At 40.9% G+C, this 53,858-nt stretch overlaps 3 protein-coding genes across 5 annotated transcripts; all 3 read left to right on the plus strand.

The window, feature by feature from the left end:
- The first annotated feature begins 2,022 nt into the window (after positions 1 to 2,022).
- On the plus strand, positions 2,023 to 24,478 carry cds2 (CDP-diacylglycerol synthase (phosphatidate cytidylyltransferase) 2). The gene is made up of 13 exons (XM_061766623.1): positions 2,023 to 2,445; positions 7,908 to 8,050; positions 8,464 to 8,560; positions 11,452 to 11,549; positions 15,042 to 15,181; positions 15,838 to 15,896; positions 18,978 to 19,060; positions 19,265 to 19,352; positions 19,467 to 19,535; positions 20,480 to 20,632; positions 21,726 to 21,845; positions 21,991 to 22,094; positions 22,433 to 24,478. Exons 1-13 carry the CDS (start codon positions 2,374 to 2,376, stop codon positions 22,566 to 22,568), a joined length of 1,362 nt encoding a protein of 453 aa, XP_061622607.1. The 5' UTR covers positions 2,023 to 2,373; the 3' UTR covers positions 22,569 to 24,478.
- Positions 24,479 to 24,764: 286 nt separating this feature from the next.
- arhgap25 (Rho GTPase activating protein 25) lies at positions 24,765 to 38,868 on the plus strand. Of its 3 annotated transcripts, XM_061766625.1 has the most exons (12): positions 24,807 to 24,948; positions 26,873 to 26,986; positions 27,451 to 27,650; positions 28,189 to 28,276; positions 28,495 to 28,605; positions 28,943 to 29,147; positions 32,847 to 32,979; positions 33,096 to 33,169; positions 33,307 to 33,428; positions 34,068 to 34,222; positions 35,857 to 36,374; positions 37,361 to 38,868. In XM_061766625.1, the coding sequence occupies exons 3-12, from the start codon at positions 27,516 to 27,518 to the stop codon at positions 37,560 to 37,562; spliced, it is 1,743 nt and encodes a 580-aa protein (XP_061622609.1). In that variant the 5' UTR covers positions 24,807 to 24,948; positions 26,873 to 26,986; positions 27,451 to 27,515; the 3' UTR covers positions 37,563 to 38,868. The 3 variants fall into 3 exon arrangements, with proteins under 3 accessions (XP_061622608.1, XP_061622609.1, XP_061622610.1); XM_061766624.1 differs by lacking the exon at positions 26,873 to 26,986 and having other exon boundaries at positions 24,765 to 24,948; XM_061766626.1 differs by lacking the exons at positions 24,807 to 24,948; positions 26,873 to 26,986 and having other exon boundaries at positions 27,513 to 27,650; positions 28,999 to 29,147.
- A 5,149-nt stretch (positions 38,869 to 44,017) lies between these two features.
- bmp10 (bone morphogenetic protein 10) lies at positions 44,018 to 48,037 on the plus strand. The gene is made up of 2 exons (XM_061769286.1): positions 44,018 to 44,643; positions 45,982 to 48,037. The coding sequence occupies exons 1-2, from the start codon at positions 44,247 to 44,249 to the stop codon at positions 47,019 to 47,021; spliced, it is 1,437 nt and encodes a 478-aa protein (XP_061625270.1). The 5' UTR covers positions 44,018 to 44,246; the 3' UTR covers positions 47,022 to 48,037.
- Positions 48,038 to 53,858: the final 5,821 nt, after the last annotated feature.

Genomic DNA, 53,858 nt, shown 5'->3' on the forward strand with positions numbered 1-53,858 from the left:
TAAATGGAAAACAACAACAACAAAACAGGACTTCTGCATGAACAGGGAGCATGTGGCCCAAGTTAGCACTGGCAGACATTTTTGGCATAACTATACATCTTTTTGTTTTAATTATTATTATTTCATGATAATAATTCACACATTAAAGTAAACATGTCATTTGTTAATTTTAGAATAGGTTAGGAACATAGACCATGAGCGTTTGATCTGTTTCGAGAGAGTATTTAGGTCTTCCTATGTCAGTATGATGAATGCTCCATCTTTCTTGCGTGATACATGAAGAGTAATGACTCAGTAAGGGCCCCGTGAAACGAGGAGACTGACACGGACAGTGCCAGAGAGCAGATTTATTGCAAATTCAGGAGTCCGATCAATGCCGTGGCGTGGGCACATCGTGCGTTGCTTGCTGAAGCAGCGCCCTTGATCTGGCGGTGCCGTTTGTGTGCTGCAGTCAGCAGATTTGTTGCTGTGGGGATGCATATGTAATCGACTCACTCTCCTCCTCCACTGCTCTCTTGAGACTCTTTGGGATACCAATACTATACATGCCAGACAGGACCATTTAATAATAAGCCACCCTTAACATTGATTACATGCTATTGTTTTAGGTGACTTCTTATTGACCAGTGTCACAAGTGACCTTGTGGTGTATACAAAGTGGACGTTTGGGGCGCCTGTTCGTGGAACATTCTTCAATCAAATTTCACAGCATTCCAAATGTACTTAAAAAATGCAAATTGTTAATTTTTAAATGCAGGGCTAATTATTCTATTTAGGTGTCATCTCTCATATCTCCCCCAACATCCCTCCATCCTTCTGTCTGTCTGTCTCCCTAGCTCTCGCCCTCTACCTCCATTGCTATATATAGACTTCTGCATTGCAGATGTCCCACAGCCCTGCAGAACTGGAGGAGCGACTAAAGAGCCCATGCCAAAAATGTACTGTTTTTTTTGTGTAATCCTTTGTCCGAAGTAAGATATTACTAGTGTGGGACGCACAGACGACTGCAGTATGTGTATGCAGGCTGTACACTGCACAATGTCCGACGCGTCACACTGCAGTGAGGATGAGGTGCCACAGTTATAGCCACTGCAGTCGTAATCATTGAGTACTGTAGATATTGAAAAGATTGACTGGATGGGGGGAAAAGTTATAATAAAACTTTCAAAACATTTGTACATTTGTATTACATGTTAAATTAAACAGGTGATAGTTTGGGGCAATATTGTGTACAATTTAGTAAATAACTCACTCAAAAATGCTTTTCTTTAGAAAGACAATTTACAAGTTCACTGCGCAATCTATTCAAGTTATGAATTTTTGCAATAACAACGAATCGATGTCACCCACCCCCATGGGAAGTGCTCAACAAGCAATGCTGTGGGATGTCAGATAATATCGAACCGTTCGAATGTGCAGCTTCGAACCCGCTCCCGCTCATTTCGGTTTGAACGAGCAATTAAGTATTTATAACTATACTCAATGCTGACGCACGAATGAGAACGCGCCAACACAAAAGCTCAAGTTTACAGCACTCAGTGAACTCTTGCTGCCACTTGGTGGTAAAAATTAAAATGACAGTGGACCCCATTTATAATAATAATAATAATAATAATAATAATAATAATAATAATAATAATAATAATAATAATAATAATAATAATAATGAAAAGGGCGGCACGGGGGCCGACTGGTTAGAGCGTCAGCCTCACAGTTCTGAGGACCCGGGTTCAATCCCCGGTCCCGCCTGTGAGGAGTTTGTATGTTCTCCCCGTGCCTGCGTGGGTTTTCTCCGGGCACTCCGGTTTCCTCCCACATCCTAAAAACATGCATTAATTGGAGACTCTAAATTGCCCGCAGGTGTGAATGTGAGTGCGAATGGTTGTTTGTTTGTATGTGCCCTGCGATTGGCTGGCAACCAGTTCAGGGTGTACGCCCCCTCCGGCCCGATGACAGCTGCGATAGGCTCCAGCACGCCCTCGACCCTAGTGAGGAGAAGCGGCTCAGAAAATGGATGGATGGATAATGAAAAGCTTCACACAAGAAGGCCGAGCCGAGATTCAAACTCTCAACTTTAGAACTATGAGGAAGACGTGATAAACACTCAAATACTGTGTTGCCTAGCATACATTATTATTTCATTTTTGCCGAAAAAATTTTGGGCCACTTTTTGCTGCACACATAGGGGGGCACTTAGGGAAAAAGTGGGGAGATTTATTTTGAAAAGCGGAAGTTATGTTCCAATTGCACTTCCTCTTAACTCGGCGGGGTTTGAATGTAAACTAAAACCGTGTAGAATTGCAGGCAGAGGCTATCGTAGTGTCACGGAACCGCAGGACCTTCGCTGTTGTCTTTCGGCCGTGGCTAGCGAAGATGACAGAGCTAAGGCACCGTGGAGCTGCGGACACCGAGGCGACGTTACAACATCAGCCGTCCGAAGACAAGGTAACGTTAGCTTGGACCCGCTCTGCCGTTTCAGCAATGTGATGCTAACACTAGTTAGCCACCTAGCTTTCCGATAGTCCTAATTCATTTAGCACTGGGCTCGCGTTAGTACAGAAAGTCATGCGAAAATTGGAGCGCACGGTGAAACTATGCACGGTCTATTCTACATGTGTCACTCACTGTTCGCCAGTTAAGCACATGCCTATTTGTAAAGGTAGAAATGATCATTTCTTGAGTGCGTTTTGAATTTTACGTCCACGGTGCGCCGCTTGAGAAGGGGGCCGATAGGATTTGCCTGGCAACCGTAGTTTGGCTGCTGCGGACGCGCAGCGTCGTAATGCAACTATTGTTCATGTACACAGGAAGGAAATATGTTTTGTTGTTGTCAAATTGGGGTTAGGTGCTGGAGGGGGCGTGGTGCAGTGATGGATGTGGGCACCGTGATTCAGTTAAAAGCCTTTGCAAAAGTGTCAAATGCATCAGGAACTCACGGTGAGTTACAAAACTATCCCAAAAAACAAATTACCATTTGTTCACACGTTTACTTTCGCTGGAATGTCAAATATTTGTTTTGCAGTTTTTTTTCTTCTTCCCATGGGCCAAACGCTTGCCAGTTCTGAAATATTGGTCCTTCTTAAAAAAAAAAAATCAAAATTATGAAAATACATTTGAACTTACGACGTCAAACATGGTAAATTCTGGAGAGCTGCATGACATTTTTCACATCGGAAATAATGGAAGTAGAAATAATTTGTTTCAGAGACAGACTGTCGCCATCATAAAACCTAATTTTACAAGCAATGTTTTAAGCAACATTTTAACATTCTTGGGGACATATTATGGTAAATTGAGTTTTTAATGTCTTGTCTACAAATAGTTAGGTCCCCTCCACCCATCTAGCCAGCCATCTTTTCTATACCGCTGAGGCCGTCACGCAGTGTGTGTGGTGTTTGGGAAATTTGCATCATTTAAGGAGCAAAAGTGGAAAAAAAGAAATGCAAAAATGGCATGCTAGAGAAGACATTTTGCTGCAACTCCATCCGCCATTACAAGGTTGATGCAATAAATACTTTATAATGACAAATAGCGAGGCCTTTATTAATGATTACAGTTATAGAGTAATGCTTATGTTGTGCAATTAGACAGTATACAGAATTATTGTTATCCTATTACATGATATACTGCAATGACTGTCCCCGTGGTAACGACATCATTTTAAAATATGGATATTTAGATAATCTTTCTGGAAGTGAATTTATATAGGTTAGCACCTGCAGTCATAGCAATAGGCCTGTCATGATAGCAAATTTTTAGGACAATACATTTTCCCAGAAACTATTACGAGAAACGATAGTATCATTGTTTTTTCGTCCCACTGATATAATGATATTAGAGCATAATAATTCAATTACATCCTTTTTAAGAGCAATTAACTTTTAACTCTAGAGACTATTGTATAGGCTTTACAAGATCAGGAGTTTTGGGGCCGATCACCTATCAGCGAGTTTAAAAAAATTATAAACGCTCACCAATCCGATCACAAGATGTAGCAATTTGTCTATTTAAATGACTTGTTCATTTACTGTATACACTTGTATACTTAGTATCTTCAAAAATATTCTCATGTCAGGTCATGTATTCTAATCAGTCAGGTCAAATCAACATTACAACATGACAGAGATAATGGGTGCAGTGTAGTGTACTCATGTGTATTTGATGAAAAAACACAAAATAACAATTGCGGCTAAGCTGCAGTATTATAAAGTTTTTCACAGAGTAGAAATAGTATATGCATGTGAGTATTGATCTTGACGTTGTTGTGCCATTTGTGTTTGAATATTCAATCTTTCAAAGTTTATACCGCAACATCTTTGCAAATTTCTAATTCCCGTATATGGTGTTTCACATTACGTATTAGCTTTAGGCCAGCAGACATTTGTAAGACAAAGCTAGGTGTTTTGTTAAATATTCAATGTGTGAGTCTCTATTTTTTTGTTAGTTTTACAGTACACTTCAACTGGGAGTGTCAATATGGAGGTTGAAGCGAGCACACGTGGGCCCTTTTTGAAAAACTGTTTGCTCTCTGCCAAACTGTACACGGCACGCTCAGGGAGGGCAGAGTAGTATAAGTCAGCTGCTAAAGTGGTATTGGCGTTGTAGTATACGAACATTTTTACGAGTTTGAGTAGAGATGTACAGTATTGGCGCTGGTATCTGTAGATTTTTGTGCAAATAAATTTTTCCCTGGTATTTTGATGAAATTCTGATATATATGACTTTTGGACATTCAACTCTGAGGCTTCCAGTCCAATCAGATTGCTCTGATGTCATTAGTGATGCTACTCACATCCCATAGGGGGGCATACAGTATTTACATGATATTTTCAGATTGATAAATGCTGTGATGCCACTCATTCCTTTCTTTGACACCTCACCTTTGTGACATCTTGTTGAGGAGACAATTTCTAGTCTTTGCATATTTCAAATATGTGAGCTGATGATATTTCAATAAACACTAGTGTGACATTGATCCACCTTGCTCATATTTAGTGCGGCGTAAGTCAAAACAAATGCCATTACTGATGTTGAAACCATGCTGCTACATTTTTAAGGGAATTTAGAGATAATGAATATATGAGTACTATGACAGTGTCGTGTTAAGTATTATATGTATCTTATTCTCATCGGAATCGTTGTTCACAGTTTCCTGGGAATTAGTTTGAATTTCAATAAAATATCTAACTGACGTAAGCTAATCTTTGTATTTTATGGATTGTCTTATTTTATTATTATGTGTCGTATTTTCATTTCAGAACAGTTGACATATTTTTGTCTTATGAACTCTCATTTGAAAACTAAATCACAAGCCTCATTTCCTATTTGTTTTATTTGTGAAGGGCCTACAGTATATTGATATATCATCTTATCATCTTATCATATCATATGGCATCAGTCAAAAGAAAGTGCTCTTTTTTTAATCTTGGGGAATACATTTGACATCCTAAAAACAGAGGAGTGCCAAGTTCACTGCTAACAGGAATAAGTACTTGGGAGGATGGAGGTGTGTTTATGTGAGACAGTGGGCTATTTTTAACTCAAGCATTCTGAAACACGGATATTGTATCCATGGGAACCACCAGCTGTAGAATGGTTACATGCATGTCTTTCTCCATATTAAGAGGATGTATTATAATGGTGTAAAGGAAATTCTATGAATTTTCAAACTGAGAATTTATTATTCTAGCAGGATTTCTTGTAAAACAATATTTTAAATGGGTGTTCTTTGCATCGTGACATTAGCTAGCTGAGTCCTGCCTTTTTTGTTGCCAGTTGCACAGCATACTTTCAGTGGACCATCTGCTCTGTTGTGATGACGCAACTCCTAATTTGGTCACCGGCAGTAGCGGGGTCAGTCACAGTGTGAACAGTTACTTTTTTCTGTTACTGTGTTTCTCACATGATTGTTCAACTGAAGCACAATTATCAGTGAGTTTAGAAGGCATTCCTCTAGTGAGCTGCTTGCTATATAGGTCATTGATGCAGTTCCAAGAAATACTAGTTCCATTTTCTTTTCCAAAGGCAAAAGAAAATATATGCAGTACTCTAATGGCACAGACAACATTAATCCTTAGTGATTCACAAGCTACCTAGACCTACAGACGCTTGAGCATAGGGGTGCAAACTACGGCCCTCGGGCCACATCCGCCCCATTTTTCCATTTCAATCCGCCCCACCAAAGTTTGGTGTAGAATCAAATCATATCAAAATCATGAGTACATTCATTTGACCTTGTCCTTGCACAGTGATTCCAACAGGTGGCGCAGTAGGGACAGTGATACATTGACTTGACTTTGACTGTTCTGTTTTTACTCTGCTACTGCTCTGAACCCATCTTCAACCATGAGTGCGTCAAAGAAAAGAAAAGTCGACAGTGAGTGCTGAGTGTTTAATAGAAAATGGACTTCTAAATACGTTTTCCATTGAAGTCCGGTCAAAGGCTTTGTCTTATTTGCCAAGAAACCATTGCGGTTTTAAAGGAATACAACATCCGCCGTCACTTTTCTACCAAGCATGCTAATTATGCTAACAACCAACCAACGCAGGAACCGATGGCTACGGCTCAGCGGTTAAAATCCAGCTTGCAGTCTCAGCAAAACACCTTTATCTGACAAACTGCCATCCAAGATTCAGTCACAAAGGTTATTTTTTGCTGGCATTCAAACTAACGAAGCCTCTATCCCAAGCGGAGTTTCTGAAATGATGCATGACAGAGACAGCAAGTCCTGAGAGCAAGAACAAATCTGAAAACATTATCTTATCACGAAGGACAGTGACTCGCCGTGTTGAGCTAATTGATGAAGACTTAGCTAACACGCTAAACAAAAAAAACAGAGTCATTTACATTGTATTCCTTGGCACGGGACGAAAGTAATAACATAAAGGAGGATACCGCTCAGCTTTTAATTTTTATCAGAGGGATTAATGACAATTTTGAGATGACCATGGAATGCATGAAGGGGAAAACGCAGAATCCCTGACGGGAAAAACGCATGGAGAGGGTTTGTATGACAGTGTGTCGTAGGTCATCAAGAGGCACCAGCTACCTTGGAGTACGCTCGCCAACATTACCACAGATGGATCGCCAAATCTGACTGGAAAAAACATCGGGGTACTACAAAATATCCAAGAAAGGGTGAAAGAGGACAATTCTGAGCAGGAGGTAATTTTTCTACCCTGCATAATCCACCAGGAAGCACTGTAGTGTAGTAAAGCCAGTTGTAAAGCTTTATTCGTGTGAGGGGACTTAGGCATTGTCAGTTCATTACGTTTCCTGAAGAAACTGATGCTGATCACCAGGACTTGCTTTACCGCTTAAATGTCACTGGTAAAGTTTGGGGAAAGTGTGCCATCGAGTGTGGGAGCTCAAACAGGAGATTATCTCATTTTTGGCACTACTTGAGAAAGCTGACGATTTTCCTGAGGTGAGTGACACAGATTGGCTTTGTGATTTAGCTTTTGCTGTGGACATAGACACACATGAATGAACTGAACATGAAGCTACAAGGGAAAGATCAGTTTGTGCATCAAATGTATACAAACATCAGTGCCTTCAAAACCAAGATAGCCTTTTCTCAAAGCAATGTCATTTGTTCATTTTCCCACACTGGCTACGCTGAAAGAGGCACCTTGACGTGAAAAAATACAGGAAATAACTTGGACGACCAGCATGGAGAATTCTGCTGTCAGTTCTCTGAGCTGAAGTTGGAACTGATTGATACTGTCTGAAAATAGAAGTTCAACTCTCTTAAACTGGATGAGTTTTATGCTTCATTATTGTGGCAATTCAGCTACCTTGCATTTGCCATTCAACTCACAACTTAGTAAAACAATAATATGAATTTTGAGGTAGATCAGGCATGTATGTCACAATTTAATTGCTTCTGTGTGTGTTTTCATTTTAGGGTTCAGACAGTGAGCTGAGGTCGGAAAAAGATGGCGGGTCAGACAGCACCCCCAAAATGGACTCAGGGATCCCCGAGGTGCCAGTGCCACCTGATGACACACCAGAGGTTTTAAATAAAGCCCTGTCCGGACTCTCCTCAAGGTGCATTTAATTTTTTTTTCAAAACTGGGCATGAAAACATATAAATATGTGCCTGTTGCTGCAGCAGTACCCTTCTTTCCGCTGATGTAGCTCTAATCCAGTAACCTAGGTGGTAAATTATAAATTATGTATTTAAAGTCTGTTTTATTCTGAGATGGAATCCTTCAAAAAAAAAAAAAAAAAAAACCTGAAATTAAGAAATGTGTTTTCTGTACTCTTTGATGTATTTGGATAACTGACTAGTCATTGCAATAAAAAGATTTGTGGCTGTCCTGGACATTCGTTGAGAAAAACACAACCCTGCACTTTTGTTGACTGAAACTATGCTGCAAGCCTGATCTACGTTGGGAAGATTTTCGTCTTATCTGTTCTTATTTCAAGAAGCAAAATGTTAATGTTTTCATCTCCTTCAGATGGAAGAACTGGTGGGTTCGAGGGATCCTTACACTTGCTATGATTTCCTTCTTCTTCCTCATCATCTACCTTGGCCCCATGGTGCTTATGATGATTGTAAGTACGGCCGGCAGCAAGTGGCATGGTAACATCATCATGAAAGCTATATAGTGTTGTGCAAAAGTCTTTGGCCACCATTGTCTTTGTTGTTTTAATAAACTTTTCTGCATCACATAAGGAAACGGTATACAGATGCAGATAACGGTATAGCACAAAAACAAATGAGAGATTTTTAGAATTTAGAATTTTGGTTAGGAATCCCAGCCCCGCCTGAATGGGTTTTTGTCTGGGTACTCCGGTTTCGTCCCACATCCCAAAAACATACATGGTAGGTTAATTCTTCTTCTTTTCCTTTTGGCTTGTCCCTTTAGGGGTTGCCACAGCGCGTCATCCTTTTCCATGTAAGCCTATCTCCTGCATCCTCCTCTCCAACACCAACTTCCCTCATGTCTTCCCTCACGACATCCATCAACCTTCTCTTTGGTCTTCCTCTAGCTCTCTCATCTGGCAGCTCCATCCTCATCGTCCTTCCACCAATATACTTACTATTTCTCCTCTGGAGGTGTCCAAACCATCGAAGTCTGCTCTCTCTAACTTTGTCTCCAAAACGTCGAACCTTGGCTGTCCCTCTGAAGAGCTAATTTTTAATTTTATCCAATCTGGTCACTCCAAGAGCGAACCTCAACATCTTCATTTCCGCCACCTCCAGCTCTGCTTCCTGTTGTCTCTTCAGTGCCACTGTCTCTAATCCGTACATCATGGCTGGACTCACCACTGTTTTATAAACTTTGCCCTTCATCCTAGCAGAGACTCTTCTGTCACATAACACACCTGACACCTTCCTCCACCCGTTCCAACCTGCTTGGACCCGTTTCTTCACTTCCTGACCACACTCACCATTGCTCTGGACGGTTGACCCCAAGTATTTAAAGTCCTCCACCCTTGCTAGCTCTTCTCCCTGTAGCCTCACTCTTCCCCCACCACCCCTCTCATCCATGCACATATATTCTGTCTTACTTTGGCTAATCTTCATTGCTCTGCTTTCCAGTGCATGCCTCCATCTTTCTAACTGTTCCTCCACCTGCTCCCTGCTTTCACTGCAGATAACAATGTCATCTGCAAACATCATGGTCCACGGGGATTCCAGTCTAACCTCATCTGTCAGCCTGTATCCATCACCACTGCAAACAGGAAGGGGCTCAGGGCTGATCCCTGATGCAGTCCCGCCTCCACCTTAAATTCCTCTGTCACACCTACAGCACACCTCACCACTGTTCTGCTGCCCTCGTACATGTCCTGTATTATTCTAACATACTCCACTCCAGACTTCCGCATGCAGTACCACAGTTCCTCTGGGTACTCTGTCATAGGCTTTCTCTAGATCTACAAAGACACAATGTAGCGCCTTCTGACCTTCTCTGTACTTTTCCATCAACATCCTCAACGCAAATAATGCATCTGTGGTACTGTTTCTCGGCATGAAACCGTACTGCATGGTAGGTTAATTGAAGACTCTAAATTGCCCGTAGGTGTGAATGTGAGTGTGAATGGTTGTTTGTTTATATGTGCTCTGTGATTGGCTGGCAACCAGTTCAGGGTGTACCCACCTCCTGCCCGAAGATAGCTGGGATAGGTTCTGTCACTCCCGCCACCCTTGTGAGGATAATGGATGGATTGTTAGGATCTGGATAAAGGTGTGGCTACAGATATTCATCTGGCACTGCCTATTCTGGTAGTTAGCAGATTACTCTATAGTGTCTATAAAGTAACCTGCTAACAAATGGACTGATTTAAAATAATCATGCGCTCTGTGATTATTATTACTAGCAGAGCCATCCAAACTAGAACTAGCAGACATTCCAACAGCTTCTTCCCTCTTGCCATCAACTTCTTAAACACCTAACCTACAATTCCATTACAACATGTTGGCAATTTTTTGCCTTGAGTTTGTTGTCACATTTCTGTCGGGCCAATTATACATTACTCGTGCATTCAATGTAGTAGTCTCGCCACGCTGCACTATTTGCATATCTGTTGTTGACCAATACTGGCCACTCATGCCAGAGGAGCATCTGCTCCATTTGCACACTGATTGAGGAGTATCTGCAACATTTGTGCAATCAACAATGTCCCAGATTATCGCACTACTCGCTTGAAGTCTCGGCGCCCTTTGCACAATGGTCATTGCACCGGACTATTGCAATATTAGTCTTTCAAACCGCTCTAAGTGCTAAAGGGCATCTTTTTGCACAATTGTCCCAACAACAAAAAATGTACCGGCATTACCAGATAACTAGCAACCCTTTACTGCTCAGTGACTGTTTTTTGTCAATGTCTTTATGTCTCAAAAGTGTTCTCAATCAATTGACTGTCTGTTGTCGTACTAGAGCGGCTCCAACTACCGGAAACAAATTCCTTGTGTGTTTTTTGGACATACTTGGCAAATGATGATTCTGATTCTGATTATTTTTACACCACTGCAAACAGTTCAGCCTTGGCGGAGGTCTGCACTCTTTATCATGCAAACCCCAAATTCAGTGGACATTGTGTAAAATGTCAATAAAAACTGAATAAATGATTTGCTATTCCTTTTCAACTAATATGAATTCAAAATGAGAGAATATTTTCACAAAAGCTTAAGTTCATCACTCTGAACATTTTAATATCTTGTCGTTGTAGTGTATTCAATTGAATGTAAAGGTTGAAAAGGATTCACAAAAATCACTGTAGTCTGTTTTTATTTAGGATTTACACAATTTCCCATATTCATTTGAATCGGAGTTTGTATTTACAGATGACTATGGCTGGATTTTTTTACACTGTAGGTTCAGTGCCCAATTCCGATTTAATGCTTATGTGATTTTCTACTTCGAATCAAATAATTTCTAATGCTTCATTAATATATGTCACCATGTGCCTCCCTTGTAATTGGCTGTTTCCTTGTATAGGTCCTGTGTGTTCAGATAAAATGCTTCCAAGAAATCATCACCATTGGTTACAGCGTTTACCACTCGTATCATCTGCCATGGTTCAGGACACTGAGTTGGTGAGATCTTACACATACAGAACAAAATCACATGTTTTGCATCATGTACAACCCCAATTCCAAAGAAGTTGGGACATTGTGTTAAACATAAATAAAAACAGAATACAATGATTTGCAAATCATGTTCAACCTATATTTAATTGGATATACGACAAAGACAAGATATTTAATGTTCAAACTGATAAATTCGATTATTTCTAGCAAATAATCATTAACTTAGAATTTTATGGCTGCAACATGTTCCAAACAAGCTGGGACAGGTGGCAAAAAAGAGGAATGCTCATCAAACACCTGTTTGGAACATCCCACAGGTGAACAGGCTAATTGGGAACAGGTGGGTGCCATGATTGGGTATAAAAGGAGCTTCCCTGAATTGCTCAGTCATTCACAAGCAAAGATGGGGCGAGGTTCACCTCTTTGTGAACAAGTGCGTGAGAAAATAGTCGAACAGTTTAAGGACAATGTTTCTCAACGTACAATTGCAAGGAATTTAGGGATTTCATCATCTACGGTCCATAATATCATCAAAAGGTTCAGAGAATCTGGAGAAATCACTGCATGTAAGCGGTAAGGCCGAAAGCCAACATTGAATGCGCGTGACCTTCGATCCCTCAGGCGGCACTGCATCAAAAACAGACATCTATGTGTAAAGGACATCACCACATGGGCTCAGGAACACTTCAGAAAACCAATGTCAGTAAATACAGTTCGGCGCTACATCCGTAAGTGCAACTTGAAACTCTACTATGCAAAGCAAAAGCCATTTATCAACAACACCCAGAAACGCCGCCAGCTTCTCTGGGCCCGAGCTCATCTAAGATGTACTGATACAAAGTGGAAATGTGTTCTGTGGTCCGATGAGTCCACATTTCAAATTGTTTTTGGAAATTGTGGACGTCGTGTCCTCCGGGCCAAAAAGGAAAAGAACCATCCAGACTGTTATGGACGCAAAGTTCAAAAGCCGGCATCTGTGATGGTATGGGGCTGTGTTAGTGCCAATGGCATGGGTAACTTAACATCTGTGAAGGCACCATTAATGCTGAAAGGTACATACAGGTTTTGGAGAAACATGCTGCCATCCAAGCAACGTCTTTTTCATGGACACCCCTGCTTATTTCAGCAAGACAATGGCAAACCACATTCTGCACTTGTTACAACAGTGTGGCTTCGTAGTAAGAGAGTGTGGGTACTAGACTAGCCTGCCTGCAGTCCAGACCTGTCTCCCATTGAAAATGTGTAGCTCATTATGAAGCGTAAAATACGACAATGGCGACCCTGGACTGTTGAACAGCTGAAGCTGTACATCAAGCAAGTCCTCTGTTCCCAAACGTTTATTGAATGTTGTTAAAAGAAAAGGTGATGTAACATGTAAACATGACCCTGTCCCAGCATTTTTGGAACGTGTTGCAGCCATAAAATTCTAAGTTAATGATTATTTGCTAAAAACAATAAAGTTGATCAGTTTGATCATTAAATATCTTGTCTTTGTAGTGTATTCAATTAAATGCAGGTTGAACATGATTTGCAAATCATTGTATTCTGTTTTTATTTGTGTTTAACACAACGTCCCAACTTAATTGGAATTAGAGTTGTATATGAAACCTTTTTTTCTTATCATATTGTTTCATATTTTTTCTATTTTGTTGCAGATTTGCTGAGGTTTGTTATCTGAACTGTTTTAAATATTGAGAGTAGTTGTAGATTTTAAGTGAATCAACAAGTAAAGGACAGATGCAGTGCAGTGTTACCCACAGGACCGGAATCTATTTGTGATGGTGGGTATCGGGCGGATGGTGTTGTTGAACTTAAACGAACACTTACCAATGATCTTATAATAAATTTACATATTTAAATAAAAATACAAACGCCTAAATAAATAAATACATAATTGCAAAGAAATTAATAATATAAAATCAAGCACATACAGGGCTCTACACAAACGTTTCCATTGGTAGCACTGGACCATGCATGATGTGTAATCTTCCGTAATTGGCATACCGTAGCTTTGTATATAATAATGATTGACAGTGACTCGAGTCATATCTGCAAAATATTTTAGTGTGAATATGAAGCTTGTCTGCACCAAGCAGTGGCTGACTTAACAGGTCCTTTCTTTTATCCATCCATCCATTTTCAACACCACTTATCCTGGTTAGGGTTGCACGGTGCTGGAGCCTATCCCAGCTGACTTCGGGCGAAAGGCGCACTACACCCTGAACTGGTCTCCAGTCAGTCGCAGGGCACATATAGACACGGAGAACCCTTCACACTCACATTCACACCGTCACTGAGTGGGAACTGAACCCACGCTGCCTGCAGGCGAGTGGACCACTACACCATCAGTGACTCCATTTCTTTTATATAATTTCAAAAGACATAATGGATACATGTTCGGATGAAAGCAAAGCATACAAAAGGCATGCATGGGTTTGTATGTATTCATGTATTGTTTTTTTAAAATGTATTAATGTATTTATTTTTTTTTACTTTTCAAAAATGCTGTACTTAAATTAAGCAAATACTTATTTTGGAACTTTTTCAAATTAACTTGTGGGTTTACAGTATGAGTCCCGTGGCAGTATGAAGTGGGACGCGGGGCTGACGCTGTCTTATATTTAGTGGACATGAGACCTCACAGTTGCATATATACCCTTATTTGTTTCACAAAGATCATTTATATAACTTTTAAACTGTACAATTGTGGACAAAGGAGTCAACGAAGTTGGGTTATATATGGGGGGGGGGGGAGACTCGGCGTGCTCTGCGCTGCAGCTTTGGTTCGCTATCCGTTATAATCTTCGCTGTGTCACCCAAACTCAAAAGGTTCTGAAGACCGTATGTAGGCTTTGCACAACATGGTGGCGTTTCCAAGCAAAAATACACACAAATGCAAACAAAAACATCACCGAGTATGCTGTGACGAGACACCTTTACGCCGGCTGGAGCAGCGTCACTGCCGTGGTGAAGGCTCGATACTGTCTCCAATGTCAATTGCTCTGATACCAGAATATCGATTCCCAAAATTAAATATTGATCCTTTTGATACTTCAGTCATTTGAGGGACTGTATTTTCAAGTATCATATGCGAAGGACACACAAAAGGAGCACATCGCGCCACAATTTCCGCGCAGCAAAAGCCAAAATCTACGCCCCTCCACAAATAAAGGTATATGTGGGAAACCTGGCAATGACATACTGTACTTTAGGAGTTCAGATCTGTATTCCTTGTTAGTTCTTAGTCTGCTAGTAGATATCATAACCATCCCCTGTCGTGCCATGAAAAATGGAAACTCCTTACTTGCAGATTAGTTAGTCTGCAGCTAACTGGTGAAGGATTTCTAATGACTAAAACTTTCCTTCCTGAATCTCTGCTCAGAATTCAGTGTCTTCCCATTGGGCATGATGCTTTGCAGTTTCTTTCTGTCGGGATACTGAAAGCATGCTGCTGTCATAAAGCTTGTGCGATTAGTGTATCACTGCTCTTTCCGACAGGTACTTCCTGCTCTGCGTCAATTACTTCTTCTACGGTGAGACCGTCACAGATTACTTCTTCACACTGGTGCAAAGGGAAGAACCTCTTCGCATCCTCAGCAAATACCATCGCTTTATCTCCTTTGCCCTCTACCTCACAGGTACAACACTTGACACACATCTTCATTTCCAATACTTATTGGCGATCCGTCTAATCCATTTCAATGTCGCGTTAGTGGAGTGCAACCACCAAGATTTCTCAAGCGTACCGACCTGATACTATAGTATTGTGGGGCTGCCCAGTTTCGAATGGGTTAGCAGACATGTGTATAGTTTTCTTACTGTAATTTACCATGCTATAATTTATTCTCATAAAATACTGTACTGTTATCAGAAAGTGGCTTTGAGTTGTCAAGGGTGTACTCTGAGGGTGCCACGCATGGATTCCCATTTGAAAGAATGTCCAAAATAGACCCTTGTATTAGATCAACTGGAAAGTCTTTTCTCTTCATCCATGGAGGATTTCAGGCTCAGGGGAAAAAAAGAACCATAGAAGCTGGCAAATTTTTAATAAGAGCTGATAAGAGACAAGTGATTTGTATTTCCAATATAATGCTGCTGTACAAGGACACCTTCTCTTCAGTCCTTAAACTATTAATAGAATGGAGCAACCTTGGGACACTCTGCTGCATATCACCATTGGATTTTAGCTAAGGTCAAACTCAAATTAGTCAGTTTGTCTAAAGATGACCTGTATTCTGACTTAATTAATCTGCCTCTAATGGGCATTGCATTGATGACCATGTTCACACTTTAGGTTTCTGCATGTTTGTGCTGAGTTTGGTGAAGAAGCACTACCGCCTTCAATTCTACATGGTAAGTAGCATCCGGCTTCTTCTTAGCCCTTCACCCTTAGGGATGCTGGGTTATTAATGAGGGCTGCAAGAGGGAATCGGTTTCTGGAGGCGTGGGGAAGTGGTTGTCCCAGAAATCATGGACAGCCTGTCATCTCAATTGAAAACAAACCAGACACCATGCATGTACTCAACAGCCATTCAGTCATTTCCAGCATTTCTTTAGGTTGTTGATGTGGAGCTTCTAGCTCCTCCTCTCTGGCAATTTATTTTAAGTGTTGTCCTCGTGCGTGTTTTTTAATATATTATTTTTATTTATTTATTAGTGTTTTTAATTTGCTTCGGGATCAGAATGATCATTTCTTGCTCTTGTCTGTCCTTGGTTTGTTTAGACAGAATTAGACATTCTTAGTCAAGATGTTGAGAAACTGGTCTACTGTAAATTTATGGTTGACTGAAGGTTTTTAGGAAAAACAAACAAACCCCAAATCAAGCAACATAATTTCCTACTTTTAGTTCATATCAGGCGGCACGGTGGATGACTGGTTAGAGCGTCAGCCTCACAGTTCTGAGGACCCGGGTTCAATCCCCGGTCCCGCCTGTGTGGAGTTTGCATGTTCTCCCCGTGCCTGCGTGGGTTTTCTCCGGGCACTCCGGTTTCCTCCCACATCCCAAAAACATGCATTAATTGGAGACTCTAAATTGCCCGTAGGTGTGACTGTGAGTACGAATGGTTGTTTGTTTGTATGTGCCCTGCGATTGGCTGGCAACCTGTTCAGGGTGTACCCCGCCTCCTGCCTGATGTTAGCTGGGGTAGGCTCCAGCACGCCCGCGACCCTAGTGAGGAGAAGCGGCTCAGAAAATGGATGGATGGATGGATAGTTCATATCAGTTTTGAATTAACAGCGTGTTTCATGTCTTGCATACATGCAAAGCAGTCGCCTTTCGGCGAAATTCGCCATTTTGAACTCAGAACAGACCATTTACGTGAATCGTATAGATCTGATGAGTTTTTCATGGGGGTGTTGCCGTCGCTGAATTCATAGGCTGTTTTGTACTCCTTGAATGCTGGCAGCTAGATCCATTCCACACATCCACCATCCACACACACATGTAATTTCTGAATATTACTCCGCGGCGGAGTCATATGCGAGTGCATTGGTCTGAGGTTCCGCCTGTGTGCTCGGGACCTGCTTTGGATACGTCACATGAGTTGACGAGACCAGAAAAAACACTTCCGCTGCTAAGAAGTAACGGTACGTGTACTCCGGTACAATGATCTAAATGTCGCTCGCTAATTTTATTTATCAATTACTGCTTATTCATCAACTATTTCGTGCGTGAGACTACGACTTCAACTTCCACATCGTCGTCGTTACCATGAAGGCAACGGCGCGCGCCTCGTTTTTACATTGATCCATTCATCCATCCATTTTCTGAGCCGCTTCTCCTCACTAGGGCCGTGGGCGTGCTGGAGCCAGGAGGTGGGGTACACCCTGAACTGGTTGCCATCCAATCGCAGGGCACATACAAACAAACAACCATTCGCACTCACATTCACACCTGCGGGCAATTTAGAGTCTTCAATTAACCGACCATGCATGTTTTTGGGATATGGGAGGAAAACGGAGTACCCAGAGAAAACCCACGCAGGCAAGGGGAGAACATGCAAACTCCACACAGGCGGGACGGGGGATTGAACCCCGGTCCTCAGAACTGTGAGGCTGACGCTCTAACCAGTCATCTACCATTCCACCTGTGTTCATTGAGACGAACAAAAACAACAGCGTTCATTTATTGTAGTCTGGCAATGTCTGCCCAAACGTGGATATTTCAGCTCACTTATAACTTGAGAAAACACTGTGCAGTAAATTGCAAATGTTTTTGTTATTTTTTATTGTTTGTGTTATTAACTCAGTATTTGAGTAATAATTATTTCACTGTGCAGTTTTTACTCTTAAGTAATTTTTTGGAGGACTCCATTTTACTTTTACTTGAGTCACATTATTGTCGAGTAACAGTACTTACTTGAGTACAATATTTGGGTACTCTACCCACCTCTGGAGCGGACACCCTCCATTGCTTCTCTTACGTTCAAGCAACATTTTTGTTCATCAGATCAGCCAGTGTCGTATTTGTTGCACTGGTCTTTTGTATTTTCGCGTTGAGGTGCTGCGGGTCGTGGCCCTAGTTGCGGAACCGCGAAGCACACGTAACATCGGCGACAAGAGTTGATCCGCTAGTACATCTTGTATTAATTAGGAAACGCGCCTACAATTATCCAATTAGTTTACGGATGTTAATGTTAAATGTATTAATTGATGGAGCGATGTTAGGGATTATGTCACAACACAGAATGAACTAACTTCAGAAATGGGCAATAAAAACTGAAAAATAATGTACTTAATGTTTTCCTGGAGGATGCATTTGGGATTAGCCTTTGAAGTTGGTAATAGTGAATAATGAAGTGAAACAGACAACGATTTTAGTCAATTCTCTTCCAGAATGAGAGTGCTTAAAGAGGAAGATGCTTTTCATGTGGCACAGCTTGAAGCAGGCATCGGGTGCAGGTGGGGATGGGCCTGGCTCTAGTTGGAGGCCAAAACAAAAAAAGCAAAGAAATGAGGCAAATTTAATTTAAATCATAAATTTGTACATCAACAAATGTAAATGTTTTTCTGCGTGAAGAAAATGTGTTTATTTTGCCTTATTGTACTCTTCAGAGTCTTCCAGATTGCTTAATTTATGTTAAAATCAAAAAAATTCTCTGCGGGGGCTCGAGAGATCCCCCCCCCAGACCCTCCCTACAATGATTTTTTTTTTTTTTTTGGTCACCTTTTTCATACCTTTGGTGTTTGCATGTCTGGTGTTGCTCAAATCATCGTGTATGTACAACATTTTGACGAGCATTACAGTTGGATGCAAAAATAACTACAGTGGAACCTCAATAGAACGGACTAATAGGGGCAGCGGGTTGTCTGATATAGGCGATTGTCCGTTACATTGAAGCACTTTTTTTAGGCCATTTGCACCCATATCACTGTACTGTTCATGCAAAGTAATGAGTATGTCGCAAACCTCTTCATTTGTCTTTTTCCATCAGTTTGGGTGGACTCATGTGACTTTGCTGATTGTGGTGACTCAGTCTCACCTCATCATTCACAACCTGTTTGAAGGAATGATTTGGTATGTATACAGTCCTCCTCCACTGCACTGTACAAGTTGAGTTGTACTAGCAGAAAATGTAACGCCTTGAAGATGTTTTGAATTGTAGCTTTAGAATCAGTCTGACACGCTCGCTTTGTCCTTTTGACTTTGTTCCAAGTCAAAAGGTTGACTTGGAACAAATTTGAAACATAAGTTTTATTCTCGTCATTCCTTTGTCGATAGGTTTATCGTGCCGATTTCCTGTGTGATCTGTAATGATATTATGGCCTACATGTTTGGTTTCTTCTTCGGCCGCACCCCCCTCATTAAGGTTGGTCGACTGAGCGCACTTTGCAAATCTCTTCTTTCGTGTTTTATGCGAAACAAGCAATGTTACATATGTATTCATAAGCTATTCTACACACATTTACTGTATCCTCTACAGCTGTCGCCAAAGAAGACATGGGAGGGATTCATCGGTGGATTCTTCGCTACCATTTTGTTTGGCATCATGGTGATTTTATATTTTTGTATTTTTTTTAGCCTTTGTAGACAACTGGAAATAATTGTCTAACTCTGTGTCTCTGTTTGAAACCTGACACGTAGCATCCATTATTATCAGTAATTCCTATTGAGAAAGCACAGTTTTTTCCCAGAAAGCTTTGGTTCAGGTTACCAAAATATCTGATCCATATCATACATTTTTGGGCACTTTTGATTTGGGATACCAGCAGGAGTGGTATGGTACCTTAGGTGGAGTTTAGGGACACTGCAACCTGTTTATTGGTTGAGAGACAATTGTCGTAATACAACAACAGAAAAGGAGTTGGAATAGCACGCAGTGTGCATTTTTCATAAAGCTTGTCTTCGTGTTATTGAATACAAAATTATAATTGTAAACCGCTAGAAGATGAAAGAGCACCAAATGCTGGATGTCCTCCATTATTTTCCTTTTCTTTGTTAAATTCATTCGTGGGTGACACTGTGTGCATTGTTGTGATGTCACGGTGTTTTCGTAATAGCTGCCATCATCCTCACTCGCCTTGGCCCATTTGCACTGGCAATCTAAGCTGTCATTTTCACGACTTGCTGCCCTGTGTGTAAGTTACCGATGTGGGACATTTAGTTTAAAGTCAACCCGGGAATTTGCAGGCTTCTGTCGTAATGTCAGAGGTGCAACATGGCCAGAATTTGAAGTTTGACACTCTCGGCTCACTGTCAATGATCCTTTTTGTTGAAAGCTATCGTCGCTGAGGATGCCACAAAAGAAATTGTGTGAGAGTGGCTGCTGTTAAAAAAAACTATTTTATAGCATGGCGGGAACCTGGCTTCACTATTTATAGCTTTTTGTTATTATGATAAGTCCAGCCACCTCATTGTCAAAAGTCAGGACATTTGTCTGTCATCAGATCAGTTGATTGATTGGGAAGTAATTTGAAGCCTTGATTTTCCTCACAGCTCTCCTACGTGATGGCAGGCTACCGCTACTTTGTATGTCCGGTAGAGTTCAACAACGATTCCAACAGTTTCCAGGTGGACTGCGAGCCGCCTGAACTTTTCCAGCTTCAGGACTACACCCTTCCCAGCATCCTGGAGTCTATCACTGGATGGGTAAGTCCACAACATTTGAAATACCAAAATAAAGATGGTTGTGTTGGAGAGAGTCTCAAACACCAAACCCTCAGACTTTGAGGAGCAAGTTTTGCCACAAACATAATCATCTTTGTGTTCTGTACAAATTAAGTGGTACCTTTTTATTTATTAGTGTCCTGACTTAGAGTTTTTCGAGTTACAAGTCTTCAATTTTTTTATTGCTTTGTGTTGCAAGCCAAAATTTGACTTCTGAGCTATCTTCAGATACGCTGCTGCCCAAGTGGAGTTCTTAAAAAAAAAAAAAAAAAAAAAAAGGCAGAATTAAAAGGTGCTGCAATGCCGTCAGGCAAGGAGAGCCCCAGTCGCCGATGCTCTTTCAGCTGTTAAGGGAACAGGGCAAACACCGAAACACCCAAATAGAAAATGAGAACCTTTAAACTTTAAAGGCACACATCGAACACACCAACATTTAACACTACAAAGCGTACAGTAATGAAACTTGATAAAACAAGTTTTTTACAGTGTCTTATGTTTTATTAGCGCTACGAACAACTGAGTGGTGATTCGGATTCACTTGCCAGTCCACTCAAAAAAACAAATCCTGAATCATAATTTTGACTTTTGAATCAAAGAATAACACCGTCCATATTTTATTCTGATAAGAGCTGCAATGCGGCAAAGCTGCATTACTTTCTTTGTTTACGTCCACCACCATTTGGACTTACTGCGTATGCACATATGCACATCGAGTTCATTACTGTAGCCGATCCCATGGATCACGGAGCCGTACTCTCCCCGGAGACGACAATTTCTGCGGAACGAGGCGTCTGTCAGCTGTGACCGAGGAGCTCCGCAGATGTTTGTGGCAGACTGTGACCATGGCGGATAAATTGGATAAAGTTATGCATCATTCTTTCAACACATCGTGGCAGATGATCGACAAGAGTGGATTTTTAGGGGCTTGAGCGGATTTTCCAGCGGATGTCATTATTATAAATTCTAATGAGAGAAATAGATTTGATGTTGGAGCTTCTTTCACGAAACTAATTGTCTCTGAAGTTGTAGCATCGCTGACTGTTTCCATCTAATCATGTACCACTTGTGTCTGCAGACCACAGTTCGTCTCTACCCATTCCAGATCCACAGCATCGCTCTGTCCACATTTGCCTCCATCGTCGGACCCTTTGGTGGTTTCTTTGCCAGCGGCTTTAAGAGGGCCTTTAAGATAAAGGTACTCTACTAAGTTAGCACGGCCTGGCCTTGGGCTTGGATCGCAATACGTTCATGTATTCTGCTGACATTTACAGTAAATTGAACATGCGAATTCTGTACACTTGCTTGCCAAGGAAAAGCACAATAAATGTCTTATTTTCCAGGATTTTGCCAACACTATTCCAGGGCACGGTGGCATAATGGACCGATTCGACTGCCAGTACCTCATGGCCACATTTGTAAATGTCTACATTGCTAGTTTCATCAGGTAAACACTATAAAATATTTGTTTCAAACTATGGTCATGACAAGCCTTGACAAAGTCTTAGCTGCAGGGGATCGGGACTGAGCACTGCCGCAAACAGTGAAATCTGTGATCATTGATTCGTCCCCTCACAAAAAAGGTTTCTATTTGCCTTATCCATACCACAAGATGGCGCCAAAGTACTACCTTTGTCTAAACAGAGCTCCTCAACACACGTCAATATAGTTCCTTGGCACCAAGATGTGTAGTAAGAAGTAATACTTGTATTGCTTTGGCCTGAGTTTGGCACGTCCTTTCACATAGGGCTCGTGCATGATTGGCATGATTTCTGTTCCCCTCAGGGGCCCCAACCCCAGCAAGGTTATCCAACAGCTCCTGGCCCTTCGCGCAGACCAGCAGCTCTACATCTTCAATTCTCTAAAGGCTCACCTAACGGAGAAGGGCTTGCTCCCCGCGCTGGAGGAAGCGGCTGCCTAGAGCTGTCCACAGCCAGTATCGGCTTGTGGTGGAGGGAGGCACATGGAGGCTCTGTGGGAGACTCAAAATGCTTTTCAGTGAGCAAAAAAAGGAAAAAAATAGGCACACTTGTTTCATTCTTTTTTTGAATGTGGCTATGAGTTGTGTGCATCCATACTATATGTGAATCACGTTACACAAGCGTTTCTTCTAGGTTCAAGTACTGTACATCTTTCCATCCAAACCTTTCAATCTATTCCCACTGTTTTTTTTAACAGTATTTGTCTGTTATACATTTCCGCCTATTCACAATATTATCTGTATACCTTAATTGTGTGTTGACATTTTATTGTGCATCTTTTCTTTTTATGCACTGCTCTCAATCGTGTCACTTACTGTATTTTTACCTCCTCTTTTGAGGTTTTTGGTTGTGATTCTTATTTATACAGTTTTTTTTTTATATATATATGAGCTACGTTCAGCTATATCTGGGAGTTTCTTTTATTTAAACAATAGTTGATCATAACTGTTACATCTACTGTAAGTATATTTAACGGTCTTTTCAATGCCATTTATCATTTCACGACCTTAACCACATCATGCGTTATGTTCTGTCACGTAAAAAAAAAAAAAGTCTGAATGAATTGGCAGGACCAGGTGCTGTTATGTGATTTCCATCTTTAGTTTGAGGAGGACCTCTAAAAGTCAATGCAGCACCACGCGTGGCGTCACTGACACTTTCTATAATAACCGCATGAACACGAACAGCTTGTTTTTGTTGGACATTTAGCTTTTGTTGTGCTGACATTTTGATCAGGACGTGTCAATGTTTTTTACATTGTTATATTGGCTGTCAGTGGTAATTGTGATGCTCCTTACAATGCTCAAAGGGAACATTTGGATCCTTTCATCACTGCCATCGTCTGCTTGAACTCGTGCTGAGATCAGAATTCCAGAGCAGATACTGACTGTTTTTTTTAAACAACCAGTGGCTGAAAGGAAGGTTTATTAACAGTTCAGTAAATGCTGCCGGCACAAGTGTTATGTTGATTGGTTAAATTGAGTCTTATTTTGCATTTTTAAGTATTTTCCCACAGTTTTAGATGTGCCACTACTGCCACTCCAAATATATTTGTAGTTTGTAATTGGAGAAAATGCAACAGAAATGTAATTTGTTATAACGTAAGGTTACATTCACTTCCATTTAAAGTAAAATTATTTTTATATCTGCTTTCTTTCTGAGACTTGACCAGTAATAAAGCGTTCTGGCAAATAACTCAAAAATAAGATTGGTGTTATTCGACACTCATTTAAAATAACCTTTCAGTGCTGCAAAGCTAGTATGGTATTCATGCCTTTTCAATTAACCCAGCCAAAAATAGAATAGAAGCTACACAGAATGCTGTTGTGTCCTTTCATCAGGATTATTTTGTTGTTGTTACAGCGTTTGTGTTCGTGTGGTTTTTCTCAAGCCGTCTTTGTTCGAGGCGGCCACTAGAGGGAGGCAGAGTACCCGTCGTCTGCTGATGTTAGAAGAAACATTTGACCAGTGACAATTTATATATATATATATATATATATTATAGTTCTTCCTCATAGCACATAGAGGCAGACTAAAGACATAAATGCTAGTTTAACTAGATTCAATAGGAAGATCGGATTTGTGTGCCACCCAGGAAGCCATTTTGGACCATAATGACAATTCTGCCAAGCAGGACCTTTTATTAGAATGTATTACAGTGGCGCAACATATTGTTCGCTCGCCTTCAAGGACATTTCATTGTGTGGCTCTTCTATAAATTTATATATGTTCTATTATTCTTAGGCAGTGGAGTGCTTTGTGTTGTATATTTGTCAATAGAAAGAAACGTACTCTTGATGCTAAAATGTACTTTGCCTTGTCTGAAAATAAAAAGATAAAAGCTATTGCACACGTGGTTTCTTCTCGTGTATTTAAAAAAAACAATATCCATAGCACAATGCAGCATATTTGCTGATCTATGACATTCCGTTGCATTTATTTTGTGCAAAGGAATCCACTTGACATCATCAGCATCACTGAAGGAGTCAAACCAAAACATGACTTCATTGTACAGCATTAATGGAATTGAATCATCTCGAAAGATATACAAAACAAGTCTGAACATGGCAGCATAGGACTATGATGAAACATGCGTTTGAAATGTTGAGAGGGGAAAAAAAAAAGGCAAAGATGAACACAGGAAGCAGGAAGCGTGGTTTGCGATATCTGCCTTGTATGTGTGTGAGCGCGTGCGTGTGTGTGTGTGTGTGTGTAAAATTAAACAGTGACCTGCGCTGTACATTGACGACTACAGTATGTCTTTGAAACTACCTCGCAACTGGGATTTCAGCACTTTCAAACTTGAGACGGCTCGCATTGGTAAGCCGTGCTGCCTTCGCTGACAGCAGGACAGACAAGACTTCATTAGCATTGGAAAATTTGCCCATACTAAAACTCTTATCTACTAGCCAACGTGATGTGTAAAAAGTGTACTATAGCCGATGTGGATGTTGCTCAAATGCAATATAATTGTAGTCATAGCTCTAAATGTCGGTAATGACCTTTGCTGTATGAATATTTATTTTTCACACGTTGAAGTACGATGTTGTGTATTCGTATGATAATGCTCAATTGCCTGAGTTCGAACGCCTCGTCCCCCCTCAGGCATGTTCGCAACATTGTGATGAAGGAGGTTCGCACGCGTGCTGTGACATTTGAGTGCTGACTCGGACTGAAGGGGAATTTCAATTCAGCGCAATCACAGCAAGCTGTGATTCTGTCCAACTATTTGTCGGGCCTCGTGGGAGATGCGAGGGTCTTGCTTCTTTGAGAAGTCAATACGGGAATCTTTAAGATTCGGATGCTTTTTTAAATTTTTATTTTTTTAAATATATATAGGCGAGGGCTGCAAGATATTTTGTTTTTGGGGCATCGTTAACGCGATGTACGCGTGCGTAATAATGCTGATGTACTGTAATATATCGTGTAATATTAAAAGTGACCAACAGAGAGACGTATTCGGACATGCTAATAAAATTAGCATGTCCGAATAACGCTTCAAACAACACAAGGAACGCTGCATTTTCGATTTCACTTCTGCGGGCAGCGTGAGTGCGCGAGGTGCGTTCAGGGACACCGCGTAAATAAAACGGAATATGTTCTTTTGTAATACAGTACATAAGTGCAAAAATGCATTACTGGGAAAATTATTATTTGAATGCTTTAGGTAAAACTGTGCTATCCCACTGTGATAATGTGGAATGTGTTTTGTTTTGTAATGTAACAATAAATCAATTATTTTGTTAATATAGTCAGCCAGAGCTGCGAGGAATGCAAAGTTATCAATGTCCTTTCATCATCGTTCCTGCCATACTGTTTTGCGTATTTTTCTTTGCACATTGAGGCCAAAAGTCCTGTTTCCGTTTGAATTACCCATTTTGAAAAACATGTTTTTCAAACATGTTTTTGACATTGGAGGGTGAAAGCTGCAGCTGGCTACCAGTGTGAACTGAAAGGGTGGCAACAATGGGGAAATGAAATGGCAGTATTTTGAGGGTAATAGCCAATATTGGAAAAAAATAAAAATAAATATTCGTTCAAAATGTTCAATTATGAACTATGAACTGAACGAGTTCATTTTTGGAATGATAAATTGAACTTTCAGCTAGTTCACGTAGAAAATGAACGTTCCCAACACTGATGCTGTATTATTTCACATTGCAATATATATCGCAGGTTTAAAAAAATATTCGCAACGTCATTTTTTTCCAATATCGTGCAGCCCTAATATACAGTAGGCCTATGTTGCAGATCGTGTTTCATTTGCTATAACTGTACCTCGTATGTGTGGAAAATGCATTTTGCTGCATTAAGGATGTTGCCTACCTACCTGAGCATTGTCCCACGTTAAACCATACAGTATTTTACATTACGCTCCGGTGCCTTAATGTGAGCATCTGCATAAGAACATACCATTAAAGTGGCAAGTATTTAATATTATTATTTTAACGAGCTCTTTGGATGAACGCTCATATTTGTTTGGCAAAGTTTTAAGCCCGATGCCCTTCCTGACGCAACCCTCTGCATTTATCAGGGCTCGGGACCGGCCAACAGTTTGCACTGGCTTGTGCCCCCCATGGGCTGCATTGTAATAAAAAAAAGTAAATACAAATTAAAAAATGCATATTTGAAGGGCTGTGGCAGTTGACTTAAGTACGAATGTCAGTTTTTGGTGTGACTGTGTGTGTGTTGTCTCTAATCAAAGGAGGGTGATGCTTTTGAAAAACGAGACAATGTATTGAAGCTTGCAGGTGGAGGCCTCAGGCAATGATGCGGCAACTTCCTGTTTACACCGGCGAGGTGCTACTTCTTCTCTTCCTCTCTATCTTTGCGTCACAAGACACGGTGAATTGAAGAAGTGAGTAGCTGGGCCTGGATATGGTCCCACCATCTCTGCTGTCCTGCTGTGTCTACATCACGACACGTACACCTCGAACCTCATTTCTTTCATCACACCAAGAACGCTTGAAACTGTGACACAACGGGTGTCATATAGTTTAGATTTTTGCTACGACATAACACTTAATCGCAGACCCGTCTTGTGTATTGTCCGACTGCAATAATATTGCTGCAAAACAATAACAGCCCTGTGCAGGCGGGCACAATAGGAACTTGGCTGGCAAAAAGAAACAGTTTCTATCCACTCTAAAAGTATAAACATAGAGCAGAAATAAGCCTCTTCACTCTTAACGGTTGGTGAATATTCATAGCAAAAAGAGGAAGAGCCCTGCAGCAGTCAAGCAGTGCAGATGTTACATGTTCTGTTACTTTTCTGTCTTGCGGGAATTGTTCCATTTGACAATCTGTTTTCCCGTGTTTTAGCGCGCGCTAAGAGCATACTATCTGGTGAGGGAAGCCCAGGTTCGACTGCGGGCTCACGACGCTCCATGGAGAGGCCTTTGAAGACCGGCTGGCTCAAGAAACAACAAAGGTCTTTAGTGAAGAACTGGCACCAGCGCTACTTTGTGCTGAGGGGAAGCACTCTGACCTACCACAAAGATGACCGTGAAACGGCCATCCTGGTAAGAAATTATGCTTTATTTTGACTCTAACCCTAACCCCCCCCACAAAAAAAAAAAAAATGGCTGTAGATTATGAGAATAAAACATTTGTTTTTAAAAGAATCTCCATCAATTTGAATAAATTAGAATATCACGGAAAACTTCATTTCAGTTGTTCAATTTGGAAAGTGAAACTCATACAGCATATCACATTAAAGCACTTCGCACAGTTAAATATTTCATCACTTTTTTTGGGGTCATTTGGATGATTATAGCTGAGAAGGAAGCAAAAACCTAAAATTCCCCATCTTCAGATATTTTAATACTCATATGAAACAATCAAAGTGAGCTTATAATGCAGAAATTATGTAGGAATTTCTTTCTGAATGTGCTTAATGAATTTGTGTGAGATATGAATTTCATTTTTTGGAGTAGAACTACTGCAATACATTGAGCATCTCTAAAATATTCATCACTGTTTCAGTGCATTCAATGTGCGCTTGTCCATGCTCCTGTTTTCACAGCATTTCTTTTATGTATTTATTATTATTATTTTTAGGGCTTTATCCAGCTTCAGTTCAGTAAGGTCAATGAACTCCCCTTAAACTCAGATGAGCCTGGGAAGTACATCTTTGAAATCATATCAGGTAAGAAGATTGACGAAATACTAGTTAATTATAAATACCTTCACCTATATACACACACATTTCCATTAGGTGACCTTTAATTTCCTTCTAAATATGATATAATACACACTATGCAGTATAAAAGGGTTGCGTAACTAACTCCAGCCAGAGTGATGGACAGCTATATCTATTATTTTCCCTTTCTCTCGTTCTTAACATTCAGCTTTGATTTCCAACAGGTACCAGTGGGGACAAGGAGCGATGCCCTCATCTGTTCATGGCCAACTCCCAAACTGATATGGATGAGTGGGTCCGCACTCTGCGCAGAGTCATCGGTGTTCCGAGTGGAGGTTCGGTAACATGCAATTCACCGAAACAGTCCTGTAAATAAAAATGGAAATGGAAATCCACTAATTCCAATTGGTACTAAAGATAACACTTTGCTTCAGCAATAAATTAAGCAAGTGACAGTTATTTCACGTCATTATTCTTGTAGTTCATAGTTCCTTTTCCTTGACCTCACAAAGTAAAGCTGTAAACAATATTTTTTGTTGTTGTCCAGAATGATGTTATTATATATATTTATTTTAGTTTCAAAAGGGCAATGATGAAATATGTCAAAATATCTTCTTCAGAGAGAGAAAGATTATTGGTCCAAGATGTTAAATGTCTTCTGTGTCCCTGTAGTGTTTGGAAAAAGTCTCAGGGACACAGTGATATATGAGCAACGTTTTGGGCCCCAGATGGTGCCCATCCTGGTCCAAACGTGTGTGGAATATATCAGGGAACACGGTCTAAATGAGGAGGGCATCTTCCGTCTCCCTGGTCAGGACAACACTGTCAAACAATTCAGAGATGCCTTCGACGCAGGAGAGAGGCCGTCCTTCCCCAGGTCATATGCACACTTCTTCTGTTTTACTACAATATCTCCAAACATCCATGGGGTTTCAATACCAGTTGTTCTCATTCGGGTCATGGGTGCGCTGGAGCCTATCCTAGCTGACTTTGTGCAAGAAGTAGGCTACATCCTGGACTGCACTGTAAAATGTTACCAGGCTTTCACAATATTTGATGACACTGTATTGAGATTTGGTTTGTGAAATCACTGTTTTAGCGTATTATCTCACAGTAAAGTACAACCCCAATTCCAATGAAGTTGGGACGTTGTGCTAAACATAAATAAAAACAGAATACAGTGATTTGCAAATCATGATCAACCCTAAAAAAGCTGGGACAGGTGGCAAAAAATAAATAAATTATATATATATATACATATATACATACCTATACACAGACACACGTATGTGAATACAAAAAGAATAATTAGCAAATCATTTTAAACCTAGATTCACAATTGATTAGACTACAAAGATGTTAAAATTGATAAGCCATAATGTTTTTTTTTTTTGCAAATATTCACTCATTTTGAGTTTGATGCCCGCAACATGTTCCAAAAAAGGTGAGACAGGGACACATTTACCACTGTGTTGTAAAACCCCAATTCCAATGAAGTTGGACGTTCGTTGTGTTAAGCATAAATAAAAACAGAATACAATGTTTTGCAAACCATGTTCAACCTATATTTAATTTAATACACTACAAAGACAAGATATTTAATGTTTAAACGGATAAACTTGATTGTTTTCAGCAAATAATCATTAACTTAGAATTTTATGGCTGCAACACATTCCAAAAAAGCTGGGACAAGTGGCAAAAAAGACTGAGAAAGTTGTGGAATGCTCATCCAACAGCTGTTTGGAACATCCCACAGGTGAACAGGCTAATTGGGAACAGGTCTGTGCCATGATTGGGTATAAAAGGAGCTTCCCTGAATTGCTCAATCATTCACTAGCAAAGATGAGGCGAGTGCGTGAGAAAATAGTCGAACAGTTGAAGGACAATGTTCCTCAACGTACAATTGCAAATAATTTAGGGATTTCATCATCTACGGTCCATAATATCATCAAAAGGTTCAGAGAATCTGGAGAAATCACTGCATGTAAGTGGCAAGGCCGAAAACCAACATTGAATGCCCGTGACCTTTGATCCCTCAGGCGGCACTGCATTAAAAACAGACATCAATGTGTAAAGGATATCACCACATGGGCTCAGGAACACTTCAGTAAACCAATGTCAGTAAATACAGTTCGGCGCTACATCTGTAAGTGCAACTTGAAACACTACTCTGCAAAGCAAAAGCCATTTATCAACAACACCCAGAAACGCCGCCGGCTTCTCTGGGCCCGAGCTCCTCTAAGATGGACTGATGCGAAGTGGAAAAGTGTTCTGTGGTCCGACGAGTCCACATTTCAAATTGTTTTTGGAAATTGTGGACGTCGTGTCCTCTGGGCCAAAGAGGAAAATAACCATCCGGACTGTTATGGACGCAAAGTTCAAAGCCAGCATCTGTGATGGTATGGGGCTGTGTTAGTGCCAATGGCATGGGTAACTTAACATCTGTGAAGGCACCATTAATGCTGAAAGGTACATACAGGTTTTGGAGAAACATATGCTGCCATCCAAGCAACATCTTTTTCATGGATGCCCCAGCTTATTTCAGCAAGACAATGGCAAACCACATTCTGCAGGTGTTACAACAGTGTGGCTACGTAGTAAGAGAGTGTGGGTACTAGACTGGCCTGTATGCAGTCCAGACCTGTCTCCCATTGAAAATGTGTGGCGCATTATGAAGCGTAAAATATGACAACGGAGACCCCGGACTGTTGAACAGCTGAAGCTGTACATCAAGTAACAATGGGAAAGAATTCCACCTACAAAGCTTCAACAATTAGTGTGCTCAGTTCCCGAACGTTTATTGAATGTTGTTAAAAGAAAAGGTGATGTAACACAGTGGTAAACGTGACCCTGTCCCAGCTTTTTTGGAACGTGTTGCAGCCATAAAATTTATGATTATTTGCTAAAAACAATAAAGTTTGCCAGTTTGAACATTAAATATCTTGTCTATGTAGTTAAATATAGGTTGAACATTGTTTGCAAATCATTGTATTCTGTTCTTATTTATGTTTAACACAACGTCCCAACTTCATTGGAATTGGGGTTGTACTATATCAATAATATTATTGTGAAATCACCATTTTACTGTGTTATTTCACAATAAAATATTGTAATTGACCGTTTTCTGTGATAAAACAAATTAGCGGAGGCACCAAATGCTAAGTTTGAAAGCAGTCAACTGACACAACACTTGGCATGGCACGTGTGTGGTACTATGACAGAAAGTGACGTAACTATATGCTAATGATCAACACAGTCATTCAAATTTTTTATTTTGTATTGATTCTCTCTTTATCTCACTGTTAGTGGCTGAAATAAATCAATTTACACTTTGATTAAATGACGCTGGAGCGATGGTGAATTGTGAAGCTGCGTGGATTGTGCCATGTAATGTTGCTGTAGTAAGGACTAATGTTGCATTTTTATCATGAAACCCTGACTGTGGGTTGTGTGCGACAGTGACATCCTGGTCAGTTCTGGTGTATGCTAATCTGGTAATTTATCAGATGTGTAAGATGCTAGCATGTACTTCCTAGTGACTGCTTAATTTGGCCTACTTCTTCTGCAAGCCAAAATAGCCCCTGTTCTCCTTGTGTGTCATCAGCTCCAAAATGATTCAAGTTTGGCATAACAAGGTTACACTGCTGGGGACGGTGGCAGGAATGGTGCAGTTACTCATTGGATTTACTCACAGAATTAATGATTTCCCCAACTTTTTTTGAGTTGTGTACAGCATCTGTGTTATTTTTACTTGTTGAGCTTTGAGAATAAACGATTCACAGCCATTTTCTTAATCACACAAAGGAATCCTTAGACACATTTTAAAGAGAGCTCATTTCCTCTTTACGCATATATATCTTGCCAAACTTTTTGCAAAGAAGGCGGTGAAAGACTGACAATTCTTGTTTAAGAGACATGGGAGACCTGTAGAGAAACTTGAAGGGGCAGCTGATACCACATCCTGTTCTGGCTGGGTACGCAAGAGGATGCGAGCGTGTGTTACACAATTTGAACTGCTTCGTTTTTCCGTACAGCTTACATCAGTGAAACATTGAGTCTGTCTATGTGGTTAAAAGTACAGTCATTGACCACCACATTTTTGAACCATCACATGAGATTTGCAGCTAAAAGTAAAAGGAGACGATGCATTCCCCCTCCCTCCCCATTTTAAAGCAGTCCCAGGTGTTTTATTCACACCAGGAAAAGCCCTTTGGTCCGCTTGTCTGGTCTGGACCAAAAGCTTACTTGAATGACAATGTTTGACACATGCTTTCATCAAAATACCCCATGGATCAATAGTTAACACATTTTAATGGTCAGCTGGAAAAAGTACATTTTCCGTAATATGTCCCCTTTGAAGAAGCGTAACCAAAATATTAGATCATGCTCAGTATGATGTGCCCTGCAGTTGTACAGTAATAAACTTTGCTGAATTCATACTTATTTGACAGTATAAATCAAGCCAAGCATTATTATTTTGGTTCATACAGCGCTTCAGCCATTAGATTAAATTCGATTGGGCAAGGGTACATATTGTCGTTGATGTGAAGTTGTTTTGTGTGTTGCTTTTCCACAGTGACACAGATGTCCACACAGTGGCGTCACTGCTCAAGCTGTATTTGCGGGAGCTGCCAGAGCCTGTGGTGCCATGGACTCAGTACCAAGACTTTTTGGACTGCAGCAACATGTTGGACTCTGACAATAAAGCAGTACGTTTGACCTCCAACATGTCTGCGCATCTACAGTATATGCGCTGACACTGTGTACACTTGTGTGTGAAATTCCAAGCATGTGTGTCCTTCTGTGATGAAATGTGTCCTTTCAGGGTAAAGAAAAGTTAGACAAGCAGATCACCCTCCTCCCTAGAATCAACTACAATCTCCTAAGTTATGTCTGCCGGTGAGCTGAAGCATTGCGGGATGTGACATAAAAACTATGTACATGTATGCCCAATAACTGTATAAATAGTTTCAACTACAACCACAATTAAATCAATGTAAACAACAACTTCCATTGTGTACCCGTTTGCTCCATAGGTTCTTGTTTGAGGTGCAGCTGAACTCCAAAGCCAACAAGATGAACATAGAGAACCTTGCCACGGTGATGGGAATCAACCTGCTCAAACCGCAGTTAGAAGACCCCATCTCAGTGATGAAGGGTACCAATATTTCCATTCATCCTCTGTCTATACCAGTTATCCTGTCCAAGGTACCGGGTAAACTGGACTGATCACCACCCAATCACAGGACTGACACACAGAGCTAGACAATTCCCTATGGGCAATTTAGACATGCATATAACGTGCACGTTTTCCGAACATGGGAAGAGACGATGAAAACTAAGCCTTATCATCGTGGTAAAGGCAGAACGCTGCCTCATCTTTGATTTGGATCTCACTGTTCTCGCATTCTGTTGTTTGCCATAGTGTTTTGTTGAAAATGTGTGTGTTCCTGGACGTTTAAAGCTACGTCACTCAATCAGAGGAAACCCGCTTGAAACCAAACTCATTTTCAGTTTCTAATGTGCTCATAACATATGACAGCACTGTGACTATGCCAAGCTTGCTGTCATTTCTAATCTGTTGTATATGTTTAGAGAGCTCACACAACTTTTATGGAAAACAATATCACCTGTAATCTCTTAGATTCCCATTGGTGGTTATAAGAAGTCGGCTCTGCAAATACAATAACAATACAAATCTTCAAATGAATGAAGAAATATGACAACATGTAACAATATTCATTTGAATTCATCAGAAAAAGGAAGCATTAATGATTGAGTTTACTTTTCTTAACAGCAACTCCTTCCATCCAGCGGTTGATGACTGTGATGATCCGACAACACGAAGATTTCTTTCCCCTTTGCAACGACGTGCCTCCCTCGCCTCCCTCCAGCAAGACCGAGAACCAGAAGAACTCTCCTCGCAACCTTGTGGGCTGGGGGTCTACTGAGGTACAGTAATACCCGGCCCTTTTATTTTCAATGCATGCTCTGGTTAATGCAGGTGCAGCGTGAGCTCGTTTTAAAAGTGAACCCAATACTTGACAAATAAAAAGGACAGAAACAAACACCACAATTTCCAGCAATCCATAACACTTTATATTATATTATGTAGTACATATTACAAGCTCTTTCTGGTTAGGTTAAATACTAGGGCTGTCAATAGATAAATGTTTTCATCAGATTAATCGCACTTTTGTATTTTGATTAATCGCAATTAATCACAGACGCTAATTATACCACGCAGAATACACCATTTTGCTTTGCGATGGTATTTTAAATGTTTGCTTCGATGAAAAAAAGAGTTCAGTGCGGCACTGTATGCAAATTACCTTTGTTTTATCGAAACTTTTGAAGCAAAATTTGCCACCGGGCACTCCAATCGCAGTCTCCTCACTAGGCTTTGCACTGGTAATAATAAATGAAATAAGATTAAGATGAGTTACTTCATGCGATATATATTTTTTGTGTGATTAATCATATGCGTTAATGTTTACATTTTGACAGCCCTATTAAATACGCATTTGATTAAAAAAAAAAATTCAATAGTAAGCCAGTAAATAGTCATATAAGCTGTATCAAATATTCTGCTTCAAGAAGACAGTAGAGTAATGTTCAGTTTTGGTTGACATCGATCATTGTCTGATGCAAGAAGAAAGAAGACTACAACCAAAATAATGAACATATTGTTTATTTAATACCTCATTTAAAAGTGAGCATTAGCTTTTAAGGCAGAATTTCTTTGCTCCGGTTCTTGTTTTGCAGCTCAGTGCATAGTGCAAGTGGAGTCGTACTATTGTGGCCAATCAATGTAATTCATACAATATTTTTTCTCCACGTTTTACAAAAATAAATTACTCAATTCAAATGAAATCAAATATCAAATTGAACTTCATCACATACAGTACATAGCTATCAGTGGTGGCAAGTAGGGGCCACCAAGGCCTTCTCTGCTGGTCTATTAAAAACACTGACATTTACAACATATATACTCATATTTGTTCCATTAAATTGTAATAATTTATTCAAAACATGAATTCATTCATCCATTTTCTGTACCGCTTATCCTCACTAGTGCTGGAGCCTATCCCAGCTATCATTGGGCAGGAGGCGAGGTACACCCAGAACTGGTCGCCAGCCAATCGCAGGGCACATACAAACAAACAAACATTCACACTCACATTCGGCAGATGTGCTAACCAGTCGGTCGGTCACCTTATTCAAAACAGTCAATCAAAAAATGTTATTTCCAAGAGTTTCTCTTGGCTGTACTACTTCCAGTACGTGTAAGTTGTTTTGTCCAGTCAGATTTCAGCCTCTTTTTTTTGCTGCCATGTCAATCTACTGTGGTCAGAACCTGCAGAATCAGTAGTAATGTCAACTATTTCTTGTTTGTTTCTCATCAAAATTTTCCAGTCCTGGAAAAGGGTATTGTGGCCCAGCAAAGGGACACATCACACACGTAGGGTAAAAAGTTCCGCCGCCTCTGGCTGTACTTAATACAGTGCGCAATGAAATACTTCTGGACCTTTCCAGTTAAAAGGAAACACATACAAAACATTTCATTATTCATATTTCCGTTCCAGATTGGTGAGAGTTCTTTTTCGGAGTCAACCAAGATGGATAAAATTGACAGTCCAGGTTCCCTGAGAGGAAACAGCAGCGCTCCAGATGTTCTTCAAGATTCTGTTTCATCTTCTGACAACTGGTACGGGAGCCCTCGCAAACGCACCCAAACTCTGCCCACCTTCAATTGCCCCCTCACAGGGATTGCGGCAAAGGCTGGCACCATCAACCGCTGGAGTCGCATCCATGAGCTAGTGGAAGACAAGAGTGGGACGTTGTCAGACGACATCTTCAAGATCCTGGATCTCCACAGTTCAGGATCTTTTTTAAAAGGGTCACCAACAAACATCAAGGAGGGAGCGGTAGCGTTCGGTGTGCAAGAAGGAGCGGCTAACAAGGCTTCCACTACTTCCAGCTCCCAAAAAACTGACAGTTACTCCCAGTCTGCTCAGGCCCAAAAGGGTGCTGATCTCGGTTTAAGTCAGGAGGTCAGCAACAGGACTGCACAGAAGAAAGATTGCAAGCAGTCTCTTGACAGGTCAGGACTGACTTTGTATTTTATTCTCATCAATATTGCTATTTTATCTAAAGGCAGCACAGTGTGCTAGTGGTTAGTCAGTGTAGAGGTTCTGGGTCCAAATCTCAGCTCAGGCCCTCCTCCTGTGTGGCGTTTGCATGGTAATCTTGCTTTACCCTCATTCCAAAAACATACACGTTGAACTCTAACTTCCACGTAGGTGTTAATGTGAGTGTGAATGACTGTTTATCTATTTCCAGTATACATAGAACATTACTCACAGCACCATTTACACCAGGTGTTTGATCCATGACTCTAGCTATACATTTCCTGGTTCAATTAGCATTGGTATTTAAAGAGTCCTCTTCATCACGCTGTTCACATTTTGACATCATGAGACCAAGATGACACATAGCAATTAATCAACAGTAGCTTGCGTCAAGGTTTCAAGACTCGAAGGCTTCAAACAGGATGCTCGCACATGGAAGTGGCCACTGAGCTTAGAATGTCACAGAGCGTGATCAACAGGTTTTAACAGGAGGAAAGAGCGACTGGAAGAGTCATAGAAAGGAATCAATGTGGACAATCTTGGAAATGTATTGGTCAATTCATGGATCAAACACTTGTACGTTTTGCCGGTAAGCTCCTAAGAGAACAGCTTGTTGTGCCAAAAGTACTGATAGATTTAGCAGTTGGACACGTGCATTCAAAAATTAAGAGAAGGTCAAATTAAATTCACCTGTAGAGATTACAGTTCATTTTCGGTCCATCCCAAGATTTCACTCGAAAACTGAATATCCCTAACATTTGTGAACAGTGTATGTGCCCCGTGACTCTATTGAGGACAAGCCCTTTAGAAAAAAATCCATCTATCTGATAGAAATGTATTTATGAGCCGACAACCTTCAAAGGGTATTGCATGCCATAGTTATAGACGCTTTAGGACCTAAATATGCATTCAAATGTGCCCCGCTATATCTGACCCACTGATTTTCATTGGCTTGCAGTATGCAGCAGGAGATAAAGGAGCTGAGGGCCACTGTAGTTGAGCTTCAGTCTACTCTGGAGGCAGAGCGTTGCCGTGCGGCAGCCTTGGAAACGTGCCTAAAAAACACCGAGCGGAGCCGGGATGAAGCTCAGAGACAAAATGAAGAACTGCAACGGGACATTCAACGGTTCTTCAGTCGAAAGCCCCAAACTCCCACTTAACGTTGAGGAAATGCTATTGTTTTAGAGTTGATGTTTCTTCTTAGCTGCTGATCCCAGATGAGAAGTTTTTGTTGGCTCCTTTGTGAGCGGACTGTTAAGTAGATAGATCTTTTCAAATGATAAGGAAATCTTTCTTGTGATACATTTTCTCGTCCTGCAAGAGAACTATCATATCAAATAGATTAGTGCCTTTACGTTTACAATGACTGATTGCACTATGTGTTGCTGTAGGCATGTTAACCACAACACACAGAGCGGACATGGCATCTGGAAGGCTGAAATTTACAGTAGAGTTTGCTGTGTGGGGTTATGTGGCGCAAAGGCTGTTTAACATTTCAGGAGGAAAGAATTGCAGAAAAGAAAATGAAAGAAAGTAAGACAGACCTGACCTTTATACACCCTCAACTAATCACCGGCCAATCGTGGATATACAGTGGGTACGGAAAGTATTCAGACCCCCTTAAATTTTTCCGTCAAATCCTTGAAGTAAATTTTTTCCCCTCATTAATGTATACACAGCACCCCATATTGACAGATTTATTCAAAAAGAAAAACTGAAATATCACACAGCCATAAATATTCAGACCCTTTGCTGTGACACTCATATTTAACTCGGGTGCTGTCCATTTCTTCTGATCATCCTTAAAATGGTTCTTCACCTTCATTGGAGTCCAGCTGTGTTTGATTATACTGATTGGACTTGATTAGGAAAGCCACACACCTGTCTATATAAGACCTTAGAGTGCATATCAGAGCAAATGAGAATCATGAGGTCAAAGGAACTGCCTGAAGAGCTCAGAGACAGAATTGTGGCAAAGCGCAGATCTGGCAAAGGTTACAAAAAAAAATTCTGCACCACTTAAGGTTCCTAAGAGCAAAGTGGCCTCCATAATCCTTAAATGGAAGACATTTGGGATGATCAGAACCCTTCCTAGAGCTGGCCGTCCGGCCAAACTGAGCAGTCGGGGCAGAAGAGTCTTGGTGAGAGAGGTAAAGAAGAACCCAAAGATCACTGTGGCTGAGCTCCAGAGATGCAGTTGGGAGATGGGAGAAAGTTCTAGAAAGTCAACCATCACTGCACCATTTTAGCAAATGGTTCCAATATAACAAAGACTGAAAAATTTAAGGGGGTATGAATACTTTCCGTACCCACTGTAATATGATATGTTGTATAAGATGTTATTTCAACTGAGTATCAATATTTATTTGTGGAAAACTATATGCTATAATATTGTTCAAAATCTTTTGTACAATGTTTTTATACTCTGCATTTTGGAAAATAAAGGCCTTTGCCCGCGAAATACTACTAAGGTAGTACTGTACCTCTGTGAGCTGTCACAAATGAAATCATCAGGTGTAAATTGATGACAGGAGTATACAGTCATATAGTCAATGACAAATGACTGCAGCTTGAAATTTTGAAATAAAATTCAGAATTCCCATTGATATTTAAGATAGGTTTGTGACTCAAGTGGGGTTCACAAATACCGACAGTTGGTACTACGACAGACATCTTACGGATGTAGCGCCGAACAGTATTTACTGACAATGGTTTTCTGAAGTGTTCCTGAGCCCATGTGGTGATATCCTGTACACATTGATGTCGGTTTGTGATGCAGTGCCGCCTGAGGGATCGAAGGTCACGGGCATTCAATGTTGGTTTTCGGCCTTGCCGTTTACATGTAGTGATTTCTCCAGATTCTCTGAACCTTTTAATGATATTATGGACTGTGGATGATGAAATCCCTAAATTCCTTGCAATTGTACGTTGAGGAACATTGTCCTTAAACTGTTGGACTATTTTCTCACGCACTTGTTCACAAAGAGGTGAACCTCGCCCCTTCTTTGCTTGTAAATGACTGAGCAATTCAGGGAAGCTCCTTTTATACCCAATCATGGCACCCACCTGTTCCCAATTAGCCTGTTCACCTGTGGGATGTTCCAAACAGGTGTTGGATAAGCATTCCTCAACTTTCTCAGTCTTTTTTGCCACCTGTCCCAGCTTTTTTGGAATGTGTTGCAGCCATAAAATTCAAAGTGAAAAATGATTTGCTAAAAACAATCAAGTTTATCAGTTTGAACATTAAATATCTTGTCTTTGTAGTGTATTCAATTACATATAGGCCGAACATGATTTGCAAATCATTGTATTCTGTTTTTATTTATGTTTATACACAGCGTCCCAACTTCATTGGAATTGGGGTTGTACTCGAAACCTCCCAAATGTGGGATAATGTGTTAGGGTCTGATGAAACCAAGGTTGAACCTTTTGGCCATAACAAGTTTGGCACAAACAGATCACTGCTCACCACCCAAAAAACAAAAACAAAAACAAAAACAAAAAAACACTGTTCCTACAATGAAGCATTGGTGGTGGCACCATCATGGTGGCGGCACGGTGACCGACTGGTTAGCACATCTGCCTCGCAGTTCTGAGGACAGGGTTTCAAATCCCGGCCACACCTGCGTGGGTTTTCTCCGGGTACTCCGGTTTCCTCCCACAGATGGAGGGATCCCCCTTTCAGGAGGACCAGGCTGGCCCAGTCGTTCGGAGAATCATCCACAGTAGGGCTTGCGGGGAAGTGGTCCACCTCAGATCTTGTCCCAGCTGGTCAGCGCACAATCCATACAACGGCCTCAGATTCGGTCATCGTCAGTCCCCTAGCCCACTCACTGAGCAGGAGAAGAGTGGGGAAGACAGAGAAGACGCGGCAGTAAAACTGGCCTGTATTTTAACTTAATGCCAAAGTATAAAAAATAAGTCCAGATTTAAACATTTCTACTGAGGTAACAGTAGACTAACTAATATCCACAGGTAGAGTACACGTTGCAGAGTACTGGAGCCTCAATAGAAAATGCTCCAGAGTCTGCTGACTTCTTTTTGGGTCTCGGAATCACCAAAAGATCATCCTGTTGCGAACGTAGGTTTCAAGACAGCACATGTAGTACCACTAAGTAAGGTGCTAAGCCATGCAATATTTTATAAGCAACAAAACCTTAAAAATCGCATCTCAAGTGGACCAGGAACCAATGCAAGTTGGCCAGTATCGGAGTTATATGATCAAACTTCCTCATCTTCGTCAAAGGTTGCAGCATTTTGTACTAACTGCTGGCTTTTATTTAATACTAGACATTGTAAATACAGAACGCAGCATGTTACAATCGTGGAGGCGAGACGTAACAAATGCGTGGACGATGATCTCTGCGTCACTAGCGGATAGAATGGGCTGTATCTTAGCAATAATGTAGAGATGGAAAAAAAAAACACAGTTTTGGTAATATTCTCAATGTGCTTTTGAAAGGGGAAAGTTGAGTCAAATATAAAGCCAAGATTTTTCTGCTGAGTCACTTTGGGTAATGGTACTTTCATCAAAACTCAGAGTGGGGTCCTTAAAACGAGTGGCTATGTCAAGCTGGGCAAATAATCAACAGCTCAGTTTTCTCGCCGTTAAGAAGCAAAAAGTTACAGGACATCCATTGTTTAATCTCAGCGAGACAAGCCTCCAGATTACAGCAATCGCGTGGGCTGGTTAGTTTTAATGGCATGTTTAGTTTTTTGTTGCACCTGTCCTTGCTTTTTTTTTTGGAACGTGCTGTTGGAATCAAATTCAAAATGAGAAAATATTTGCCCAAAAAACACAACAAAAATGTTGATCAGTTTGAACGTTAAATACCAGTCTTCAATTGAATACAGGTTGAAAAGGATTTGGAAATCATTATATTCAGTTGTTTATTTATTTATTTGTTTTACCTTTTACACAACGTCCCGACTTCATTGAAATAGGGGATTGTAAATGTGTGTGTGTTGTATCTGCTATTATTTTAGCGTTTTACTGTCAGTGACTGCCCATTTAGCAAAAAAAAATCAGACACAAAATGGTCCGACGACGTGAGAAGCGAAAGAATTTTGAAGAAAAAGAAAAACAATGAGGCAATATCCTGCCAGGGACAAAACATAAGATAAAGGCCTGACAAGATAAAGTGAACAAAGTGCAAGGTGGCAAAGTTAGTAGCAATCCTAGCCAGCAAGCTAACACATTCGCAATATAAATTATACTCTAGACATTATAATACTATCGTGGGAGTTACACTACATCTCTAAATATTGGCTGACCCCAAATGTGGTTACATTTATGATCAAAATGGGGGTCAAACTAGAGAACATATCATCATCATTGTAAGGTTGCAAAATTCCAGTAGTTTTCATGGAAGTTTACTGGCATTAACCGACTATATGGACATTTATGGGAATACCCAGGTCGTTAAACACCTGAGCATGACCAGACCTTATGCAAATCAAGTTGAATGTTTACCTTGCACTGCGCATCCTTCAGTCCCGTGCACAGATAATTTCTAAACCACTCCAGTCATTGGAAACAAGTCATTTCAGGCAAGTCTTATCCATTTGATAACACTTAGCTCAGTTTAGCTTAGCATGAAATTGAACTGACTGGGAAGTTACACAACTCACAGTCAGGGTTTCATGCAAACAACGTGCAACATAAATGTAAGATGATAGTTATTTAAGACACATTCAACGAACTTTAGGTAAGATAAACACACTTGAACGATAATGATTCTTGCCCCCTTTACGGATATGTTTTTATCATTGAATGGTGTAATGCATGCTGGGAACTGATGTTAATGCGAGAAGTATACTGAAGCTGCCAAGCGCTCAAATCAAAAGTACACCAACAGCAGAGATGTCCTCACAAGAACCGTTGACAGTTCGTCGCAAGTGCATGAGCAGTTACTAAAATTGGTGTCCTCCAAAACCAAAAACATATTGCACGGCATTAATAGTGTTGCAAACGCTTTCGGTAGTTTGGACAAGTGGCAGGACACGGGAGATGCACCAGGGCTCCTTCAACAAAGCAGAGTGAGCTGCCCTATCCTGCAAAGTGGGGAAGCCTAATTTGGGGGTTTTGAATGACATGCAGGACAAATTTAGTATCAACATTTTGAGTTGATTTGTGGAAAAATGCACAAAATGAGTTCGTGCACTAAACGTTGCTTCGCTGTTCAGCAGTTGTGTGCCATTTTTGAATGGTACTTATTTATGTAAGAGAGCCCTTTGAGCAGAAAAAAAAAATCACAGTACTAAACGGTAATTTTTTGATTGCTTCAAAGCCTTTGTTGTTGACGAGTGGATCTTTTATACATGCATTTGAGCATGGAATACAGTAAGATACTGTAATGTACACTGGTTCAGTATATATATAAAACAAAAACATGCACATATTTTGACCATATTTGAAATGGTTAGGAAGTGCGCAGTCCTATGTGGCCCCCCTGGTAGTGCTGTTGAAAAATTGCAGCCCCCTCAGTCATTAAAGTTGCCCATCCCTGAAGTGTGTTTTGATGATGCTGCCGGGGTAAATATATTTGATCAATTTTAAAGTTATTTTAACTTTTTAATTTCCAAACATCTTCTTGTCTTTTAGAACATTTCTGGAAATGTACCACAAAATCCTAGTAGTGTGTGGCTGTGTGTGCAGCAGGCTCCTATCAAAGCTTCAAGGGGTCATCAGGAAGGTGTGATGTCGGTTGCGACAGCAGTTTAACAGTGCAACAGATAAGAGCACGTCTGTCAAGTGTCACCCTGGCAGATGAATGGCAGGCGCGGGAAAAGCTCATTGCTTCCCATCTGGGTGACGCACTGAGTGTATCTCCAGGTCACGCCAAGAAGCTCTGGAATGAGAGCAAGAGTTGTGAGCTGGCATGTGAGTTCAGGTGGTGAGCAGGAATGTTATTCCCAATGGCAGGGAGGGCATTATATTATCACATCAGGAAGCGTCCGAGCAGCCTGGTGACGGCACCAGGCACAGTGTGGTATACCACGTATGTACACGATGTCCGTTCAATCACTGTGTCTTACTCAGTTGGACTTACAGTAAAGGTCTGTCCCACTTGAAACCCTGGATATACATTAATATCCTATTTACAGTCTATTCCCATAGTTATTATTGACAATGTACAATACTCACTTCTAGCGTACTCATGAGGAAATGCGAAAAGGAGTTGAGCATCCTTCATTCTTGGTCATTGGGCCTCACAGCTCATTACATTTCAATTTCATTTGGACAAGTTGCATAGTGCATATCCTCTAATATGCAATGGTATCAACAGATTGGTGTACTTTGTTAAAAACAAATCAACAACGGCGTGCAGAACTCTGCCATTTACAAACCAAATAAACAAAAGGGAAAAAAATAAAATAAATCAACTCTGGTGCACCCACCCAAACAAAATAGCGCTTCCACAAGGAAGAGGCTACGGGACAGTGTTTACAAAATCCTCATTAAGGAAGTTGTGTGATAACACACGCTCGGCATCACGCAAAGTGGAGGGCACGCACACACACACACACACACACACGCACGTCCACACAAAGAGCAAAGCAAAGCCCACCATATCGTAGATAAGAGACTGGGAGAAAACGCTGGGACGGGAGAGCAAAGCACAGAACGAGTCCAACACAACCGAAATGACTAGATGGACCGTAGCAAGCCTCTCTCACGCTGTCACTGGACCTGCGGCCCGATAGGTGTGCACGAGACTCATTGCTGGGCTGCATAAGGGGTTTACAGCAGGCACCACAGAAGATCCCGCTTGTCGCAGCAAAGGTCGACAGCACTTTTTACTGACTGTGACTCCAAAAAGCTCATTGCAATTTTTTTCTCCATGGCGAGCAGTTGGGTTTCTCTACTGGGAACCATTTGCAGCACCGAGACTTTGCTCTTGCTATTTTCAATATTGTTGCTCCGGGGGCCTCTTTGCGGCGAGAGCGGCCCCATCTCCAACACCGACCAGAGGCTTCGACCCACTCCGGGACTGGGAAGGGCAGCGGACCCGTCCCAGTTGGAGCAGGATAACAATCTGATCGTGCAGGGTGTGCTTGAGAACCTGAAAGAACAGTTCCTGCAGACATTCAACCTGTCTGGCTTGGGTCCACCTTCACTGCCACCTGGAAGTGTACGAGAGGAGCCACCGGAGTACATGATGGAGCTCTACAACCGCTTTGCCAATGACCGCACGTCTGTGCCCAGCGCCAGCATCATCCGCAGCTTCAAGAATGAGGGTACAGGAAGCTGTGTTAATGACTGATCAATTCTAATTATTCCATATTCTAACATTCAGTTCAGTTAGCATGCAACGTCAATTGTGTACCGATATCAAAACAAGCCCTGGGTAGGGGACAAAATGTACATTACACAACAGAATTTTCTAATTTGGATAGATTTTTCTAGAGAATTATTTACTGTATTATTATCATCATCATTTTTTCCCATTCTAATTTATGTCTGTACATTTTGTTGCACATTTTTCCTGACAAGCATCAGTTTTCCTTGCTGATTGTTTATAAGAATGCCCTCTTCTCCACGACAATAATGAAATAGTATACGTCATATCATGTGCTACTGATGTACATGTTTGAATTATGCAAATTCAAAGGACTTTTTTTCTTTGTATAATGGATTAAGATGACATTTCACCTGAGTATACAAGAGGTACAGGGAGAACAAAAATATATAAACTCTTATACAGGAATGGACACGAGGCTCGGTGCAGTGAATACTATTAAGACTGTTTTTTTTTTTATTGTCATATTTGCGTACTTTAAAAAAAAAATGAGTGTTAGATGAAAACAATGAAAACTTAAGTGGAAAAAGGTAAACTATAGCTGCAACTAACTATTATTTTAATAACCGACTAATCTGTTGATTATGTTTTTGGCTAATTGATGAATCGGAGAAAAACATTTTTTTTTTTAATTTCTTTCCTTTATTAAAAAACAGGACATTATTTGAAATTGACAGTACATAAAATGCACAAACATAAATAGATAAATAGATTATAATTCACTTTCTGGTTTGGTCTGTAACATCCTTCAGAAAATAGTTAACAATGTTTATCATTGTTTTCCAAAGTAAAAGCAGAAGTTTGCAAAGGTCGACTTTTGATTAAATACAAAGATAATCGGTCTGCTTTCATGGATAACAAAAGAAATTGGCTAACATTTACTATTAAGAGGCTGAACTTCCGAGGATTTGGATAATTTAAAGTTAAACAAGGACTCGAAACGATTAGTCGATTATTAAAATAATTGTGGATTGATTGGATAATCGATTAGTTGTTGCACCTCCAAAGTAAACCATTAGTTGTTGTTGTTTTTTTTAAGATTACATTTTAAATTCCCTTCCTGCAGAAATGAATTCATTGGGACTTTTGTTTAGTGCTCAATTTTGGTCTTTAGATTTGAATGCAAAAACCTTAATTTTTTTGCAAAAAATTGCTATATAGTTTCTTATACGTATTTTTGGGGGACGTTTTCCAATATAATGAGTGTTGCCAGAGCTAATATATCCTTACATTAATACTAACTTTGAATTCATTTCCCTTTTTTTTTTCTCCCCAGATTCCTCTTCAAGCACTGTAGGTGGTGGGGGAGTGAGGCGCCACCCACTCCTCTTCAACGTGTCAGTCCCCCATCATGAACGCATCACTGCGGCCGAGCTCCGCCTCTACACGCTCGTCCAGACCGACCGCCACCTGTTCGCCGGTGTCGACCGCAAAGTCACTATCTATGAACTGATACGTCATGACCGAGATGTCAACAGCACAGATGAGAATTTAGAGAAAGGAGACAACTTCAGTGGTGGAAAGGAGCATATGGAGCTGGTGGAGTTGGCTTCGAGACAAGTGTATGGCACTGACAATGGCTGGGAAGCATTCAACCTCACTGCTACTGCCCAGAGGTGGCGTAAATCTGAGCACGGCACCACACATCGCTTGGAGGTGCACGTTGACAGCATGGCTGGTGAGGATGACACTCAACGTGTAGCAGACCGAAACAAAAATTGGATTATTGAAGGAGACATGAAGATTGACACGAACATCAAGGAAAAACACAAACCCCTGCTGATTGTTTTCTCTGATGATGAAAGCGGCGACCATCGAGATGACAAGCATGAGCTGAATGAGATGATTGACCACGAAACCTCCAACGTAATCCTGCAAAATGACTTGTGGGGTGAGCGAGAGCGGGATGAGTCTGAGCCAGATGAAGCTGACCTGATACAAATGCGCTCCAATCTGATCTACGACACAACTTCACGCATCCGTCGGAACGCCAAGGGAAACCACTGCAGGAGACAACCTCTGCACGTAGAGTTCAAAGATATCGGATGGGACAGTTGGATCCTGGCACCCAGCAGTTACGATGCCTTTGAGTGCTCAGGGATTTGTTCGTTCCCCTTAACGAAGCACGTCACGCCCACGAAACACGCCATCGTCCAAACGCTGGTGAACATCAACAGTCCTCAGAAAACAGCGCGAGCGTGTTGCGTGCCCACCAAGCTGGATCCCATCTCACTCCTGTACCTGGATGACACAGGCGTGGTCACGTATAAGCACAAGTACGAAGGCATGGCTGTGGCTGAATGTGGCTGTAGATAGCTGAATTTTAAAGTGGGGCTGGGGGGGGCATAAAATGACCGAAAAGCTGAACGAAGCTGAGACAACAATAATTGGACTCTTTGAAAGAGATGGGACCCAATGGGACTGAAAGTGCATCTAACCACTATTTATAAAGTCCTGTGTGGCTGGACTTTGTCCATCGAGACAGAAAAGACGATATCTTCTTACAGGCCTCAAGTCGTGAATGGTCGCTGCCAGACAGCGGAGATCAGGTCGTGCTGCAAGAGTGACGTTCATTTGTGTCTTTTTGCCAGCGTGACTAAAAGTTACAAGAAGTTCTTAAAGGATCTAACTAAGCACATTCTGCAGTGTATGCAGTGTTTGTGGGAACCAGTGGGCCAGAGGTCCCCCCCCCCTCCTGCTCCATCCCCCTGACATGTGTTTTCCTCTCCACTTATCTCCGGCCTGCCCACTTGATGCAAACACTAATCAGCACTTCATGCACCCCGCCACAGCGAAATGACCACCTCGAGGCAATCTGACAAGACTTGAACTCTCCAGGCTTGCCTCCTGCAGGCTCCTGATACGTAGGCACCACGCAGGGGTCCCACTGGCGGGGTTATCTATACCAACCCAGTTTCCCACTTCACATGACACTTTTCCACTGCGCACACACACACAAAAAAAAAGCTGCAGTGATAGCAAGGTGTTTGAGGCTGAGAAACATGTATTCCACGAATCAAACATGGACGTCATTCCAGACGATTATTTGAGGTGGCGGTATGAGGGTTGACCACATTCCTGCACAACTCACAATGTTGACTGTCTCAACGAGCTGACCTGGCACCTCCTGTTCCTCATTTGGGTCATCCATCATTTTTTATAGTAAAATTGCCTTTATTTTTTTTTGGGGGGGGGGATGTTTATCATACGTGGACCAAAGTCGGGGCCAAAAAAAGAAGTTCTCCGGATAAAGCCCAAGAGAAAAAAAGTGTTTTCTGTTTCAATAATGCTTTTGATAACTTTGCTGCTTGTAATAAATACACTACTATTTATTGTTCTAATTTATTATTTTTTTTATGAAACAGATTATTCATACCACTGACAAATTTGGGACTGTTGTGACTTTTTATTTGTTGGATGGGTATCTTTCAGCTGAAAATGACACAATAAAGTGGCAAAGGGTGAGAGACCTTTTTGTTTTTAAATTTAACCAAATCATATATGTTCATACAGTTTCCCAAGACATGCAAACCCAGTGCACTACATTTGCAATGATTTAAGATGGCAGATCCTCAAAATCAGAGCTATGAATATATTTTCACTTTTGTGGCTCATTTCCAAGAAAACCATCCAACACATAAAATGAGATCGACTCCAATTTGTCCAGGATATGAATCAATCTGGCCTTAACTGTATATATGCATGTATGTATATGTTCCATGTGACATAATGATAAGCATGGCTGATGCTTGGAGCAAAGCATTTGGACCTTAAAACAAAATGACAAATTATAACAATGCATCCCTAATTAAAGCCTCTTTAACTTTAAGTTCAGCATGATGTTGTTCATTTGATTTTGCGTCATTTGAATATTCAAAATTAAGACGAGGCTGGAGTGGATTTTAAACTAAGGAGCCCTCTTAATTGTTAAGGATCATTTGGCCTGCTTCCTCTCCATTGCTTTCTAGATCCAACGGTATCAGCGCATAGGTCAGAGTTCACGCATGGCTTCCAAACAAAGAAGCATGGGAAAGTGATTAGAGGGACTGCTGATGAAGAAAATGGATAGTGTGCTGCTCACACTGACACTGTGATGCAAAACCTGTTCATGAGGCTGAAAAATGATTTCATGATTTGAATGAAGACGACGTTGCTGTCAAAATGTAGGATCCTGACAACAGATTGCAATATTGTCTCACTCTTTTCATGTACCAACGCACAATGAAGTTGTAAATAAAGGATGTGATCCGATTCATGCTCTGAAACACAAAACCTGTCATCGTTTTGTGCTAGTAAAGAATTGGTGGCACTTTAATTACAGACTGCAGACAACAGTCGGGACATTAGTCAAGTTAATCTATTATTAGTGTTTATATTTCTACGTACAATGAAGAGGTAGCACGTGATGTACTGGACAGCATGTCTAGCTCAGATTTCAGCGTTTTGGGGTTCGAATCTTGGCCCCCACCTTCCTGTGGGAAATGTTCATGTTCTCCCTGAGCTTCTGTGGATTTTCTCTGGGTACTCCGGCTTCTACCAACATTCCAATTAATGGTCATTCGAGACCAAATTGTCATACAACAGATTGTGAGTGTGAATGGTTGTGGTATAGAAGATTGATGGAACCATATGGATCATTTTCATACAATTTGATCAATAACGGGTGGCACGGTGGACGACTGGTTAGCACGTCTGCCTCACAGTTCTGAGGACCCGGCTTCAAATCCGGCCCCACCTGTGTGGAATTTGCATGTTCTCCCCGTGCCTGCGTGGGTTTTCTCCGGGTACTCCGATTTCCTCCCACATCCCAAAAACATGTGTGGTGGGTTGATTGAAGACTCTAAATTGCCCGTAGGTGTGAATGTGATTGTGAACAGTTGTTTGTTTATATGTGCCCTGTGATTGGTTGGCGACCAGTTCAGGGTGTACACCGCCTCTCTCCCGAAGATAGCTCAGTAACGGTGAAGACATGGCCCACTTCATTTCCTTTTGGAAATCAATTCATTTGATAGATATGAGCATAGTATTTCCTGGCAGTTGTTATCCACCAAAAAGTCATCATTGTTTCTCAGAAAACAAATTCTAAAGTAATATTTTTCAAACTTTTAATGCCCAAATGTCTTTATCATTAGGTGTGAGAAATAAAATGTCTTGTTTTGCAACATGTTGCCTGAAGATGCCAATTACATTTTTTTGATATACAGTATATGTTGGATTTCCCCCCCCCCCCCCCCCCCCCCACCCCCTATTGCTTAATATAAGTGTCTTATTGTCAAATTATATTAAATTGACCCATATACAGTATAGCTACTAAAGTTGAATACAATCCATTCCATGGTCAACCTCTGATTTGTTAGTATTTAATATATATTTTTTCTCTCATAGAAAACCATGTAAATTTAAGTAACTCCCTGAATGCATCCTAAGACCTTTTATTCCTTGTGCATTATAATGAACATGCAGTGGAATGATTATTTTGTGTGCCTGGGAGGTGAGTCACTTCACATTTCATTATTTTCCAATGCACATTCTGTTCTTTTCATTATTATTGTTGACATTTCAATGACTACTGAGGAGTGAACAATGATCACTCATCACTTATTGAGACGTGTGTACCGGTTTCCTATATTGCGGGAATTTGCATGTCAGGTCTTACGGTCACCATGACAGGTGCACTCTTCTTTAGTGGCATCACTAAATGAAACACAAAAAGTCAAAACCTCTGGGCCGAAATGGATTTTGGGTTTAATTTCAACCTCTGACCATTCTGCTTTTGAGCTTCAACTGTATTTTCCAGGCCATCTGTTTCAACTTTCCGTCTTGAAGTAGAGCCTTCAAAAGAGTGGTATTGATCATCTCAAGCAACTGTGATGAAATGAGGTGGGACAATAAGAGCGGTTGCGGTTGCAGCTGCAGCATATAAAACCAGAGTATAAAAAGTCCCATTTCATGTAAAACAGAATGCACTGGTTTTGAAATCCCTTTTGACCCGTAACCAACTAAACGCATTTCAAGGACGATTGATGTTCAAAGTGTGCGGAGTGGACATTCTATTCTTATTAGAAGTCAAATCGTGTTCAACAGAGCTAAATAACCATTCGCATCGGTACCGGATTACTGGCTTCAGCTGTCCGTGGGGAACTTCACCTTAAGGTACATAATGATGTTTTGCACATATTGGCAGCATACGTTCCATTATCCCAGCGCTGCAAATGAGTGGATTTAATGGACTGCCTGCCGTCTACTCCTGGCTCTCATTACAAACGTACTGTATGATGACATAGCAAGTAAAACATACAAAAGCACAGACTAAAAGATCTTAACTTGTGCAAGCAAGAAGAGGAAATTCTTTCTTAGAAATAAAATACAGTATGTAATCAGCGAGATTCTTAACATTCTTAACCTAGGCAAAACAATAAATCAGTTAACCCAGCTTTTTTGGGATGCATTATGACATCACAAAACGCACACGCTAATGGAATAATAATAACAATATTCCCAATAATAATAACTTCAATGCACAAAGCGCTTCAGAAAGTCACGGAGGATCAAACATTGACTAAACCCCTGTAACTAGGCAGAAATGAATCTGCGTGCATTTATGCCTCATGCGGCTTCCCTTCTGCAACGGCGATCGATTATAACAAAACAAGCCTACACAAATGTATCTAAGCTCACTCTTTTCACTCGATAGTATACAAAATAAACATCCAGACTTTCAATACAGCCAAATATTTGCTGCACGGAAATGGGGAGTGCTTTATAACACTTATCACATTTAAATAAATAACATTTCTAGCATTTAAAAGCATCTACAGATTTGTTCTCAAGCTATTTTCACCACTTTCAATTGATTAACATTGCGCGAAAATAACAAAGTGGGGACTGACCAATAGTATCAATTTGTGACACAATGAAGACATACTAGAATGAGGAAATGTGCTCGTCTCCTGTCGTTGACGTTAGCAGGCAGGCCCACGCACGTTTCGACCCTATGTAGGCGAGGCAAAGTCTGGCTGAAAATCAAATATGTCATCAGAATACTTGACTCTTAACCAAACATTGAGTGTGGACAGTCGGTTCTGAAATTCAGTGGTATCTCTTGGGTCCAACACAATGATCGGACCACACACAGATCAACTCCCAATTTTTTTCAGTTAAAAAACAAAAAAACAAAACTGAAACTGGATTCATCAGTTCCAAACTGTCCTCGTCCAAAGAATTTTAGCGTCGCTTTAACGCTCCAAAATTTTATACAACCATAAAGAAGTTAACCACTGCACAAAAAAAGTCAACATAACTAAAATCAAATCAAATAACTCATTCTTTGATGATGCCTAACTAACAAGTAATAGAGAGGGTGGCTTGTTATGGATTGTGCTTTTTGACTTTTTTTGTTTAAAATGTTGAAATAGACAGTATTTGAAAACCTAGACCTGAAAGTTTTACACATTTATTTAACGTTTATATAACGTTCGCACAGCAATACTGTCATCTACTGGCATTTTATAGGTATTGCTGGAGGTTATTAGAATGGCAACAGCTTCATGTTTTTTGGGGGGGTTTTTTTTGCACAGAGAACAAAAATGAGCTCCTAGAACTGACACAGAAGATGTGTGTGCAAATGATCCCATGGCATCGCCAGAAAAGATGTTACATGTTCAGTCAAATTGCGCTGATGTCATCCGCTGTACTGACCACAGCCGCTGGGACAACGGCACACTTATGTCAAGAGTCCATAAAAATCCCAGAAAGCAAAAAGTTGAAGATGGGCTTAACCTCTCTGTAGAATGACAGGGCAGTAGGATCGAAGTAAATATGGTAGCAGACCAGAGGGCAAGGACTTTTAACAAGGCAGTCGCAGCTATGTAAAGCTCACTAATTGAATATTTACAAAATGGGGGTGAAATAGAATCTGGCCTTTGTCAGTGAGGAGCCAACGTTCAGGAAATATGATGAAATGGGAAGTGTTTCGTATTTACTCAAATGATAACAAATCCTGGAGAGTGCTCTGTGCCTTTTCTCTTTCTTGTTTTGACATTACAGTATCTTGATCAGCTGAAGCAATTTCAGCCTCGCTGCCTACGTGATCCATCTAGGTGTGTACAGTGAGTAAACAAAGGGAGGCGTTCACAAATTTGCGGACGGTGCCCGACATCCCATAATGCTAGACTGAGTGACATCACGAAGTGGGCGGCTGGCTGGCTGCCGACGTGTATCTCGCTGTGGACATGCGGGCCCGCAGCCACACGACTCGCCCCGACTCTGACGTTGGGCCTGTAATGATCGTTTCCGCTTTGGGTCACGTTTTTATCATCGCATCTCCCGCTAACACCACCACCCAGCACTCTTCTCTTGCTCTCCCCTCCTTTCCCAAAGAAAACATTGACTTGCAGATTGTGTGTGTAGATTCGTACGGCACGTTTAGACATCTTTGAACAATTTACATTGACTTTGTGAACGAGTCAAAAATGGAAAGCAGATGTTGACAATGTTATGCAACTTGGGAAATTTGACTCTTTGACTCAATTTTTGGCTACAGTAATTATTGTAATTAAACACATTCAACTCCCACGAAATAGTTTGCCCTCAGCAAAAAAATGCATGCGAGTTATAACATGCGGGCCCACACAACACATAGCAATGACGCACAGCTGGAAAACAAAGTTCTACAAATTACCTGGCATAGTTCCCAGACTTTGGAAAACAGACTGCTGTTTTGTGTTTAGTGGATGTGGGTGGCAGTGTTTCTGTCGTTTAAAAAAAAAAAAAAAACTGGCATGCCAGGGGGTTTCTCATCTCCAGCACACATGCTTTCGGTTTCTTAATCTGGTCCCTGTGGGTCCATCTCAAGGTCAAGAGAGGACCATCGGGGCACAGAGGTCTTGTACTGAGGCGGAAAACTAGAAATGTGAGCTTGAGCCAGACAAGTGCTGTACATGTTCTGCTCTCATGCTTCCACGGGCTTGTCAAGTACAACAGAAACTGAAAACAGCTTGGGCAGAAAAAGCAAACACTGACTTTAAATAACCATAGTTGATGTAATAAAATGTACATGATACTCGATTTGAAAGTTATCATTGCACAATAGATACTTCAAATCAACAGTTTGAACGGGAACGTCACTTTAAGTCGGCGTTTCGACATGTGAAC

This window comes from Phyllopteryx taeniolatus, chromosome 3, assembly GCF_024500385.1.
Source record: "Phyllopteryx taeniolatus isolate TA_2022b chromosome 3, UOR_Ptae_1.2, whole genome shotgun sequence".
In the NCBI taxonomy this organism is placed as follows: Eukaryota; Metazoa; Chordata; class Actinopteri; order Syngnathiformes; family Syngnathidae; genus Phyllopteryx; species Phyllopteryx taeniolatus.

Excerpts from the sequence above, each read along its gene's own strand:
- bmp10 (XM_061769286.1), top strand. The coding sequence starts at position 44,247 with ATGGCGAGCAGTTGGGTTTCTCTACTGGGAACCATTTGCAGCACCGAG. Across the intron at positions 44,644-45,981 it reads CCGCAGCTTCAAGAATGAGG|ATTCCTCTTCAAGCACTGTA; the intron begins GTACAGGAAGCT and ends TTTTCTCCCCAG.
- arhgap25 (XM_061766624.1), top strand. The coding sequence starts at position 24,885 with ATGTCTTTGAAACTACCTCGCAACTGGGATTTCAGCACTTTCAAACTT. Across the intron at positions 24,949-27,450 it reads ACTTGAGACGGCTCGCATTG|CGCGCGCTAAGAGCATACTA; the intron begins GTAAGCCGTGCT and ends CCCGTGTTTTAG. Across the intron at positions 28,277-28,494 it reads CATCTTTGAAATCATATCAG|GTACCAGTGGGGACAAGGAG; the intron begins GTAAGAAGATTG and ends GATTTCCAACAG.
- cds2 (XM_061766623.1), top strand. The coding sequence starts at position 2,374 with ATGACAGAGCTAAGGCACCGTGGAGCTGCGGACACCGAGGCGACGTTA. Across the intron at positions 8,561-11,451 it reads CCATGGTGCTTATGATGATT|GTCCTGTGTGTTCAGATAAA; the intron begins GTAAGTACGGCC and ends TTCCTTGTATAG. Across the intron at positions 21,846-21,990 it reads AGAGGGCCTTTAAGATAAAG|GATTTTGCCAACACTATTCC; the intron begins GTACTCTACTAA and ends CTTATTTTCCAG.